This window comes from Microtus oregoni, unplaced genomic scaffold, assembly GCF_018167655.1.
Source record: "Microtus oregoni isolate MIOR12 unplaced genomic scaffold, Mior012 000005F_ref0000423, whole genome shotgun sequence".
Lineage (NCBI taxonomy): Eukaryota > Metazoa > Chordata > Mammalia > Rodentia > Cricetidae > Microtus > Microtus oregoni.
The window spans coordinates 19,768,214-19,836,944 of record NW_024543064.1 but is presented as its reverse complement, the minus strand read 5'-3'; the positions used below and the strand labels follow the sequence as shown (position 1 = coordinate 19,836,944).

The window sequence follows — 68,731 nt, the reverse complement described above, 5'->3', positions numbered from 1 at the left end:
GGTGGCGCACGCCTATAATCCCAGCACTCGGGAGGCAGAGGCAGGCGGATCTCTGTGAGTTCGAGACCAGCCTGGTCTACAAGAGCTAGTGCCAGGACAGGCTCCAAAGCCACAGAGAAACCCTGTCTCGAAAAACAAAACAAAAAAAACAAAAAAAAAAAACAAAAAACAAAGCAAAAAAACCTCACTAGAAGCATAGCTGAAACTAAGTCTAATCCACTCAAAATTCCTTTGAGCACACTTGTACTTCTTTCATGAATGACCCTGTGCAGTGTGAACCCTGTGTGGTGTGAACTCTGTGTGATGTGAACCCTGTGTGGTGTGAACTCTGTGATGTGAACCCTGTGCAGTGTGAACTCTGTGTGATGTGAACCCTGTGTGATGTGAATCCTGTGCAGTGTGAACCCTGTGTGATGTGAACCCTGTGCTGTGTGAACCCTGTGCTGTGTGAACCCTGTGTGATGTGAACCCTGTGCAGTGTGAACCCTGTGTGATGTGAATCCTGTGCAGTGTGAACCCTGTGTGATGTGAATCCTGTGCAGTGTGAACCCTGTGCTGTGTGAACCCTGTGCTGTGTGAACCCTGTGTGATGTGAACCCTGTGTGATGTGAATCCTGTGCAGTGTGAACCCTATGTGATGTGAACCCTGTGCAGTGTGAATCCTGTGTGATGTGAACCCTGTGCAGTGTGAACTCTGTGTGATGTGAACCCTGTGTGATGTGAATCCTGTGCAGTGTGAACCCTGTGTGATGTGAACCCTGTGCTGTGTGAACCCTGTGCAGTGTGAACCCTGTGCTGTGTGAACCCTGTGTGATGTGAACCCTGTGCAGTGTGAACCCTGTGTGATGTGAATCCTGTGCAGTGTGAACCCTTGTGATGTGAACCCTGTGCAGTGTGAACCCTGTGTGATGTGAACCCTGTGCTGTGTGAACCCTGTGTGATGTGAACCCTGTGCAGTGTGAACCCTGTGCAGTGACCCTATGCAATGAGAACCCTGTGTGGTTCAAACTCCATGCAGTGAGAACCCCGTGCGGTGAGAACCCTGTGCTGTGTGAACCCTGTGCAGTGTGAACCCTGTGCTGTGTGAACCCTGTGCTGTGAGAACCCTGTGTAGTGTGAACCTGTGCAGTGAGAACCCTGTGTAGTGTGAACCCTGTGCAGTGTGAATCCTGTGAATGTGAACCCTGTGCAGTGAGAACCCTGTGCTGTGTGAACCCTGTGAATGTGAACCCTGTGCAGTGAGAACCCTGTGCTGTGTGAACCTGTGCAGTGAGAACCCTGTGTGGTGTGAACCCTGTTGCAGTGTGACCCCTGTGCGTTGACAACCCTGTGCTGGGGCTGGAGAGATGGCTCAATGTTAAGAGCACTGACTGCTCATCAGGAGGTCCTGCATTCAATTCCCAGAACCCACATGGTGGTTCACAACCATCTGTAATGAGATCTGGTGCCCTCTTCTGTCCTGCAGGCATACAGACAGACAGAACACTGTACACATAATAAAGAAAGAAAGAAAGAAAGAAAGAAAGAAAGAAACCCATGCTGTGTGAACCCTGTAAGGTGAGAACCCTGTGTGGTGTGAACTCCATGCTGTGAGAACCCTGGAGGAAAGTGCCCCTCCAGCACAGTTTAGAATAGATGCGCTGTCACACTAGTTCCTGACTCAGTCACAATAGTTGTCTAACTTCTTCTGTGCCCCAGGTTTACAAGGCAAGTGTGTGTCTTCGCAATTCTTTTGCCAGCACTGTTAACTTACATGCTGCCTTTTATCCATTGATTATATGGCTGGATGAGTAAACAACCAAAGCAAATCTCGGGGTTCTGCCACAAAGTTGGCAGTACTGACAAATGCCACATGTAATCTGACAAGCTTCAGTGGCTTCCCATTGCACTGCCCTGGAACTCGCTCTGTAGACCAGGCTGGCCTCGAACTCACAGAGCTCCACTGCCTGTGCCTCCTGAGTGCTGGGAATAAAGGCGTGCGCCACCACTGCCTGGCCTACTGTATCTACCATGTTTTAATTTACAAGATTCTGTACCTTCCAGATCGTGTCTTCTTACTTCTTCACCACTGATACCCTAACCTATGATCACTTCCTTCCATATCTCTTCATACTGAGGAACATGGCACACACCCCACCCCCTGCCCTCTACCCACTTTAATTAATTTCCATATATCCATCTACACTTAGATGCAACATCGTCTTCTCAGCCAGCCAGTTTTTGGCTTCCAGTCTGAATTAAAAAGTCCCTGTCACTCTCCTCTGGAACACCCTTTTTCCATAGCACATTTACAGCCATGAACTGTTCGCCTCCTCCCCTGGGGAGGAATGGTTGTCTTCATTTCTGCGAATCCATGCCTCATATAGTGTTAGTGGTTTTTAACCAATATTCACTAAACCGGATCGGTGACAAAAACTTTAGGCTTGGCATAATATTTTGGTAACAGACTGTCTGAGCAAAGGGACCTAGCTTATCGTCTGCTACTCCCTTGTGCTCTGAGCCCTTTTTTTTTTTTTTTTTTTTTTTTGGTTTTTCGAGACAGGGTTTCTCTGTGGTTTTGGAGCCTATCCTGGAACTAGCTCTTGTAGACCAGGCTGGTCTCGAACTCACAGAGATCCGCCTGCCTCTGCCTCCCGAGTGCTGGGATTAAAGGCGTGCGCCACCACCGCCCGGCACTCTGAGCCCTTTTAAGAAGGGTTCCTGGAGGCTGCTGGGCACAGTGATTTAGTACTGTGCTTTTTAGTACTATGCTCAGAGAGACCCCTAGCTTTCCTCTTATAGTCTACATTATCCTCCCTTTGCCCTGGGTAGCTACAGAAGGCAGGACGTGAAGGTCATGTGGTGAAGTCAGCTCTCTGACTCCTGCAGGAGGAGGTGGGGGGGGGTGCTTATCTCCCAGGTTTGGCTTCCACTCGGAGCAATCCCAGAGCCCCTTCTCTCACAGGCATCACCTGGTTCTCACCCAGAGCGCTCAACTCCCTGGCCTGTGTCCTTGCCTCGCCTGCCTGTTTCCCTTTCCCTCCAGCCAGATGGATAATCTCCATCAAAGACTATCGCTGCCTTCCAGGCTCAGAGGATCACAGCAGGGCCTGGAAGAGGCTCCTCTTACACAGAGTTTGTTTGAGGATTGATGGGGTTCAGAGCCACCCCTCCCCCAACACATACACTACCCAAAATAGTAATGACCATCTGGATCCATTTATGGGGCTGCCTGGAGGGGAGGGGAGGACGGCAGAGTGGGAACTGTCAAGCCGGTAAACCTTTGGCGGTAAGATGCTGCCCCTTAGAAAGTGAGCTTAGGGTGCTCCCTGTTTTGGCGGGAGTCAGGACACCCCTCCTCAAGCGACTCCATGTAGGATTCCTCAGGGCACCTCACTCATTCTGGCATCCAAGCCTCTCCCTGGGCTGGTCCCAAATTTCCTTCCCAGACTCCTCTGTGTCCTTGGGATTTTGTGACGCTGGCCTCACTGTACCTCATAGTCTCTGCTTGCCCTGTTCCTCAGTCAGGAATGCCCTTTTCCTCCTCTTCCGCACCACGTTCAAGGTTTAAGGCTAACGCTTCTAAGCTTCCAGAGCAAGAGGGCTGTTTCCACCTATTGAATATTCATGTGTGCTTGCATTAGCATTAGCATTAGCTGTTTACACGTCTGTCTCCCCCTGGAGATTGTAAAACTCCTTGAGAAAGGGACTGACGGGATCTAATGGTCCCTATAGTCAGCCGGTAGAGAGGGGCTGCTCAGGGAATGCCCTTGGAGCTGTTCGTTGACCATATATGGTCTCCTTTCTGGGGAAGATGCATCGCAATTAGTAGACCTGCAAAGGTGGAGGAGCACCCTGCCGGGGCTGCCGGAGCTGCAGCTTGGAGGAGCTCCTAGGCTCGGTGCAGGGTGTGGCACACCAGGGGGCAGCATCTTGGGCTTTTGGATTTTGCAGTCTTTCTGCTCAGCTCCCATTTACACTCGGCCTGCTAAAGATGGCATAGGTTTCTCTTCCATCCCCTCTCCCTCTTCCTCTCTCGCCTGCCTTTTTTCATCTTGTCGTCCCCATTAGGATTGTGACACTTTCCGAAACTGAGAAGAGAATGAAACTGTCCTGACATTTTAGGTATTGTAGGAGTCAGCCATAAGCTAAATATGAGCAGATCACCCAAAGGAAGTTCTTTACTTCCCACCATTATGTCAGAGTAGGACTCAGCCATCAATCAATTTAATAGAGGCCCGAGTCTCAGTAGTTTACCCCGAAGTGATCGATACCTGGTTGCAGGAAGAACAACAAACTGAGTTTACCTGAGCACCACCCAAGAACAGACCATCCAAAGGAGATGCCCAGGCCGGGCAGTGGTGGCGAACAGCACTCAGGAGGCAGAGGCAGGCAGATCTCTGTGAGTTCGAGGCCAGCCTGGTCTACAAGAGCTAGTTCCCTCCAAAGCCACAGAGAAACCCTGTCTTGAAAATCCAAAATAATAATAATAATAATAATAATAATAATAATAATAATACAAAGGATATATCTAATGTTCCAACCTTTGTAGATAGGATCACTTGCCAGCACACTCACCAGGACACCCTAGACAAATGTCAGCCAACTGGGGGTCCTGAACCTCAGAAACCCCTCACCCCCACCTTTACTACTATAAAACCCTATTCTAACTGAGCTCGGGGCTCTCCATTTATTCCAATACGTTGGACATGCGGGGAGACCAAGTTTGCAAACTTGTTTAAAATAAAGGCTCTTCGCTTTTACATATGGGACTCGGTCTCCTTGTTGGCTTTTGGGGGACTTTGCAGATTTGTGTTGTAATATGAGTGGCGGGGCTGCATCCCCAGCACCCTGGCCGTCTGGCTAGCTTATGCCCCGAAATAACAACACACAAATTGTATTCATTTAAACACTGCTTGGCCCTTTAGCTCTAGCCCTTACTGGCTAATTCTGATATCCCAATCAACCCATCTCTAATAATCTGTGAGCACCAGTCTTACCTGGAAAGATTCAGCATGTCTAACCTGGCAGCTTGCTTCATCGCGTGCGTCTGCCCAGGAGAGAGGAGCATGGTGTCTCTGCTCCAGAGAGCAGAGCTGTCCGAGTCTGAGTTCACTTCCTCTTCCTCCCAGCATTCTGTTCTGTTTACTCCTCCCACCTATGTTTTAACCTATGAGGCCAAGCAGTTTCTTTATTACTTAACCAATGACCTTCCTCCATCATTTCCCCTTTTCCTGTTTAAACAAAAAGGAAAGGCTTTAACTTTAACATAGCAAAATTACATATAGCAAAACAGTTATTAAGCAAGAATCACAGTTACAATATTTATATCTATTTTATCTTTTATCATAACAATGGAAAACTATTAACTACCTATCCATTCTTCAACTCCATCAAAGACTCCAGAAGGATATAATATTACCTAAGTAAACAAGAACTAAGAAACTTCAAACTCTAGAAATGACAAAGACATCTCACTGCCTGGACAGCACCCAGGCATCCATCTTCAGCCTTCAGGCCCATAGTATCCAGCAGACATTTTCATCAAGCAGGAAATTCCAAAGACAGTTCAGTCACTTTCTGCTGTGTCCTGCAGAATGTCTCGCAGACTTTTTCATGAGTCAGGAACCCTGAAAGAGCATCTCACCTTTAGGCAAGTTCAGTAGTCCTCTCTCTGCGGGTTCTTTGTGTCCAGTTTATGCATCAGTCCAGGCAAGAGCAGTTTCTTGCCCAAATGGCTATCAAGCTCTATAAGGATCCTCTTCGATGCCCAGCTTCCTCTTGAAGTAGCTGGTGCTGCCAGGAGCAGACGTGTCTCCTTGTCATGAAAAGCCCTAAGTTATTAAAATATTTTAAATGCCATATTCTACAGCCTTTGAGAGATATGAAGAATGCCTATCTGAAATATATCTCTATATATCTAGAAAATCTAAGTAACATGACTACAAATTTGACTATTATTTATGATTATCCATCAACAACCTATATTTCCTAATTATACATTACATTTTTAAAATGAACTACACGATCACAATACCTTAATCAATATCAGAAATACATATACATATGACAAAATTGACCTTAAAATCCATCCCAATGCAAATTATTCATACCTATATCATTTCCCCCTGTAAATGTAAAAGAACATTCATAAGCAATATTTTGGGAACATGGGCGCAGTTTTTTCTCTCCAAACTGCTTCCTGCTGAATGGGGGCATCGTCAATTAGGTCTTTCATGGTATAACCTGTGTGCTAGTTTCATCTCAGTTGGCAGTTGAGCGAAGCAATTTTCTGAAGATGTTCATAGCAACCCTTCAGGAGGGCGTAGTCCATCATACCATATTGGAATAGAAGAAATGAACAGGGTCTCATCCTCTGTGAAAACAAAATAAGAAACTCCTTTCCAAAGCATCATGTCCTTAGATCCAAATTTCAAAATTAAGGCATTTTCAAAATATCTATGTTGGATTAGTTCAGCAGCATTTATAAATAAATATCTTTTAGCAGCTGTTGCTCTTTCCTCAGCATTCAAACAATTCAAAGAGAGCATAATAGCATACAGTATCAATATTCTCTGTGTATTTTCCATCTTTGTGCGGCTTTATTTTAACTCTATTTCGTTTATTTTTACTTTTAACTTTTTACTTTTTGAGACAGGTTCTCTGTATCTTTGACCTGGAATAACTTTGTAGACCAGGCTGTCCTTGAATTCTCAGAGATCCCCGTGTCTCTGCCTCCCAGACATTGGGATTAAAGGTGTACGCTACTACACCTTGAACTCACAGAGATCTGTTTGTCCCTGCCTTCTAGGCACTGGGATTAAAGTCACAGAGGTCAATCTCCCTCTGCCTCCCAAGTGTTGGGATTAAAGGTGTGTACAACCACACACAACAACTCTCTTCCTTTTTTTTTTACTTTAAGAACTTCAACTTTTAGCTTATTTTTAACACACTGTAAACCATTTAGAAATTTTCTTTGTCTTTGAATCTCTCTTTACTATATATCTCTCTTTTTCTGAACACATGAGTCTTTAATTTACCAAGCAATATCAGTAGGACTAAAGCCGTGGCTTTGCTGGCTAGATGTAGCCCATTCCTTAGCTTTCCAGCCTCATGGCTGAGGTACTGGCTGTAGCCATGTTTACTGCCACAACTCTATGGCATTTCAAGGTCCCTGCCAGCAAGTAAGTTGCAGCATTATGTCCACAGACAACACACAAGTCCTCTCTCTGTAGTCGGCCCTCCTGCCTCAAACAGTCAGAGTTTGCCCTGGCAGGATGGCCCAGAAAGCCGGCATTTTAAAACAACACAGGTTTTTTTCCTGCTGCTGAGTCAGGAAAATTTCAAAATGGAGGACATACCATTTTGTGCTAGCTCTGGGGCTGCCAGGTAGGCGTGGCACTCAGCACTTTAATTCTGAGACTGAGCGTGCAGCACAGAAATTCTTTTCATCCAAGTTACATCCAAATCTGACACGCAGAGCACTGCGCAGTCTAAAAACACGTCTCTGTATGGCGGCAGGAATCCACCATGCTCTCTCGTCTGCCTAAACCTGATTCGGCCTTCTGCCCAGGTGCAGGCGGGGAGTGCTGAGCCATCAGCACAGTCTCAGAGCACTCTCCTTCTGATCCCAAGCGGGAACACAAACATCCAGTCCCATAAAATCCATTGAAATGCTTTAAAGCCAGAGTTCACGCTGGCAGCACAGCCCCAAAAAGCCGCGCTTTAAAATGACACAGCGTTTTTTCTGCTGCTGATGCCGAATCAGTAAATCTCTCTACAGCACGCCACCAACTAACAGCCAAAAGCTGTGTTAAACTCTGTTTTTATCTCTGATTAAAATTAAGCTCTCTCAGGTTTTTAAGTGGATTTAGCCCATCACGTCTGGGTGTCACTCTGTTGTAATAGGAGCGGTAGGCTACGTCCCCGGCACCTGGCCGCCGGCACGGCTAGCTTTACCCAAAATAATTACACAGAAACTGTATTTTTTTAAACACCGCTTGGCCCATTAGTTCCAGCCTTTTCTCGGCTAACTCTCGCACCTGGACTAGCCCATTTCTAATAATCTGTCTAGCCCACGAGCTGGCTTACCAGGAATGATCTTAACCTGCGTCTGCCTGGAGTGGGAGAATCATGGCGACTCACTGACTCAGCTTCTTTCTCCCAGCATTCTGTTCTGTTTACTCCTCCCACCTATGTTTTAACCTATGAGGCCAAGCAGTTTCTTTATTACTTAACCAATGACCTTCCTCCATCAGATTTGGGCATAACAGGTGTCACAGTACAGCTTCCTACTTCCTCCCTTTTATGTGACCCCAAGCCAGGTCACAAACTGTACAACTAGGGCTAGACTCCAAGTCTCCTAGCTTGGGACAGACAGTAAAGCAAAGCTAAACATGGGGACTGGACAGCGTGTTTAATGTCTGAAGCCTAGCTGATATAGGACATCAATTTCCTCAAACCTGCAGTAGGAAGCAGCTGGGTGTATATAGTTCATTCGGTATACTGCTTCCATGGCTTCCATCCTTGCCACTCCATAAAACTGAGCATCACCTTTAATCCCAGCACTCTGGAGGCAGAAGCAGGCAGGTCTACAGCCTGGTCTACATAGTAAGTTCCAGATAACTTCCAGATAACTAGGGCTACATAGAGCAGTGGCACCCAGATCCTTTCGTTCAGTACCTCATGTTGTGGTGACCCCCCCAACCATAACATTGTTTTTTTAATTATTTTTATTTCAGATGCATTGGTGTTTTTGCCTGAATGCATGTCAATATGAGGGTCTCAAATCCCTTGGAACTGGAGTTACAGGCAGTTGTAAGCTACCATGTGGGTGCTGGGAATTGAACCCAGGTCTTCTGGGAAAGTAGTCAGTACTTTAACCACAGAGCCATCTCCCCAGCCCCCCCTAAAATATCCAGTTGCTATTTCATAACTGTAATTTTGCTAGTTATGAATCATAATGTAAATATCTGATATGAGGATATCTGATATGAAACCCCCAAAGAAGTCAAGATCCATAGGTTGAGAATCTCTGACACAGAGAGACCTTGTCTCAAAAAATAAAACCAAAAATAAAAAACCAACAAAGAATACTGGGCATAGTGGTACAGCCTGTAATCTCAGCTCTTAGAAAAAGACCTTGATTCTAAAAAGAAAGAAATCTTATTTAAAAAAAAATCACTTAGATATTTTATTTATTTATTTTAATATTTTTCAGACAGGGTTTTTCTATGTAACAACCCTGACTGTCCAGAACACACCTTTGTAGACCAGGCTGGCCACAAACTCATGGAGATCCACTTGCCTCTGCCTCCTGAGTTCTGAGATTTAAGACATGCACCACAATGCCTGGCAGATCTTTTATTTATTTATTTTTTTAATTTTTTTTGTTTTTTTTTAATATTTATTTATTATGTATACAATATTCTGTCTGCATGTATGCCTGAAAGCCAGAAGAGGGCACCAGACCTCATTACAGATGGTTGTGAGCCACTATGTGGTTGCTGGGAATTGAACTCAGGACCTTTGGAAGAGCAGGCGATGCTCTTAACCTCTGAGCCATCTCTCCAGCCCCCTTTTTTTTGGTTTTTTGAGACAGGGTTTCTCTGTGGCTTTGGAGCCTGTCCTGGAACAGATCTTTGATTTTTTAGATTTATTTATGAGTGTTTTGCCTGCACACATGCCTGTGAACTACATTCCTGCCTGGTGAAGACCAGGAGAGAGTGCTGACTTTCTCAGGACTGGAGGTACAGATGGTTGTGAGCCATCATGGAAGCGCTGGGAATCAAATCCTGGCCCTCTGCAGGAGCAACAGGTGCTCTTAACCACTGAGCCATGCCTTCAGCCAGGAAATACATTCTTTTTAAGCATACATACCTTGTATCTCAAGAGGCTGTGTACATCCTGCTCCACTCTTCTCTGGCGGGCCTGTCTCTTCCTCTGGACCATGGGATTAAGGTATATGTCATCACAGCCAGCTATTTTAGCGTTGTGATTCAATGTTAGTAGTGATTAAAATCATATATTACTTGGACAACCCATAGCCACTTCCTCTCACCATCATTGGAGCCTCCTTACAACAAAGATAACCTGAGCAGGTAACAGTATCCAGCTTGCTGCAGAAATACATCTAAAGAGGTTGTTGGGGCGGGGCCCAGGGAGGTGGGGGTGTACAGGAGGGGTCTGTCTGAAGTGTAGGAACATATTGGAGTCCAACCCACACCTGCCTGCTGTAATGGAAAGGGGGAATGATAAGAATAGGAAGAGTTAGACTGGAGAGCTGGCTCAGTGTTTAAGAGCATTGGCTGCTCTCCCAGAGGACCTACCTGGGTTTGATTCCCAGCACCCATATGGTAGCTCACAACTGCCTTTATTTGGACCAGAACCTATTTTATGTAAAGAAATAAGTAGCAGTCGAGGGTAGAACCATGAGCAGCAGATCCCTGCCATAGTGCAGGATCTGCCTTCCATTGTCCACCTTCAGTGTTGATATTGTTAGGTCTGAGCCCGGCACATGGTGGGGCACTCACTGATGGTGCAGCACTGGAGAGGATCCTGTTTCCCATCGAAGGCCAATGCTCAGGGTCACATACAATCCCTGAACTTTCTATTCTATAATGTACAATTAATCCGGAAGCTTCAGGCTGGCAGGAACCGGCAGGAACCAGGTATATTGTATGCATTCTCATTGAGTCAGTGGCCAGCCCAATGCCAGGCACATAGTAAGAAGATGAAAGCTGTATTGGGAATAAAAACATAAGAAAATTGATGTGGAATTCCCCTCTGTATGCTGTGAATGTTTTATTACCATTGGTTAATAAAGAAGCTGCTTTGGGGCTATGAATTCTAAGCAGAGATAGAGGAGGAAAAGAAGGCAGGGTCAGAGAGACGCCGCCACATAGATGCCGAAGGAGAAAGACCCCAGTCGCCTGCCTCAGAACCTTACTGGTAACCACAAGACTTATGGTAAAATATAAAATAATAGAAATGGCTGGGTGGTGGTGGTGTATGCCTTTAATCCCAGCACTTGGGAGGCAGAGGCAGGAGGATCTCTGTGAGTTTGAGGCCAGCCTGGTCTACAAGAGCTAATTCCAGGACAGTCTCCAAAGCCACAGAAAAAACCCTGTCCCAAAAAACAAAAACATAATTAGAAATGGGTTAATTTAAGATGTAAGAGCTAGCTAGAAATATGCTTAAGCTATTAGTCAAACAGTATTTCAATTAATATAGTTTCTGTGTGATTATTTCGGGCCTGGGCAGCTGGGAAACAAACAAGCAGCCTCCAAATATAGAAAATGTCAAGTTTTGATAAAGATAAAACCAGGGCCTTGGCTAAGCTAATAAAATGACTTAATTTTTTTGATTTATTTTTAAAGATATATTTTTATGAGTGTTTTGCCTATATGTCTATCTGGGCACCACGTGCATGCCTGGTGCCCTTAGAGGCCAGAAGAGGATGTTGGATCCCCTGGAACTTGAGTTATAGATGGTTCTGAGCACCATGTGGATGCTGGGAGTCAGTTCTGAGTTCCCCAACCACTGAGCCATCTCTCCAGTCCCAACAACCAGAGATCAGGATTTAGTTCCAGACTGCTTCATTCACTGTGGGGCCTGGGGCAAACCACCCTTTCCCTTTCTCCTTGGAATCCGTTGTCCACACTTATATATAATCCGAACATTATAGATTCATGGTTCTCACCTCTTGCTTCATCAGAGTGAACCTGGAACAGTTCCAAGTAATGCATGGCTGCCTGGGCTCTACTTCAGACAAATCACTATGGGTAGGGAACAGGGACAATGTTTAAAAGATCCTAGGCAGTCCAGATTATGGTCGGGCCTGAGACTCATGAAGTAGCTAACTTGTCTCTTGCAGGCCTCTGGGGCTGCACCTGCCCACCATAAACACAGACACCTCCATGTGTCACGTCTGCTTTGCCGTGCATGTTCACCACGTGGGTCTGGCTGAGCTCCAGGCTTGCTATCAGTGAGGCCAGCGGGAGCTTCGGATGAGTCACGGGAGCAGAACACTTTAAAAATGGAACACGGCTGAGCTTTTCCTGCCTTTATACTGTTGCCTTTTCCAGAGTCTCATAGTTGAATCATAAAACATTCTGCCTTGACTGACTGATCTCACTATGCATTTATTCTATGCACATTAAACTATTTTATATGGGTGGTGGTTTGGATGTATTTGGCCCCCATAAGCTCATAGGTAGTGGCACTATTAGGAGGCGTGGCTTTTTAAAGTGGGTATGGCCCTGTTAGAGGAAGTGTGTCCCTGTGGGGGCGGGCTTTGAGGTTTCCTATGGTCAGGATACCACCCAGTGAGTCAGTTGACTTCGTGTTGCCTGCCTGTCAAGATGTAGGGCTTTCAGCTCCAGCACCATGTCTGCCTGCACAATACCATGCTCCCCATCATGATGGTAATGGACCGAACCTCTGAAACTGTAAGCTCTCACCTCAATTAAATGTTTTCTTTGTAAGAGTTGCCATGGACATGGTGTCTCTTCACAGCAATAAAAAAGTCTAAGACAATATGTATTGGTGTTTTGTCTGCTTGGGTCTATGTATCACCACATGAGCCTGGAAACTCCTAAGGCCAGAAGAGAACATAAGATCCCCTGGGACTGGAGTTACAGACTGTTGTGAGCTGTCCTGTAAGTGCTGGGAGTTGAACCTGGCCCATCTTCTGGAAGAGCAGCCAGGGCTCTTAACTGATGAACCATCTCTCCAGTGCAATTTTTTTTTTTTCTGAAGGAAGATAAGTACTGTTCATGTTGGCCATGAACTCTGAGCTCAGGCCACCCTGCCTGGCATTTTTTAAAATATTTAATTGTATGCGTATTAAAAAACAGCGCTCCCCCCTTTCCTCCCAGGAGCTAGTTTATCCTCTGACCTTTTGAAGCACGTGTTGGTCCATTCCAGTTTGGACAATCATGAACAGAACTAAGTCAACTCTGCAGTCCCATTCCTAAAGAATATATACCAGCCAGGCAGTGGTGGCACATACCTTTAATCCCAGCACAGGCAGGTAGAACTCTGAGTTTAAGGCCGGCCTGGGCTACAGAAGGAGTTCCAGGAAGTCAAGTCTACACAGAGAAACCTTGTCTCAAAAACAAACAAAAAAAATCTTGCTGCAGGGTGAAGAGGTGAACAGTGTACTCGGGGAGTAGTGAAACTGCCCTGTGTGACAGCGTACGGTACGTGTGTATCTGAAGTATGCTTCTGTACAGTGCAACAATTGAAATGCGGTCAGTCCCCGTTTGTCCATAGAAACAAATGTTAGCCAGTGCTACGGTGTGGTTTGTCCATAGAAACAAATGTCAGCCAGTTCTACGGTGTGGAAAAGAAATCCCCAGCTAGGTGGCGCTGATATTGGTTACTACGGGGTGGGCACCTTCTCTCTGCCCCTTATCTCACCATGTTTTTGCTCTGCTAGTCTGAAAGGCAATGGGATCAGCCGTCTGTCCATCACCCAAAGCCTATGGAAACCATCAACTAAAGATTCCCTGCTCTGTTTTTCTCAGGTATTTCGTCAGAGCAACGGACTAGACTGGACTGGCATAGACTAGAGCAAGGATCAGTAGTAGGGAACCAGCCAGGGGGAGATGCATGGAGCTCAATGTTCAGTTTGCTCTTTTTTTTTTTTTTTGTTTTGTTTTTTTTTTTTTTTTTTTTTTGTTTTTTCGAGACAGGGTTTCTCTGTGGCTTTGGTTCCTGTCCTGGAACTAGCTCTTGTAGACCAGGCTGGCCTTGAACTCACAGAGATCCACCTGCCTCTGCCTCCCGAGTGCTGGGTTCAGTTTGCTCTTGTGTGTGTGGTACACACACATGCATGCATGTAGACCAGAGGTTGGTCCATTGCTCTGTTGTGAGGCAGTCTTTGTATTTAACCTGAAGCTTACCATTTCAACTTGACCATCTAATGAACTCTCGGGATCTTCCTGTCTCTGCCACCCCAGAATTAGGACACATTTGGGTCTCTATGCTTGTGTGGCATGGATTTTACCAACTAGGTCATCCCCCTGCCCCTCAACTATCTGTAAGCTAAAACTACTCTAGGGGGAGGAGTACCATTGCCAGATAAAAGGAAGCTCCTGGTACAATATTTAAAATTTCTTCCTTGCTGAGCTTGGTGGTTTTTTTGTTTTTCGAGACAGGGTTTCTCTGTAGTTTTGGTGTCTGTCCTGGAACTCTGTAGACCAAGCTGGCCTCAAACTCACAGAGATCCGCCTGCCTCTGCCTCCCGAGTGTTGGGATTAAAGGCGTGCGCCACCACCACCACCTGGCTGAGCTTGGTGGTTTTTAATCCTAGCTTTCAGGAGGCAGAAGCAGCAGGTGGATCTGTGTTCAAGGCCAGCCTGGTTTATATTGTAAGTTCCAGGTTAGCAAGGGCTACACAGGGAGATCTTGTCTCAAAAAGTATCACAAAGTGCCTCACTTTTTGATTACTCGTTTCTATTTTGCGTGCACAGGTGTTGGCCTGCACGTCTGTGCATCTCACGGGCAGCGCCCATCACGTCAGTCTCCTGACCTGGAGTTACAGACGGCTCATGTGTGCTGGGCAGAGTCTAGTCCTCTGCAGGGTCAAATGCCACTCAACTCGCCCACTAGCTTGGTAAATTCTAATGGCTCCTCCTTGTCTATAGTCTCTCACTGAGGACATGGTCTCCTCCAGTTAGCCCCCGCTGCCCACCATCTTCAACCTGGGTCCACAGAGAAACACACATTGCATGACTTCCTTGCCCCGGGAGGCCATGCCTCTCACAAATGGTCTGGAAATATCTGGAGGCTTCTGGAGACTTAATTTAGGAACAGAGGGCCACTGTCTAGTCTGTGCCCTGACCTGAACAGCTAGCTAGCCCAGCTTGGTTCTTCCCATAGCTACTAAGAGAAGATTCTCAAGTTTTACTGTGGAACCATTCCTGTGGCACTATGAGCTCCTGAACTGTATCAAGGGACCTTATGGTGTCCTGGCAGGGTGTCGACAGCAAACAGGAGTATTTTAAATTTGAGAGCTACCAACATTTGCTCCATGGCCAGTAGATGTTGGTTTGCCATGGAGCAAATGACCAGTTTGAGGTAATCTGCAGTTTTCTTGAGACTGCAGCGCAATTGCCTTGGTCTGCTCCCTTATGAGACTGCGGCACACCGCCTTGGTCTACACCCTTATGAAACTGCAGCGCACCACCTTGGCCTGCTCCCTTACGAGACTGTGGTGTACTACATCCTTCCAAGAAGTTGGGCTTTAGCTGGGTGCAGTAACACACACCTTTAATCCTGGCACTATGGAGGCAGGAGGACCTCTGTCTACGAGGACAGTCGGGGATAGATCGACCCTGTCTCAAAAAAAAAAAAAAAATTGGGTTTTTAGCAGTCACTGTGATAAAAAACAGATCAGTGTGGGATTGGAGCTAAGAGTGGTGGCGTTTGCTTTGGATAAAAGTTTGAGAATCTGTGCCGCACACAGATCCCATCAGTAACTGGCTAGATGTGCCTGCCCAGCATGCCTGATGCCCTGCCTTCCATCCCTGGTATGCAACAATCCGCAGCACATTAACTGAGTGTGGTGGTGCACACCTGTGATCCCACTGCTCAGGGGATGGAGGCAGGAGGACCAGCCTGGGCCAGAGATCCTATCTCAAAAGTTTCTCCAAATTTATGTGTAGTGGGCGGTGGTGGCGCACGCCTTTAATCCCAGCACTTGGGAGGCAGAGGCAGGTGGATCTCTGTGAGTTCAAGATCAGCCTGGTCTACAAGAGCTAGTTCCAGGACAGGCTCCAAAACCACAGAGAAACCCTGTCTCGAAAAACCAAAAATAAAATAAAATAAATATAGCTAATTTGCTAGGAAATGAAAACTCTAAATGATTTGGCATACAGACTTAATACACTGATCTCAGCCGTTTTTCTTGGGGTGGGGGCTCCATGGAAAATTACTGTTGTGATAAGGCTGTGAGCTAAGAAATTCTAGAATCTTCTGGTTTAAGAAATCACCAAATCTAGGACACAGGAAAAAAAACTGTGGATGCCGAAATCCATTTAGAGCAAAGGACACACGCAGAACACACAGCATGTAGCAGGGTAACACCGTGTGCAACATTCGCTCCCTGGAATACACATACAAGAAAGACGTGCCTTTGGGATCCTAGGGCAGAATGTGTATTTCTGATTTGGTTCTAGTTTAAAGAATCTGAGAAATCCCTCATTTCACAGGGAGAAAGTCAGAGAGGAAAAGCTGATTACTGCCAAACCACAGCCCTCCCTCTGGGCTCGGCCTGCTGGGCTGAGTGGCTGCTGTTCGGTGATGACCCTCACAAGGCAGGTTTCCTTCTGCAGAGGTGTGGCTGCTCCGGTGAGAGAGCTATGGAGGAGGGACTCAAGACCCACGTGTATCCCAACAAATGCCACTAGTCACAACTAGAACAAAATGGTTTTAATCAATTGCGTCACCCTCACTCTCCTGGGAGCAGAGCAACAAAAAGGCTCGGCTCCTGCCCCCAGAGGACAGTAAGGCTTATGTGTCTCCACACTGCAGGGCCCAGGCTAGGCAGGTGGGTGGGAGACAGGAGGAGTGGAGGGAGGAAATGGCAGGTGGCTTGAACACAGGAAAGCAAAGGGACCCTGGCCAGTTCTTGTGCCCCATGGCCTAGCCCAACACTCCCTCTCCCCCTCCCTGGCTTGAGAAAGGTCATGAGGAGGAGACAGGGGAGCAAGTCCCCCAGCAGGAGCAGCAGCAGCTGCTGGCTCCTTCACCAATAAACACACTTCATTACCAAGCTACAAGAGAGGGGTGGGAAGAGGGCCTGGGGTGGGCAGGAAGGGGGAGAAGCTGCCACCTGTGTCGCTGAGATTAAAGCAATGAGATGGTGCCAGACCCCCCACCACTAGCCTCACTCCCCCCCCCCCCCCCCCAGTCTTCTTAAAACTGTGAAAAAGCTTTTAGCATGGCCCTCCTGTCTCCAGGCCGCTCAGAAGCTTGACTGAGAGGAGGCACCTGGCAGAGACAGGGGCGAGGGAGGGAGGAGGGGAGGGAAGGGAGGCTGCTTCTCCCCAGAGGCTGCAGCTGGAGGGCTGCAGCCCAGAAGAAGCTCACAGGGCCGGAGGAGGCAGGGATGAACCAACTCCCACCTAGAGAACAGGAGCCATGGGGTGGGGACAGGAGGGGAAGGGAGGCTTGGTGGTGGGGTGGTGCTGTGTCCAGTGTAAAGCTTGGGGGCTGCTGAGGAGGGATGGCTGAGCTAGGGACTTTCCCACCCCTCCCCCAGAGCAGCAGGGACAGAGAGAAGCCATCACTTCTTTGGTCTTTGTGGCGGCTCAGCACTCGGGTGGGAAGGAGGGCGGAGAAGGCAGGAAGGGTCCTTAGGTAGCGCCACCTCAGCAGAGAAGGCCTGGCTGGGAGCTCTGGCAGAAAGGTCACAGTGAGGCCGAGAAGCGCCCCAGGAGAGTGGCCATGGCGCAGAAGTACTTGCATGGGCAGGTGGGTGGGATGAGGTGTCCCACCTCCTGCCACATCATAGGAAAGGCAAAGCCCCCAAGACAGCCTAGGGGAACAGGCCAGGAGGGGATGAGGAAGCTCCCCTGCCACCAGGGCAGGTGGCCTGACCTTGCCACGCCAGGGCTCCCATCCCTCCTGTGCTTTCACCCTGACACTGGTGGCTGTGAAGGGACCTTCCAGAAAGACCACAGGGGAGCTAGCCCTGTAGGCAGGGAGCAGGAGTGGCAGCAGGCCAAGGCAAGCCTTTGCCAGCGGGGAGTTCCACTCCCTCTCTGCTGCAACTGAAGGGCAGGGCAGTCCTTGAAGACAACTTCAGCTCCTGCCTCCCCACTGGAGGCAGAAGGGGTTGAGAAGGGCCAAGAGTCTTCCAGAGACACAGAAGCAGGAGTTGAGGGCAGACAGAGAGGCTTCCCCTCCTGCCTTTCTGCTCAGGGCTGGGGACAGTCAAGGACAATCAGCCCAAGAGTCTGAAAGCCAGCAAGTTGCAGCAATCCCCACCCACAATGCCAAACTAACAAACAAAACAGGGGAAATGAAAAATGGGGGTGGGAAGACAAACCAAAACAGAACCCAGCCCTCTGATCTCCTGCACAAGGCTGGGGACTGGGCTGGGAGCATCTAGCTGGGCCGGCACTGCACCTGGCCCTCGGAGTTGTCCTCGTCATCAGAGGCTCCAGCACCCCCACTGCTTAGGCCTGTGATCCGATAGCCCATGTCCAGCAGCATTGCCTCCAAGGGGTTGGCATTCATGCGCCGCTGGTTGGCCTGAGAGGCACCCTCCATATCCTCCACAACTCGGCCTGTGAGATCTTCACTCTGTCAAGAAAAGGCAGTTGTAGTGGGCTCAGGGAGGGCCAGCAGGATTCGAGGGAGGCGCATGTCCTGTGGCATATGCACAGGGGCTGGGGAGAACACATACTAGGATGTAAGAGGAAATACCCACTTCAGAGTATCTGAGAGATCACACTAGAGCATCTATGGGGCACGGAAGGTAAAACACATGGGAGGAGGAACACATGTTGGGGGGGATGCCTCCCATCCGTGTGTGTGTGTGTGTGTGTGTGTGTGTGTGTGTGTGTGTGGAGAGAGAGCACATGTGTTGGGTTGGGGACCAGATGCAGTCCCCTACCCCTAACAGCCCCTTATCTTTGCTCTCTCACGGAAGGGTCCTATGGGGCCCCCTTCTATAATTCACAGCAAGTCAGTTCTGATCAGATCTACCTTGGGCACTCCAGTCTGCCAGCTGCACTGAGAGCAGAGGCCACACTGGCCTAAGAGTTCTGTGTACAAGACTGCCCTCACAGCATCCTCTGGAGTTGCATCACCCCCGGGGTGAGCAAGAAGGGTAGAGCTCAGACTTAAGGTTATCAGACTCCAAGGTCTGTGGACCTCGCTGGGACTTGAGTCAGCCCATAAACCAGCTTTTGGGTAGATACATCAGTTGCACAGGAAGGGAAAGGCCTGTGGGGAGCCCGAGGCATCCCATGAGGGGCTGATCTGTCTTCCTTCCTGCACCCCTGTTCTTGGTGGATGCTCCTTTCACCTTCATGGCTAGCTCAAGGATAGTCCCAAGAGTACAGAAGCCAGGCTCACCCCAGAAATACCCACTGCATTGAGGGCTTCCTGGGCCCGGGGCTCCCACCTCCCCAGAAGCTTTAGCCTGTGTGGTTTATTCACTTCCCCAGCACTGAAGCTCAGCCAAGAGGCTCTAAACACAGTCCCTATGTTTCTTGTCTGGCTTTGGCTACCCTGCTTGTGTTCTCACCTCTGGCCGCGGGTTCCACAGTCGCACAACAGGGTCGATGCCACTGGTGGCCAGGAAGCAATAGCTGGGGTGCGGCTGCAAGCAGTTCACAATGGACTCATCCCCCTGGAGCACTCGGACTAGGTTGGTGGTCTCCTTTTCCCAGACGAAGAAGGAGCCATCGTCAGAGCCACTGACGATGTACTGAGCATTGCTGGCAGGGGACAAAAGGGCAGGGAGGTCAGGTGGGAGACTCCCCTAAAGTCTCAAGTAAAGGCTTGAGGAAAAGGATGAAGCCTGGGACCACTCAGGTCCTCATATTCAGAACCCTTGACTCAGAACCCTACCAAGCAAATGGGGTTCTTCCTTCGACACTGCAGGTACTAGTCAGTACTGTATTAAAACCCAACATCAGTCAGGCGGTGGTGCACACGCCTTTAATCCCAGCACTCAGGAGCCAGAGGCAGGCAGATCTCTGTGTGTTCGAGGCCAGCCTGGTCTACAAAGAGAGTTCCAGGACAGCTAGGGCTACACAGAAAAATCCATCTTGAAAAACAAAACAAAACAAAAAAAATCTAACATCAGCGACTCTCTGGGTCCCTCCAAGATGGTGCTGCAGTGTCCCATGGTACATCACTACATCCTTGGTGTAGGATCAACTCTTGTATCTATCTTAGTCTCTAAGAACATCCTCATCTAGCTAAGCTCTCCATCAGCGATCTGAAACTACCAAATCCTGCGGTACATCCACAACACGGCCCATACCTACTGCTGACATTTAGAGGGGTCTTGGTGGAGACTCTCTTGATCTATGTCCATGTGTCTTATCCACCCAGAGGGTATAAACAAAGGAAGGATGGGGATTGGGGTGGGTGCTCTGCCCCTCAGGACCTAGGGCACGGTCCTGAGCACAATGGTCTGAGGTGCCCAGCCTCTCATAGTCCTCGCTTCCCCTTTCAGTGGCAAAGAAAGCTCTAAGTGTCCAGCTAAAGCAAACAGGCAAACTCTGGGATGCTAGGCAGAGTGGGGAGGGTGGAGGAGACTGCTCCAGGTACAGCGTTGGATGCTGTACTCAGACCAGTCCATTATGGCTCCCGGCTGGCTTCATGAATAGACCAAGAGACAGAGGTACCCAAGGGGACAGAGGCGGAGCAAAGCAGTGAGTGGCCCACAAAGTCTACACCTCCCGTGTGGCCCCACCCCACCAACTCCTGCTGCCAATTGTGATATGCACCCTCCTCCTGTTCAGGGCCTCAGACCTGCCAAAGAAATTCGCCTCCTTGATGTCTGTGGTGGTGTTGCAGTGGCCACAGTAGCGGAACTGATAGTCGTAGCTCCGTTCCCGTAGCACCATTTCGTCTTCCGAGATGGAGTCCTTGCGACTTGTGCTCCGAAGGCGAACTGGACCACCGCCAGCTGCCTTCTTCTCCTCTAGGGGAAGAAATCGAGCAGAGGTGAGATGCTCCCCCCCGGGTTCCTCATTGCTCCCTCTCTAGCTCTGAGTGGTCTGCAGCCTAGTACTGGCAACATAAGGCTGTCGGCCTGCACCCGCACTCTGCAAACTGAGAGAAGGCCGTAGGGATGGATATGTGTCACGCTTCCCACTTGAAGAGCATTCACCGAAAGGACAAACTCCATGCTAGATATTGCCCCAGTGAGTCCATTTTCCGTGTTTATGGCCCACATCACCATGACCCAGCTCTCCCTACACTCTGGCGAGAGGAACCAGGCAGGCTTTGGGGCCCTTTGCAGATGACACTGGTCTGGGGGCTGCGCCATATCTGTGGCCACACAGTTCTACCTAGTAGAGCTGAGTGGGGAACGAAGGCATTTCCACTGTCCTTGACACCATGCCTGCCACACTTGCACAGACTACAACAAAGACAACAAACAGCACTCATCTTTCTCAGCCCAGTGAGCTGCCAAGACCCCGCCTGGGAACAGGTGGGAAGGCCTGACTGGGCTCAGATGATTTCGGTACCTGGTGTTGTGAGTGCTCTCACTACCCTCAGCAGAGGCTTTCAAGGGGAGGTGCTGACCATCCATCCCCCTCTTCAGGTGTGGAAAGTGAGTTTCAGGGGTCAGCAGGCTCTCTTAGGCCACGGGGGATCTGATGGCAGAGCCAGGCCCTACCCGCATCATGTAGCCCCAAGCAGGTAATCCACAGCACGCTCTGCTCCGCACTCACCACCATCGCTTTTGGAGAAGAGGGCAGCTGTGATGTCCCGACCCAGTGCGTCACAAGCACTACTGTGGGCCTGCTCTGGGAACTTCCCTTTGAAGTCATCCAGGCACTCCAGAGCCTCAGCCACATACTTCAGTTCAAAGAGGCACCGGGCCAGACGGAAGTGTGCCTTCAGGTGGCAAGGGTTCAAGGAGATGGCCTTGAGGCAGTCCCGGAGGGCATCATAGTGGTCGCCATCCCTGGGAAGGTAGAGGAATATAGATTAGAGGTGAGGCCACACAGCCAACACAAGGTTCCCACTCAGTCTCCATTTTCTTTGGCTACTTCTAGCTCACCTCTAACACACTTCAGGGTGAGGAGACAGAAACCTTGGAAGCATTGGCTTAGCCTGGCTCTCCCTCCCTGGGAGATGGAGCAAGCTAAGGAGCAAGCCAGGAACCCTGAGGTTTAAGACAGTAAAAAGCAGTGTCGGGCTGCCCTCTGCTGGGCACAGACGGCAACTGTGCATGGCTCACCTCAGGCACCCGCAGCTCTGCAGCAGAAGGCCTGGCATCTTGCCCACCTCAGACTCCCCAAGCCCTCCTTCTCTTTTCCTTCATCCACCTCCTCAAATCCCCCTGCTGGCCTTCAAAGCTATGTCCAAGGCAGGGGGCCCTCAAGGACAGTTCTATGGTCAGGAGAAGCCAGAAGTGCAAGGCCTGGGGCTCAGGGTCTGACCAGCAGGCAGCGAGCCCTCAGCCAGACCCCCCTCTGTCCTGGCTGACTGATCTGCAGCAGCTGTGGCCTCCACCTCCTGGGGCTGGAGGATGGGGCCTGTCTGGCAAAGTCAGCTCTCTGGAAGCTGATGGGGAGGGGGCTGTGCACACCAGGAGTTCCAAATCCTCTCTACTCATTTCTCCAATGAAAAAGTATGGATAAAGGGTAGGGGAGACGCTTTTTTTTGGAGGGGGTAAAGGGAGAAACCCTTGTTTTCCTATGTTGAGCCACGACAAGGAGGCATGCCTCCCCAGTTGCCAGAAACACACCTTTGCCTCTCATCTGTAGAGCCAAGCAGCAGCAAGGACCACTTTCCCCTTTAGAAACATGTATTTGTTTTTTTTCAGTGCTGAGGAAGAAAGCCTTCCCCCTGCCCACCCCGCCACTGGGCTGGGCTGGGCCTACTCTGAAGCCCTCCACCAAGGGCACAGTTCACAGTATTCCTGTGCGGCTCCAGTCAGCCTGTCCTAGATGATGCCTCCTGACCCTGCTCCTGCCAGGTCTCCAGAAGGAACACTCAGCCCTCGGAGCAGCCACTGGGACCAGCAATGTGGGGCAGGCAGGAAACAGTTGCTTTGATGGTGAGCGCTGCGTCAGAATGAGAGGCTGTGACGAAGGAGCAGGCGTTGTTTGGAAACCCAATTACTGCCTGCAAGGTGCCCCTTCTGAGCTCCTAGCAAGAGCCAGAGCAGAGACCAGCCAGAAGCCAGAGGGTGGTCTGCTTCCAGGAGCAGATGGCAGCTCTGGGGAGACTGGCCTGGGACAGAATGTGACATTCTTAGGGTCACTGGCAGGCATGTGGGGATGAGAAAAAAAGAGCAGGCTGGCCCCAGGGCTCACCCATCCTAGATGCACGGCAGATCAATCTCCCTGAAAAGACAGCCCTCTGCACATCCCTGCTCAATCTCTCCAGTAGCTGCCCGGCACACACTGAATCAAGGCCAAACGCCACCCTCTGCATTCCAAGCCCTTTCCAGGCAAGCCCCAGGCTACCTCACAGACTCATCCCCTGCCAGTCCTTTCCAGAACCCTCTCCTCCAGCCAAATGGATTTGCTGTTCTGAAGCAGGCTCTTCAGTCGGTCCCCCGCCCCCACGCCTTTGTTCACACCATTTCATCTCCCTGCAATGTCCTTCCCCACAGTCCTCTCCTCCCCCTCATCTCCTTGTGTAAGCTGCCCACACTTGGAGCCCATTCAGACACCACATCTTTCTGAGGCTTCCCTGATCCTGAGCTGAGGCGACTCCACTCCTCTTGATGCCCACAGCACTTTACCTGCCCTGCTGCCTCCTGCATCTTTCATAGCTTTCATGCTGAACTATGTCAGACTTTATCCTTGTCCAGCAGCTGGGCACTCCAGGGCACAGAGACTCAGAGTGACAGAACTGTTTGCCCAGTACCTAGCACATAGTAGGAGCTCAGAAAAAAGCTGTGAATGAGGAAACCACCAACTTTTCTCAGCAAAAATACCGACCTGAAGCACGTGAACGTCCTGGTCACGTTGAGATGAGGGCCGCCACGTCCTACCCAACCATTGGAACAGAGCGGCGACACACCTCAGATATCCCCAAAGAGTCCTTTTGAATTTGGGTGCCACTCGATGCCTGGGGGAACTCCTGATGCTTAAGCTGACTTCTGTGTGTGCGGCATCTTCCCCGCCCCCATCCTGCTGACTTGGGTGGGTTTCTTAAGCTTCCCCAGGCCTGCCTAGTTTCAGCCAGACGATGGCACACCAGCTGGCCTGTCTGTCTGGGCAGAGCCGACGGATGCCAGACGGAGCAGAAATGGCTGTGGGCCCAGCTCTATCCATCTCTAGTCTTGGCCCTGGCTGGGGGATGGGGTCTGCATGTCTGCTTGTCTGACGGTACTATAGGCAGGACTGAAGCCCTGATGGTCTGAGGGGCTTCTTAGGCTACGGTCCTACCCCTTTACCTCCAGCCAGTGTAACCCAACACAATCTATACTTGACTTCCGATCTCTAGGTCTAGTCTGTACTTGGTCCAGTGAGTGGCTACAAGAACAGAAAACAAATGCAGAACCATTTAGCTGCAGAATCATGTTTGAGGATACAAACTGAGTTCACCAAGCTCCTCAGTTGCATCTACCGAGATTCCATTGTTCTTTCAAGGCCAGATTCTCTAGTAATCAGTATCAACAATGTCTCAAGCCCCACTTCATTCACAGGCTGTAACAAAGCACTGAATTTCCTGTGAACACGACCACTAATCTCTTGGTGCTTAAAATATGGACCCGGCTACCTTCAGCCTTAGAGATGGGAAGGAGTGGCCTACATTCAAGGAGCCCCAAGAGGCAGCAGGCTGCCGATGCCACCTTCTCTGGTTGCCTTAGCAATTTGGTTCCATGGTCCGCTTGCTCAGTCCTCGTTCTGACCCAGGTCCCTTTGCGGTGCCCACTCACCACTTGCGTTTCATGTAGGCAGCAGCTCGGTTCCCATAGAGCATGGCATTGTGAGGGGCCTTTTGCACAGCCTTGCTGTACAGCTGAATGGCCTGGGTCCACTGCTGGCAGGCGAAGGCTTCATTGGCTTGCTGCTTCACGCGTTCCAGGTATGGGGGCAGCTCCACCTGGGGGCTGCAAGGGGACGAGAGCTAAGCCAGACCAGTTAAAGGTTAGTAGCGCTATCCAAGGGCCATGCATAGTTCTGTGGACCCTAGGATCTCACTGCTATCCAGAAAAGGCCGCTCTCACTTTGAGATTCCTACCTATTACCAGGAGAGAAAATGTGTACAATCCAAATACTGTGAGCCAGTATAAAGGAGGCAGGAGTAAGGATGCCTGGACAGGCATACAGCAATCACTAACCAAATGCTTGGGCTTAGGTGCCAGCCACTGATATTACCTGAATTAACCCTAGACCATCCTACTTCTTCCCATGACTCTCTATGGAGAGTTCGGTTCTTCTCAGGGACTAGAAAATTCCACCATCTGAGGCCAAGAGAGGGGTGGGAAGAGTTGAGGCAGGAATATGCTCTGGGATGGGAAATACTATAACCAGGAGGACCATGTGGGAGGGGGAAGGCTCAATGGCTCCAGATAGAAGCTGCAGCAGGAACATTGGCCACTCTGAGAAGCCTCTCTGGCCCAATCTCCAACATCTGGGATTAACATCTGGATTCTGGAAGGCAGGGGTATATGTGTTATAAATTTTTGTTGAGATTTAATTTTGTGTTATGGGTGTTTAGCCTTTATCAATGTGTACCATGTGTGTATAGTGCCTGAACAGGCCAGAAGAGGGCACTGGATCTCTTGGAAATGGAGGTATAGACAATTGTGAGCTGCTGTGTAGCTCTGGGAATGGAACCTGGTCTTCTGGAAGAGCAGCTAGTGCTCCTGACTGCTGAGCTATCTCTCCAGCCCCCAGAAGAGATGTTTACAGGACATGTTTCTCCCTCCTGTCCAAAAGGTACAGCTAAGACATGGATTGGCCACAGAGGTCAGCTGGCCTCACCTGATACACCCCTTGCTTTCTGGCAGCCGGAAGCCATTGCTGTGAAGGTGTAGGCCATTAGATACGCCATTGGACACACCGTTGGTAGGCATCTTGCCATTCTGGACTTCTGGCAGGATGAAAAGAAAGCAACAGTACAACTCAGGAGGAGGCTTCCTTCCTCTGCATCCCTCTGGCTTCCATCATAGGATCTGATGGCTCCATTGTGAGACTGTTCTCCCAGGTCAAACCCAGCCCCAGAAAGCAAATCAGGACAGGCAGGCAATGGTATAAAGAAAAGCCCGCGCGCCCTCTGCTGGCTAAAGAGGATATAGCTTCTATCTGACATTTCCCACTGCTGACTCTGGGGAGGGAGGGAGGGGTTGGGGGTGGGGTGGTATGCATCAGCTGTAACCCAAAGAAATCTATTAGCCAGGATGAGAAGGCGAACGATTTCAAATTCTTAAGAGCCAAGCCATCTTCCTTGGGGGTGGGGTACAAAGCCTTGGGAAGACCACTCCGACCTCTTGTGATCATCCTCACAAGGTCACTGTGGAGTCTGCTCCTTTTCCAGTACACGGACACAGGTCAGAGGCTTCTCCACAGGTGACAGTACTCAAGATCCCACCCACCTCAGCAGAGGTTCCCCAAGGGCAGAACTTACCCACTGGGTGGCATTTTCTAGGCAAGAGGAAGGTATATGGTCGTTGCTTGTAAGTCAGATCAAACAAATAAACCTGGAGTGAAGAGATGGGGCCATGAGGTGAGCTGTAGCTGAAGCACTGGCCAGGTCTTGGCAGCTTGAAGACGAGGGTCCTTAACTCACTGAGAACACTGAGCATGGAGTCAGAGCTAGCCAGGTCTCCCCGCAATGAACCATAAGCAGGGAACTCTTCCTAACCTTGACTCGGGGTAGCTGGATGATGTCCTCAGAGCCCTGGTTGGAGTAAGTCACTAACTGGGAGCACGTTCTTAAATAAGATCCTAAAGTAAAAAGCTCCTAACAGCGACACTGCCAATTACCTCCCTCAGGAAGTAAACATTATCTGTTGTTAATACTTACTGAGTGTTATTTAATGCTTATTTTGTTCCAGAATTCTGCTAAATGTTCTATATGGACTTGCTCCAGAAAGTTAACTGAAGAGGCTATTAATATCATCATCCTTTCTGCAGATGAAGAAACAGAGACTCAGAATCTCACACTTCCCCAGGGTCGTAAAGGACAGCATAGCCAGGACTCAGACCATGTAGGTGTGTGCGGTCCCTGACTCCTCCGCTAGGCCTTCCACTCATCCTCATGCGCCCTCAGGCCAGTGCTCACCCATCCTCCAGCCCCTCTCCTGTGTATTTACACCTTGCTTTGCAATGGGTCACTGCCTCACTTCCCTGTCTGCTTCTAGAAAACAGCAGGAGAGGAAACTGAGGCTCAGGGAAAATATAGACAACTGCTTGAAGTCACTGTAAACAGCTAGTAAGTTACAGGTTGGCATTTGAGAACGGGCATATCAATCCCCCGGGCAAGTCTTCCTATGAAATTGAAGCTGGCCTTGAGGTCTCTATCTCCCGCAGCAGCCTCCTGAATGCTGAGGCTGCGGGTTCCACCACACCTAGCCCAGCACCATTATCTCTCTCTCTCCTTCTTTTCCCCGCCCAGTCAGACAGGGCACATATCACCATACCTGGTTTACCCAGTTTATGTGGTGCTAGGGATCAAACTGGGGTTTTGAGCATGCTAGGCAAGCACTCCGTCAAGTAAGTAACATCCTTAACCCATGGTCTGTCAATTTCCAGGTGTATGTTCTCTTTCATCTTCTTGTTAAAATTGAGTGTATGGTGCACGTGTGAATGTAGCGTGCACGTGACAGTGCCTGGGCAGGTCAGAGGACAACTTTTCCCCTGTTTGTTTCCCGTAGTTCTGGTTAGCCTGAGACTCAAGATGTAAGATTTAAGATCAAGCTCATCTTAAACTCCCAAGGATCTGCCTACTTCTGTTTCCCAACTGCTGGGATTAAAGGTGTGTGCACCACCATTTCCAGTCCCAGAAGGTAACTTGAGAGTTGGTTCTCTCCTTCTATCTGGGTACTTAAACAGTAAGTATATTTTTTATTTTTATTTTATGTACACTGGCATAAGGAACTGGAGTCACAGATAGTTGCGAGATGCAATGTGGGTGATGGGAATTAAACCCTGGAAGAATAGCCAGTGCTCTTAACTGCTGAGCCATCTCTCCAGCTCCGAATAGCAAGCACTTTTACCTGAGGAGCCATCTTCCTCATGGCAGACCAAATGAGGCGGATCAAAGCCTACATTCTTATCCAAAATATCTTATCTGTCTAGTTCACTTAAAAAGAGGAAAATAAAGACTAGGTTAGGGTAACTCTGCTGTAATCTGCATGTTACCCTCACATGTCACAATGCCATTTACAAGGAAGCTATTGCTTTATCTGCTACGACAGACGGCACGGCACGCTGGTGGAGAGTCTCACCGGGCAGTAGAGCCTACCTGCTCTCCTCCCATGTTGACTAGCAGCTCTGTGCCATTGGGGCTGAAGGTCACATAAGTGGCAACCAGCACTCTCAGACGGCTATTATAGTCAGGTAACTTCACCGGCAAGTGACCTGTCATGAAGAATACAATAACTCTCTAAGATGAAACTTCCACATTCGCTTATAGAGGCAGGGGACAGCCAAATTGAAAATGCTAGCAATCAACTTCATCATGGAGGCAGAGACAGTGTTGAGTACTTGGTATAGGCAATGGCCAGCAACTTATGTGTGTTCCCTCATTGAGTCATTCTGTATGTGAAGCAGGGTCTCGCTATGTAGTCCAGAATGGCTTCACGCTTACTAGTTATTCCAAATTAGTGTTGTGATTTTGAACCTCCTTCCTTAGCTTCTAGAGTTCTATGATGATGACTGAGTTTTCGAGACAGGGTTTCTCTGGATAATAGTCGTGGCTGTATTTGAACTCACTCTGTAGACCAGGCTTAACCTTGAACTCATAGAGATCCGCCGGTCTCTGCCTCCCGAGTGCTGGGATTAAAGACATGTGCCACCATTGCCCGGCATGTTTTTTAATTTTCTGTTGTTCCCCTCTGCCCCCATGGACAGTCCCCGGAAAGAGCCCCGGTCTAGCTGAGAGCCAGGATGGGCCCTACCTGCCACATAATACTGTGCCGCACCGTCCGGAAGGGGCTTCTGCCGGTCACAGAAGGTATGCACGCCGGCAGTAGGACTCTGCTTCATGCTCTTTCTGAGGAAAGGAAATCAGGCAGGTTAAAGCTCTAGCTCTGTCCCTGGCTAGGTGGGTCCCACTTCAGAGGACACCCACAGCTGTGTCCCCAGAGCTAGAAAAGCATCTCTCTTCCTGCCAGGTAGCTCCAAGGTTTGCTCTTTAGATGCCTATGGACAGATTCGTCAGTAGTAGAGCAGGCTAGACCTGTCCTAGGATCAGGAAAAATCAAGGCTGTGGAGACTGCTCGGGTCTGAGACCACCCTCTCCTTCTTCTATCTTTTCTGAGACCGGGTCACATTAGTTAAGTAAGGCTTACTTCAGACTCAGCTCTGTAGAAAAGATGACCTTGAACCTTGCTCCTTTCCCTTCTACCTCCCAAGTGCCAGAATTATAGTAGTGTGCCACCATTCGTGATTTTACCTTTTCTTTTATGTTTAAAAATATTTTATTTTGGGGCTGGAGAGATGGTTCAGTGATTAAGAGCACTTGACTGTTCTTCCAGAGGTCCTGAGTTCAATTCCCCACGGTGGCTCACAACCATCTGTAACGAGATCTGGTGCCCTCTTCTGGCCTGCAAGTATACATGCAGGAAGAACACTATACATAATAAATAAATCTTGAAAGATGATGTGACTACGTCTGCATGAGGGAATGAGCATGTGAGAAAAGGTGCTCCACCCAAAAGACCAGAAGAGGATGTCAGATTCCCCTGTAATTAGAGTTGTCAGCTACCATGTGGGTGCTGGAAATCAAATACTGGTTCTTGGTAAGAGCGGCTCTTAACCACTGAGCCATCTCTCCAGCTCTACTTTGAACTTTTTTCTTAAGTAAAATATGGACAAGTATGTCGTTCAGTGGCAGAGTACTTGCCGAGCACGTGCATAGTCTCATATTAATTCCAGTATCACAATAAATAAATAAAATTATACATACAAAATATTACACATGTAAGACTCTAACTCTGTGGTCAGATGTAGAGGCCTGTGCCTTTAATCCCAGCAGTGGGAAGCATGTCTTTATGAGTTCAAGGTCAGTCTAGTCTATATAGTGAGTTCTAAGCCAGCCAAGGCTACAGAACAAGACCTCATCTCAAAAAACAAAAAACAAAGGAGAGGGGAGAAAACAAGACTAACTCTAGGGTTGCAGAAATGGTTCCACTTGCCAAGTCTGATGACCCGAGTGCGAGTGACCCCAGGACCACATGGTGGGATCGGCCCTCTGACCTCTACACACACACCACGGCACCTGTGAAACTATGTGTGTCCCTCTGACCCACACAGTTAAATAACTGTCTAACAGTGAGATAACTATCAGGAGACGCACAGTGATTCATGGGAGGGAATTACAGGTAAATTACTATAAGAGAAAGGGTCCACAGGGTTACTGGTCGTACCTGTGGTTATGGATCATTCGGATGTCATAGAGTCTCACAAAGGGCCCACTGGCCCCTACTGCCAGGCAGTTGTTGTCCTGGGGATTGACTGTGAGGCACTTGGCCTCTACCATCGGGCCGCAGTACTCCGTCAGGTCAATCAGCACCTCTGAGTGTTTGCTGTTCTCCCGAAGGTCATACTGGCTGTGGGAGAAAACATAATTAGAGGCCAAGGTTCTTATGCCGAAAGCAGGGAGAACCCAGTCCTGGTGATGCAAGAGGAGATGCTGTCTACTGCGAGCCAGCTGCCTAGAGTAAGCTTCTTCTATTTTTCAGACAGGGTCTTACTATGTAGCTCTGGCTATCCTGGAAACTCATTATGTAGACAAGGCTGGCCTCCAATTCAGAGACAGAGATCCATCTGCCTCTGCCTTCCCCAAGTGCTGGGATTAAAGGCATGCGCCACTGCATCTGGCTTTATAGTAGGCATCTTAACACATTCTGATTTATCCTAAATTAATCCTTTACAGTATATACTACAGTTCAGATCTTATAAATGTCAACATTACAGCTACTGCTATTCTACCAGTGATTGCAAAAATACTGAGGGGAAACCGCACTGTTCATCCAATACTCTTTGAGTGTTTCATTTGAACCACCAGCCCTGTGCCACTAGAACACAGAGGCACCAAGAAATTAAATAAACTATCTGGGGTATCACAGCTACGAAGTACAGAGCAGGAATAACCTGCTAAGACTATGGCATGTAAATTATTTGTTATCTGCGTGTCATGGCACATGCTTGTATAACCCTAGTGTTCAGGAGGCTGAGGCAGGAGGATCATGAGGTCAAGGCCTGGGTTACACAGTTGAGGATAGCCTGGGGTGCATAGGAAGATCTTGTTTTTAAAAACATCAATCAAGGGGCTGGAGAGATGGCTCAGAGGTTAGGAGCACTGCCTGCTCTTCCAAAGGTCCTGAGTTCAATTCCCAGCAACCACATGGTGGCTCACAACCATCTGTAATGATGTCTGGTGCCCTCTTCTGGCCTGCAGGCATACACACAGACAGAGTGTTGTATACATAATAAATAAATAAGTAAATATTTAAAAAAAAAACAGCAATCAACTAAACAAACAAAAACCTCCAAGCCCCCACACCTCTTGATTATGCTCTTCTTACTTTCTTCCAGGGAACAAGGGCTACATGACAGTAAGAGAAAGGAGAGCAAAGCTTCCCTGAGAGCTGCCTGTGGACACCAAAGCCAGGCCAGCTCCACAGCCCCAGCAGGATGGCAAAGGAAAAGCCTAAATGTCTCAAGTAGGAGCACACTCCTGCTGCCACTACACAGGAACCTCCAGAATGGGGCACGGCATCACCCATTTCTTGCCTAGCCACTTCTAATTGCCTCACACAATTCACTTGTCCTCCTAGGCCATCCTAACTGGAATGCTCTTCCTAAATAGTCTGACATCATTCTTCTGCCACTTGATGCCTGCAGCCTGAGTTTATGAAAGCCCACAGTCCGACTCTTAAGACACAGTTTCACACACCAGCTTTCTATGTGGTCTAGTTATAATCAGCCTCCTCTCCCCTCTCCCCGGGCTAGGTTTTCAAGTATGCTAAGTGAGCGCTCTACTACTGAGTTGTGTCCCCAGCCTACACCACAGCATCCTGCACCTTGTATGCGACTTTTATCTCCCTATATGTGTGGTGAATCCACCCTGCCGCCTCTTGCCCACCCACCTCTCATCTGCTCTTGAAGGCCCAGCTTATGATCACGTACTGTTAGGATGTCTCCACTACCTGTGCCTCGTCTAGGTCCTCGGGGTTCTTCTACCTGAGGCTCAAGGCTGCTTGGTTTCCTCCCATCTGGCCCTGAGAACAGGTCAGGAAGTGCTTCCTGAACACGCCACTGACCCAGGCTGTCATTCAAGTACCGTGTGTTTTATATGCATGTTCTCCACTGTCATATTCAGATCAACAAAGGGGATATTATGATTATTCTATTTTAGAGACAAAGAGACTAAAGTTCAGAGGTAAAGTGGCCTTTCAGACTTAACACTGAAAGAACTAGCATTTGACCTGGTATGCCTGGCTTCAAAGGTCTGCTTCTAACTACACTGTTATGAGCTTACACATTACTTAGAAGGTTCTCTACAGTAGCATAGAGAAGATAAGAAAGGGTGGCCAGTTGAAGCAGTTTGGAGAAGTGAGGGGAAAGTTGTGAGGCCGCATCTGGAGGAAGCAGTTACAGCAAGGCAGTGGCGCTATTACAGAGCATGCTGGGCTGTTCTTGTAACCCCATCCGCTCAGGAAGCAAAGGGGCTCCACGGAGGCAGGAGTTGGAAACCAGCCTGAGTAACAGAGAGACCATCTCCCTCTCCAAACAAGAGTGAAGGCCTCTGAGAATGAGCACGCTTGTCTCAACACCCGAGAGGCTGGGGAAAGACAATCTCCAGCCCAAGTACAACCCGGACTGCAGAGCAACGCCAGTCTCAACACCCAATCCTTCCCACGAAAAGGGGTGGTGGTGCCGGGAGGTGGTGGCGCACGCCTTTAATCCCAGCACTCGGGAGGCAGAGGCAGGCGGATCTCTGTGAGTTCGAGGCCAGCCTGGTCTACAAGAGCTAGTTCCAGGACAGGAACCAAAAGCTACGGAGAAACCCTGTCTCGAAAAATCAAAAAAAAAAAAAAAGAAAGAAAAGGGGTGGTGGTGGTTTAGCTCAGTGGTAGAGAATTTATCTGGTATGCAAGAGACCCTGGGTTTGAGTCCCAGCAGCCCTAAAAGGAGAGAGGGGCAATAGCACCCATTTTTGTCTGAAAAGGTCAGAGGTAAATATGCAGCCACTGGAACTGTAGGGAGAGGTGCCAGGTCTGTGGAAGGCGTCATTATGGCAGGGGGCACAACCCACTGCCACTGAGGCAGAGGACATGCCATTTCACGCAGAGACACTTACCGGATAAGCCCATCCTCGGCGGCGCTCCAGAATGTGTTAGGCCACATGGGTGCTGTGGCAATGCGCTTCACCCGGTTTGTATGGTCTCCAAACATGTGAATCGTCTCCTTTACCGTCAGGTCATGGACATGAACCTTGGAGTCAGCTGCCCCCGTGATCAAGATTCTGTCTCCGGCATGAGGCAGGAACTGCTCAGAAGAAATTACATGATTGGCAGGAGTCAGGGTGGAGCTGGCTACTGAAGGAGACTGGCCTGGATGTCAGCATGTCCTTTCCCTCTCAAGTCACTTAAGAAAATAAGTTTATCAAGCTCACCAAAATAACTTAGGATGGGAAGCAGCAGCCTAGCAGCCTTCAAGGTTAAAATGAAGATATTTTATATACGAGCTCATGTGGTTAGGGTGGTCACGACTTACACTAAGCTGCTTTACCTAAGGAGCCCCTTTCCTCTGCGTCTTCTCCAAGCAGAAGCCGAGTGGACGATAATCTTCACTTCACTTACTAAGAATTTCCAAATACCAGTCAACAACACGTTTCCTTGCTGACACCGAAAATAACCGCATTACAACTGGGAGGCTGGGAGTGAGTCCTGTGCCGAACATTCACACAGGATGTGTAAGAACTAAGATCAACCCTAGCACAAAGAAAACTACCTTTGAGGGGCATGGGCTAAGAGATGTTTAAAGTGTTCAACTTCTTCTGTGGAAAAATTGGGGAATCAGGTAACAAAGATTAGAAACTATTCCTATCTTGCTGGGCGATGGTGGCGCACACTTTAACCTCAGCACTCAGAAGGCAGAGGCAGGTGGATCTCTGTGAGTTCAAGGCCAGCCTGGTCTACAGAGTGAGTTCCAATACAGCCAGGGCTGCACAGAGAAACCTCATCTCAAAAGACAAAAAGCAACAAAGCAACAAAATCATTCCTTTCTTTTGACCTAAAACTCTCACTTCAAAGAAATAAAACAAAAGAAAGGATCTGGGCAAAAGTGCTCAGCACAGCACTCCTGACAATGACAAAGAGTAGGAAGAGTTCAGTGGGGAAGGTCTGGCCACTGTAAAGATGACAGCCATCGCCCAGTAAAGTGGAGAACACAGCACTCCAGGTGACCTGTGGCAAGAACAAAGCAGTTGCAAACGTGGCCTCGTAGACAAATATGACACAGCTTTATCTTCCGAACTTGAGGAAGATAGGGTTTGGCATGGCTATCAGTTGAGTATCTCTCCCCCTCCTTCCTTGTAATGGGGACAGACATCTGCACAGAGAATGTTAGGCGAGGGCTCCACCACAGAGCTAGACCCCAGCTCTCTTTTTAGTTTTTATTTGGAAGAGTGAAGAAATTACACTTTTCTGCCTGGAGGTAGCACAGATCCTAGCTAGCCACAGCACAGACAGGTGAGCCCTCACTGCAGCCGCATTTGTAATGTATCATGGTTGCCACTGGGGGGAGCACATAGGTGAAATACTGTAGTGCCTATGGTTGATGTTTTGACTACCTCAATCAAAAATGAGTCATTTCTCTGCTTTTCTTAAAAAACGAAATACTAGGGCTGGCAAGATTGCTCAGTGGATAAAGGCACTTCCCAAACAATCCTGGTGAATTGGGACCAATTCCAGGGACCCACAAGAAGGAGAGAACCAATCCAAGAAGCTGTCCTGACTTCCACACACCTGCTGTGGCACCCATGCCCCCTCTCCCATATCACATACATACATAAATAACATACTTTTGAAAATGCATTCTTAAAACACCAAAAATGCCAGAAGAGGCAGATAAAGAGTTGTGTCTTGCACCAAGGGCCAGTAAGTGAGTGTATGTCTTACTATGCAGTACGGGGCTGGTCAGTAGAATCATGAGCCAAGCTGTAGCTGTTCTGCTTTGAGAAAAATACCTAATAATCTAAATGACCCTGCAATACTGTATAGCCAGAGGCTCCCCCAAACTCCCACAACCAGAACCAGCAGTGGCCAACAGCCCAAATGGCCTCTATGATATCCGTATGACTGAGACCAGGTCAGAGCCTTCCCTAGGCCTGTAAGCTAGTCAGTACAGGCAGCCTATCTCTAGAACCCATCTTCTTAGAAGAGTTGAGTTTCCATGCAATTGTACCTCCTTGTGAACCAGGGATTGTATTACACCAGGAAATTTTTTTTCCAAATTATACCATGTCTAAATTTATTGGGAATAAACCACCTGGCATCAGACTCCCCAAAGTCTTGATCCGGGCTGACGAGGTCAATCTACACCAAGTTCTCATTCTCGCCTCACCGTGGTTCGTTTCCCTGTCTGGCACTTAACGGAGACCCCTGCACCCTGATAAACACCCAAAGGGCTGTCCAACCTTCTTCAGCCAGACATGTGGCAAAGGCCTCTAATCCCAGAATGCAGGAGGCAGAGGCAGGTGGATTTCTATAAGTTCAAGGGCAGTCTGGTCTACAGAGCGAGACCCTGTATTAAAAAAAATAAACAACTTTCTTCATGGAGCCCCAAGCAGACAGTCCTTTCCATCTCCAGGCTACACGTGATTCTAAGGCCTCATGCGTACTTCTAGGTCTGCTCTCTAGGATCAAGACAGCAAGTTTCCGGGGAGGAGCGAACTGTAGACTCATGCTATAGCTCTGTGGGTAGAGTACTTGCCTAGCATCTGCGAAGTGCTAGGTTCCATCCCAGCACCAAACAAACTTACTTCTTATACCACCACACAAACAAAAAGATAAAAATGTAATAAATAGAAATGGATCTTGAGCTGGCCAGTTGGTTCTGAGAACATAAAGAGACAGGCTTTAAGCCCCACTCTCTAATACTCAGACCACAGGGACAGCTGCAAGTTAGGATCCACAGTACACACTATACCAGCACAGCACGTCCACAGCCACGCCCACAGCCCAGTTCTGCCCAGCGGGGTTTGTCTTACTCACCTTGACAGAGAAGATATTTGCTGTGTGCCCTGTGTGCATGGAGAGCAGCTTCTTGTGATGCAGTGGGTCCCACACAATGGTGTGCTGGTCATCGGAACCAGAAGCCAGCAAGCTGTGGGCAGAGTTAGGAGCTCTGACTTCAAGTTCCCAGGGTGCCTCTTCCCTATCCCCATTCCCAGAGGGTAAGGAGGTAGAAGGAGGTAGGCACACAGAACTCAAAGGACAGTAGGTGCTGCAGAGTTTAAGGTTAGCTTGTAGATGTCAGTAGATTCTATTTCACTTGGCTAAGAATTTTCAAGGTTTTCCCAATACACCCACCTAAGTAAATCAGGGTCTGGAGGTTCACCCAAACTTCCATCGCATTTGGGTTAATAGTTTATTGTGTTGGCGGTCATGGGCAGTAGTCTATCTCCTTAGAAGTACCAAAGTGAGGAGCCCTCTTCTCCCGACCTCCCTGACCCCTCTGGCCCCTCTAGCACATACTTACTCTCCTTTCTCATTCCACTCCAGACAGTTGACACATCCGGAGTGACCCTGAGGAGGGAACAGAGGGTTAGGAAGAGAGCTGATTGGACAGTCTCCTGGGAAGCACAATGCCTAGAAGTGGGATAAAGCAAGCAAACCAGTCTCTCCTTCAGTATCTGTAAGGGACATGTGGCGGTCAGAAGTAAATAGAACTTTATATCCTGTGTCTCACAGCATATAAAGGACTTTCTCACAAAGTCTCAGTTGACACTGAACACCTGAGCTATAAAGGGCAGACTTTATCATTCCATTTTGTAGGAAAAACATACATGAATAACTAGAAATAAAAACCAAAAACTTCTGCCGCATCCTTGGAAGGCACAGGTACAGCTCCCTCAGGGGACAAGTTCAGGGACGGAATGTTTGCGGTATCTTTGCAGTTCCATGTTTCACTCATTTATTCCTCCATCCTCACTCCCTACCAAAGTCAGAACCTAGAGATTAATGCAGAAAGCTAAGTTGGGCTAGAGTATTTATCTTGAGGGTTTTATTTGAGAGAGAGAGAGAGAGAGAGAGAGAGAGAGAGAGAGAGAAAGTGGGGCTGGAGAGAAAGTGGGCATACACTTACTGTTCTTGCAGAGAATCCAGGTTCGATTCCCAGCACCCACTTGGTGGCTCAGAGCCGCCTGTAACTCTAGTTCCAGGGGATCTGGTGCCTTCTTCTGACCTCAGGCACATGAAGGCAAAACACTCAAACACATGAAATAAAACAATAAATCTTAAGAAAGAAACAGAGAAAGTGGGGCAGACACTAGTGAATGGTGAAAGCGCAGGGAGAAATGGTAAGAAGGGGCAGCCCCAGAGTTCACAGCAGAGGCAGGAGGATTTCTGTGAACCCAAGGCCAGCCTGGTTAGAGAGTGAGTCCCAGGACAGCCAGGGCTACACAGACAAACCCTGTCTCAAAGCAAAACAAAACAAAAAGAATCAACCACTACTACCACAAAAAATGATCTATCTATAGCTACATACTTCAATTCCTGATGTAACAGGAATTCCTGTAGGTAAGGCGACAGCCCTAACTTGCGACAGGTGCTTTTTCCTTCTACTGAGCCCGCATCTACTACAGAACCCTGCAGTCTTTTTACGTTTTACTTCTACCGAGCACTGAGCATATAGTAGGCATGTTTCTACATGTGAGTGCTACTGTGTAAAAATACAGGGAACTCTAGCGAGAGGAAAATCCCTACACAGGTCAGCCAGGTTAGTCAGGCAGTGGCTGAGTGCTATGAAACCATAAAACAGGTGTTGGGACCTCCGCGACTGCCTCTCCCGACAGGCCGTCCTCACTGCTGCTTCCCTCCAGGTCTAGATACACTGCCCACATATATAGTGCACACTGTTTGCCTGAATACGTGAGGGAATTAGAGATGCTTTCCTACTTTTCTTCTCAGGTGATTACAACATAAATTTACTTCATTATCTAAAGGAAGAGTCGACAACTTTTTCTGTAAGGGGCCAAACAATAGATATTTTAGGTTCTGTATACCATATGGTCTCTGTATGAATCATTCAATTCTGCTGTTGAATCGCTAAAACAGACAGACAATACATAAATGAATGAGTGTGGCTGTGCTCCAATAAAACTTTATTTATAAGAACAGGTGGCAGTGTACTTGAGCTCATATGGAAATGCAAAGGACTCAGAATAGCTAAACAATCTTGCAAAAGAATAAAGTTGGAAGGCTCATATGCCCTAATTTCCCAAGTTGCTTCACAGTGGTACTGGGATAAGGACAGATATTTTGGTCAATGCTTTACACGTTTGGATTCCTAATACAATTCAACCGTCTTTGCAACAAATGGTGCTGAGACAACTGGATGCCACATGGGGTGGGGATGCAGTTCAGTGGCGCAGCACTTGCCTGAATGTGCAAGTGCTAGGCTTGACCCAGGACACCATCATGAACAACCAAAGAATTTAGTGTCAGGCTGGAGAGATGCCTCAGTATTCAAGGCTAGGTTCACAACTGAAACCTTAAGGATGAAGTTGGGTCACCCTTAGGGACCTTATTTTTGCGATTCCTACCTCAATGGATCTCCTTACTGAACTTAGTTTCCATACACATACATATGGATCAAAAACCTACACCTACTCTCTAAAACAATATAACTATTGGACGAAAACACAAGTATAAAATTTCATGACCTTGAATTAGCAATGATGACATAAATGTAACACTGAAAGCAAGGTGAGAAAAAAAAAACAAAAAAACAGGGCAGATGAGAGGACTCAGGGTGTCGGCACACCTCTGCCCAGCCTGCACCTGAGCTTGGTCCCTGGGACCTGCACAGGGAAAGAGAGAAATGGCTCCTTCCAGTTGTAATTGGGCCTCCTCCACAGGTGTGTGTGCCCCACTCACACACAATAAATAAATGTAAAAATTTTAATTTTTTTTATAATTTATTTAACTTTATTTTATATTCATTGATATAAAGGTGTTAAATCCCCTAGAACTGAATTTTCAGACTGTGAGCTGCCATGCGGGTGCTGGGAATTGAACCCAGGTCTTCTGGAAGAACAGTCAGTGCTCTTAACCATTGAGCCATCTCTCCAGCCCTGTAAAAATTTTTTTAAAATATTTATTTATTTATCATGTATATAGTTCTGTCTGTGTATATGCCTGCAGGCCAGAAGAGGGCACCAGACCTCTTTACAGATGGTTGTGAGCCACCATGTGGTTGCTGGGAATTGACCTCAGGACCTTTGGAAGAGCAGGCAATGCTCTTAACCTCTGAGCCATCTCTCCAACCCCCTAAATGTAAAAATTTAAAAGAGAAACTAAACAGCTACCCAGTGTCGCTGGGGTCTGTGTCTAATCCCAGCAGTAGGCAGCTGAGACAGGAGGGTCTGAAATTCAAGGGCAGCTTTGGGGTGTACTGCAAAATCCTGTCCCAAGAAATTGACAATACTGAGTAGCTGTAAGTCAGCTACTCTACTCTTAGGTACACAAAGAGATCTAAAACTCTGTCTTTACACAAAAACAGGCGCATGACAACTCGGAGCAGCACAGACACATACAATGTAAGACCTACTTTGCCACTTCCGTGCCACGGTTTATATACAGGCTACGGCGCTTCTTTGACATGCCAACTTGACTCCGTCTAATTTGAATTTATGCTCAAATTACACAAGAAACAAAACGGAAATAAAAGGCCATCACCACCAGGCCTGGTGGCCCACACCTGCAACTCTAACACAGGACATGGAAGCAGAAGGGTCAGAAGTTCAACAACAGTCTTGGGTAAATTCAGGTCTAATCTAGGCTACAAATAAATACTGTTTCAGAAATAGTAACAAGAGAAAAGAAATAAAGGCAAATTGAGGAGGTGAGATACGTATTTGGCTCCAGTACTAGCAGGTTCCTGATGGGCAGATTCAGCCAGGCACAGGGGGAAAACAGGAGTCAGGATTATGGCATTTGCATCTGTGCTGAACATGTAAAGACATTTTTTTCCCTCATCATTATCCTAAAATGATACAGGATTCTATTAGGTATTAAAAACAATCTAAAGATGTTGTAAAGTGTTCAGGAGTATGTTTTTAGGTTATATGCAAATGACACATCATTTTATACAAAACCTTGAACATTTGAAGATACTTGTACCTATGAGAAGTTCTAGAAATCCTTCCTCCCAAAGCATAGCAGGGGATGACTGCATAATACATGTAATTTAAGAATAATATTAAGGGGGCTGGAGAGATGGCTCAGAAGTTAAGAGCACTGGCTGCTCTTCCAGAGGTCCTGAGTTCAGTTCCCAGCAACCACATGGTGGCTCACAATCATCTGTAATGAGATCTGGCGCCCTCCTCTGGCGCGCAGGCATACACTGAGGCGGAATGTTGTATACATAATAAATAAGTAAATCTTTAAAAAAAAAAAAGAATAATATTAAGAAAATTCGGGACAGTTAAGTACACACTGCTCACAAAGAGGACCTGACTGAGTTCAGCTCCTGCACTCACTTGGGTGGTTCACAATATAAGCCCAGCTCTAGAGGAATCTGATGCTTTGGCATCCAAGAGTAACTGTACACACATGAACCCACATACACCTAGTTAAAAACACAAACCCAGCTTAGTGTGATGGTGCACACCTTTAAACCCGGCACAGCAGGTGGATCTGCACACAGAGGATGGGAAACAGGCCGTGTGGATATAGGATGCAAATTCCATCTCTCTCTCTTTCTCTCTCTTTTGGTGTTAGACAGGGTTTCTCTGTGTAAGTCCTGGAGCTGTCCTGGAATGCGCTTTATAGACCAGGCTGGCCTCAAACTCACAGAGATCCGCCTGCCTCTGCCTCCCAAGTGCTGGGATTAAGGGCGTGCGCCACCACCACCTAGCTAAAAATTGAATCTCTTACCTGAAGCTCTGCTTCCAGGCCCAGCCGCCGGATAAATGGATCAGTGACATGATATCGCCGTTCAAAGCTCAGGGCACCCCGCTCCTAGGGACAGAAATGAAGTTGTGGTTTCTTTGGTTCAATATTATTTAATATCTAACTTGCTTTTTCAAAATGTGTTTTATGTGAATGGGTGTTTTGTCTCCATGTTCATCTATGACCATGTGCAAGCAAGCCTGCTAGGTGCAAGTCAGAAGAGGGTGTTGGATCCCCTGGAACTGAAACTGTAGACAGCTGGGAATCAAACCCAAGTCCTCTGGAAGAACAGTTAGTGCTTTAAACTTACTGAATCATCTCTCTAATCTCCAATATATTTAACTTTTCTATACTCAACCCTATGTTGAGCACGATAAGAAACAGAAAATATAACAGAGAATTGGAAAACAAAAACAAAAGAAAACGGAATGTTTCCATATTTTGGATGGAAGAGCATTGCCTCTGGGATACACTGTGTAAGTGCATACACATGCATATCCAAAATCACCTTCTGGTACTGAGCCCTAAAAACAGTTCCTGTCTTGGCCACCCAGTCCAACAAAATCCCCCAAAGACCTCCAAAACCAAAATTAAGTATTCAGCAATACCAGGTGAAGCAGACAAACGCAGACTATGTACACCCAAGCTCTTGGCTCCTATCAGGGCACAAGTTACACTCAGTTCATCCAACATGAAACTCCATGCACCGAAGGCTACATAAGTCTGCTTTTGAAAACGGGTCTCACTGTGTAGTCCTAGCTGGAACTTGTTATGTAGCTGAAGCCAGCCTTGAACTCACTGAGCTCCACCTGCTCTGAGGGCTGAGATTAAAGGTATGTATCACCACACGCCACAAACTGCTATGTAATTGAATTTCTTTTTAGTTTAAGAAAGTTCTAGGGCCGGGCGGTGGTGGCACACGCCTTTAATCCCAGCACTGGGGAGGCAGAGGCAGGCAGATCTCTGTGAATTCGAGGCCAGCCTGGTCAACAAGCGGTAGTTTCAGAACAGGCTCCAAAGCTACAGAGAAAAAAAATCAAAAAAAAAAAAAAAAAAAAAAAGAAAGTTCTAGGGCTGGAAGGATGGCTCAGAGGTTAAGAGCATTGCCTGCTCTTCCAAAGGTCTGTCCTGAGTTCAATTCCCAGCAACCACATGGTGGCTCACAACCATCTGTAATGGGGTCTGGTGTTCTCTTCTGGCCGGCAGGCATACACACAGACAGAATAATGTATACATAATAAATAAATAAATAATTTTTTTTTTTAAAAAGAAAGTTCTAGCATTTAACTTTTCAAAGGTACTATCACTTAACAACAACAAAAACATTAGAGCACAGGCAAACAGAGTGACCAGTCTTCAGGCAGTTCCACTATTGAGGCTCTTGGGGTTCTTACCAGAGGTGTATATATGCCTTGCTCGAAACTATTCTAAGCTTCAGTCATCCTATTCTGGAGTCTCCCTGGAGCTGCCTCGCTAACTGAACCCACCTGCCCAGTCACTCTCGCATCTCACAGGTAACGTTGCCTTCACATGGAGACTGCAGGACAGGCTCTAGTGCAAGGGAGCCTTAAAGAAGATCGGCCTCAGGCTGCAACTCAGCAGCTGGAGCAGTGAAGAGGCTAGAACTTATACTCATATGCACCCCCACACTAATGGCTCACCAGCCTACATTAATCTTAGCAATGGAGACACAAATATGGGGAACAGGGGAGCCTTCATGAATTCCATGTACTTGAAAAAAATTGAGAAGACAGGAGACCTGATTCTGTCCTCAGTCTGCTACCAGCAGGCTATGTGACTTTAGGTAAGTGACGACTGTAGACCTGTCTTTTGTTTTTTTTTTTTGTGGGGGGGCCATCTTTAAATGAATCTATAGGGTGGCAGTGGATCTCAACCTGTGGGTTGCAACCACTTTGGGGTTGGAATGACCCTTTCACAGGGGTCACCTAAGACCACGAGAAAACACAGATATTCACACTACAATTCACAACAGAAGCAACATTACAGTTAAGAAGTAGTAATGAAAATAATTTTAGGGTTTGGGGTCCCAACATGAGAAACTGTATTAATCGGTTGCAGCATTAGGAAGGTTGAGAACCACTGTAGGAGAAAAAAGTGTCTAAGGCACAGGTTAGAAGGTCCGGGCTGCTTACCTTGATTTGCCTACGAATGAGGTCTCTAGTAATGTTGACTTTTGCCATCTTCTCTTAATGGTTCAACAGAAGGAAGCTACAGAAGGATCTTCAAGACCCTTGCACATTCCAACCAAGCCCAGGTCCACAAGACAAGCATTTAATTACCTGTAAGGAAAACAAAAAGCGCCATCAAGCCTTGGGAATGGAATAGGTACCTTCACAAGCCTGGTCCCACTCCTAAGACAGCCCACTAGCCCACTCAGTAATTTACAACATGGGGGGCTGGCCCTGCTCCACGGTACTCAAGAACTCCTGAGTGGGTAAAGATCAAGCACAGTGACTCATAACCACAGGGAGCACTGAGCAAGCACGTGAGGAGTCGTGATGCCTAACCAGGAATGGCTGTGGATGCAGGAAGGAAAACGGCAAAACAAATGTCGATGTCCACTTGTCCCATCACACCACTGGCGAACTATCTGAACTATCACACTTTAGATCCGAGACCCTCAGCCAGACTCTCCCACAAATCAGTACCATAGACAAACAGTTTCACAAAATCAAAACCTCAAAAAGGGGGCTTCCAGAGAACTGACACAGGGAAGCTCCAGGCCCACTTCTAGGTCTTGCCCTATACACCTATTTGTTTATATCCTTTGTAAAATCCTTTATAATAAATCAGCTTTCCTAGTGGGCATGTGTAGTGGAGACAGAGATCTCCTTGTGGAATTGCTTCTTTCTCCTCCCACCTTAAGTGAGCTTCAGGAACCTGGGTGACCAGACTTGTGTGGCAGGAGCTGTAGCTAGTGAGCCATCTCACCAGCTCCAGTATTTGTTCGTTTTCTAGTTTTTCGGAACAGGGTTTCTCTGTGTAACATGCCCTGGCTGTCCTGGAACTCAGAGAATAACTTGCCTCTGCATTCCAAGTGCTGGTATTAAAACCATGTGCCACCGCCACCCAGATCCAATACTTTTTAACTTAAAAATGTTTTTAAATTTTCCATGTATCTTTGTGAGTTTGAGGCCAGCCTGGTCTACAAGAGCTAGTTCCAGGACAGGCTCCAAAGCTACAGAGAAACCCTGTCTCGAAAAACAAACAAACAAAAATTTCCATGTAGGAGTATTATTCTGCCTGCATGTACGTCTGGAGACCAGGAGCTGCAGGATCCCCGGGGAACTGGTATTGCAGTGGGTCATGAGCTGCCATGTGACAGGCGCACAGAATCAAACCTGGGTTCTCTGGGGGGGGGAGGGGGGCTTTCAATCACTGAGCAATCTCTCCAGGCCTACCTACTAATTAAAAAAAAACTTATTATTAAAAGATTTATTTATTATATATACAATATTCTGCTTGCATGTATCCCTGTGGGACAGAAGAGGACACCAGATCTCATTAGAGATGGCTGTGAGCCACCCTGTGGTAGCTGGGAATTGAACTCAGGACCGCCGAAAGAACAGCCAGTGCTCTTAACCTCTGAGCCATTTCACCAGTGCCAAAAAAACTTATTATTTTAAATTATGTATGTGTGTGCTTCTGTGTAGGCACATACACATGAGGGTAAGGGCCAGCAGAGTCACATCTCCTAGAAGCTGGAGTGACAGGCAGTTGTCACCAATGTATTAATCAAACCATGGTCCTCTGGAAGAGCGATATCTGCTCTTTTTTTTTTTTTTTTTGGTATTACTGGGTCTTTTTTTTTAATATTTATTTTATTTATTTATTATGTATACAATATTCTGTCTGTGTGTATGCCTGCAGGCCAGAAGAGGGCACCACCATGTGGTTGCTGGGAATTGAACTCAGGACCTTTGGAAGAGCAGACAATGCTCTTAACCACTGAGCCATCTCTCCAGCTCCGCGATACCTGCTCTTTACCATGGAGCCATTTCCCCAGTCCCTAATAAATGTTTTGATTTTTTTTTTTGTCTAAGTATTTTCTATTAATTATTTTTTTTCCAGCCTGTTCACAGTTTCCCTTCTCTCCCCCAATCCACGTCTCCTTTTTCTTCAGAAAAGCAAAGGCCTCCCATGTATATCAGCCAGTAAGGGCAAAAGATTAGGCACATCCTCCCCTATTAAGGCTGGACGAGGCAACTCAACAAGACAGGATCCCAAAAGCAGGTCCACGACAGAGACAGCGCCTGCTCCCTCTGATCGGAGTCCCACAAGACCAAGCTACACAACTGTAACCTAGCGCGGAGGGCCTAGGTCAGTCCCACACAAGTTCTCTGGTTGACAGCTGAGTCTCTGGGAGCCTCTAGGAGCCCAGATTAGTTGATTCTGTGGGTTTTCTTGTGGTGTCCTTGACCCAGAAAAAGTTTGTTTTTTTTTAAAGAAGAATGCAAGAAATGTGCGATGACAAAGCCCATGGTTCAACTGAATAAATTCCTAGGGGCTGGAGATGGCTCAGAGAGGTTAAGAGCACTTGGCTGCTCTTCCAGAGGACCGGGGTTCAATTCCCAGCACCCACATGGCAGCTAACAACTGTTTGTAACTCCAAGATCTGACACCCTCACACAGACATGCAGGCAGGCAAAACACCAATGTACATAAAATAAGAATAAATAAATTATAAAAGAAATTCTTCCTCAGTATCTGGATAGTTAGCCTTTGTCCCACCATATCTATTCCTATACCATCTAATTCTGTTTAAAAGAGCAAGAAAGCCGGGCGGTGGTGGCGCACTCCTTTAATCCCAGCACTCGGGAGGCAGAGACAGGCGGATCTCTGTGAGTTTGAGGCCAGCCTGGTCTACAAGAGCTAGTTCCAGGACAGGCTCCAAACCACAGAGAAACCCTGTCTCGAAAAACCAAAATAAATAAATAAATAAATAAAATAAAAGAGCAAGAAATACAATTCTTTAATATATAGCAAAAGGAAACACAAATGCAAGAAGAAAATTCAAGTATATTCATCACAGATTTTGTTGCTGAAAAAAAAAACCCACACAAGTTCTTAATATTAACAGTCTGGTGAAACAACGTATTGCCACATAACATCACAGAGATTAGAAATGATAATCACAGGTCATCAAAATGGCTCAGTGTAAGGTTACTTGCCACCAGGACAGACAACCTTAATTAAATCCTTGGGAACCACATGATAGAAAGAGAAATTCCACCATCATGTATGCAGCCACACACATATGCACACTCCACACATAAAAAAAAAAATCAATGCAGTATAAAGTTTTTTTTAAAAAAAGAAATGAGAGCCATGAAGGAAAAATGTCTATGCTATGTGCAGCCCTTAAACAAACACTATACCTCAGCTAAGTTTTAAAAGTGAAATATCACTACTTTGGGGTTACAATAAGACTTTTTCATTCTACTTTCCAAGTGTTCTGAAGCAGTGGTTCTCAACCTGTGAGACGGGAGCCCTTTGGGGGTCGAGTATCAGATATCCTGCATGTCAGATATTTGTATTACATTCATAACAGCAGCAAAATTAGTTATGAAGTAACAACAAAATAAATTTACGGCTGGGGGTCACCACAACATGAGGGACTATATCAAACGATTTTAGTTAAGATTCATGTATGGCTTCAAAATACAGAAATACAGAAAGGGGAGGAAGAAAATCAGACACACAGGAAACCAGTCAGTTAGGAGGTAAAATAAAAATATGGATTTAAACCCGTTAACTTTGACACAACTAATACCTACTTAGCATTTTTTTTTTGGTTTTTTTTTTTTTTTTTTTTTTTCGAGACAGGGTTTCTCTGTGGCTTTGGAGCCTGTCCTGGAACTAGCTCTGTAGACCAGGCTGGTCTCGAACTCACAGAGATCCGCCTGCCTCTGCCTCCCGAGTGCTGGGATTAAAGGCGTGCGCCACCGTCGCCCGGCATCCTACTTAGCATTTTTTTTTTTTTCTTTTAAGCACTGCTTGGCCCATTCTCTTCTAGGCTAATTCTCACATATTAATTTAGCCCATCTCTAGTCATCTGTGTATGGCACCCCAAGGTGCGCTTACCAGGAAGATTCTAGCCTATGTCCATCCTGGGTCGGAGCTTCATAGCGTGCATCTGCCCAGGAGCCAGGAGCATGGCGTCTCTCTTTGAGAGAGCTGTGGAGTCTCTGAGCTCACTTCTTCTTCCTCCCAGTGTTCTGATCTGTTTACTCCTCCCACCTATCCTCTAACCAATAAAATGGGCCAGGGCAGTTCCTTTATTAGCCAATGACCTTCCTCCATCATTTCCCCTTTTTCGGTTTTATTATATCTTTCTGGAGTCTTTGATGGAGTTAAGAATAGTTAGTTATAGTTATAGTTTTCCTTAGTTATGATAAAGATTATTGTAACTTTTACTTGATAACTATTTTGTTATATGTAATTTTGCTATGTTAAAGCCTTTTTTTTTTGTTTAAACCTACTTAGCATTTTAATGACCATTTCTGCCCTGTCCTGAGAAGAAATGGTAACACACTGGAAAACCGTCCTGGAATACAGCCCGGCTTTCTCAAAAAAACGAAGAGTGCCTTCCCACAAAGTTTGGTGGGCACATCTAACTTGATAAAAGATTTACAGAGGAAGAAATGCCTTTATATCTACCAAGGGCACAACTAATTTCATATTTCCACCCAAAAGTCTCTCAAACAAAGAATTAGATTGATAAATCAAAACTTATTTCAAGATGAAATAATGAAATAAGAAGATGAAATCATGGCCAACTTCTCAGTGCTACCTCCGTAAGCATTCTTGAGAGTCAACAGGTCAGTTACAGTAGCTCAAATTCTAGTAATAATTCTTACTACCTGAGTCAGAGGTCAGAGAAGCAGAGCAGTCGGCCACTATGAAATATGAAATACTAAGACCAAATGGGGTATCTTGTCTCTCCACGTCCTCAGACTGAATGCTTGAGCTCCTCTCTCTTCCTACCTTATATTCCTCATCTCCCTTCCTGTCTCCACTTCCCTAGCGCTGGAATTAAAGGTAAGGTATGAGCTCTGTTTCTCCTTTAGAATTGGTCTAGCATAGTCCAGGATGGCCTTGAACTCACAGAGATCCACCAGCCTCTGCTTCCCCAGAGCTGGATTAAAGGTGTGTGCCACCACTGTCTGGCCTCTGTGGCTAACCAGCAGCAAACTCCGCACTCTGGTCTTCAGATCACAAACAATCACAAGGTATAGAAGCTTGGGAAAGGGGGACAGACATCCAGCAGCGACATACATGATCAAACACTAAAGATGGCAATAACAGGAATTCATTCTCAGATGCAGTATGCAAATTACATAATAGCTGAAATTAATAATTTCAAGAATTTTAGCACAAGAATTTTAATGAAGTAGACTTGGAAGGATTAACTGAATCTTACTTATACTAATTTATTTGTACGTTTTAGAGCCAGCATAGAACAGGACATTAGCCACGGGGAAGAACATGACAATGTGGAAGCCACTAGAAAAGGAGAGCATGTTCTCCTCACTCTGAGGCGGGGTGCTGAGCGCCACACCCCAGCGTTCACACTCGGAGCTGGAAGAACACGGAGAGCTAATTTGTTTAGAGAAAATGAAAGCTCAGTAAAGACTTTCTCTAGCCAGAGGACAAAGGTTTTCAAGATATGATCTGTAATTAGGACGCTACAGAGCAGCCCAAACAGACACTCATGAAAGGAGGAGAAAGTGACTCGTCTAAGGCGGGCCAGCAAGAGGAAAACGCATGACCTAATGGCTATCAGAAGGATGAGCTGAGCAAGCGGCTAAGCAGATGTCACACCTTTCTGAAGGCATTCTCCCAAGGGCTGAAAATCACTAGCATGTCACCTTTAACCCCATCCTACCTGCAATTTTTTAGCTTTGGCTACTAGGAAACTTTCCTCTATGAGGACAACACTAATAAGAAACTAATATTCAGGGCCAGCAAGATGGCTTAGCAGGTAAAGGGACTTGCCAAGCATATCTGGAACTTAAATTCAATTCCTAGAACCAACACGTAACACAGAAAAAGAAATCTTAACTTCATGAAGTTGTCCTTGACATTCATATACACTGGGGCATGTGCACACCCATATAACCGTGTGTGTGTGTGTGTGTGTGTAACCATACACATACAAAATACTAAGGGCTGGAGAGATGGCTCAGAGGTTAAGAGCATTGCCTGCTCTTCCAAAGGTCCTGAGTTCAATTCCCAACAACCACATGGTGGCTCATAACCATCTGTAATGAGGTCTGGTGCCCTCTTCTGGTCTGCAGGCATACACACAGACAGAATATTGTATACATAATAAATAAATAAACATTAAAATAAATAAATAAATACTAAGTAAAATAACAATAGCTGGGTTTGGTGAGAAAATGATCTACTCCTAATGCAAAGGGAAAGGGTACCAACAACGTAAGAGGCGAGGCTGGTGAAGTTATCCATCCGGAACCAAGGACTATGTTAACACGCAAACATAAAGAACAACCCACTTCATGTTGGTTATAGTCCTTTGTCTGCCTAGATAATGCAGCAGAAAAGATAACACAAAATGGATTTTATGAATGTAGCATGTTGGGGCTGGAGAGATGGCTCAGTGGTTAAGAGCACTGGCTGTTCTTCCACAGAACCCCGGTTCAATTCTAAGCACCCACATGGCAGCTCACAACAGTCTATAACTCCGGCTCCAGGGGATCTGACCCCTTTAGAGGCATGTATGCGGGAAAAACACCAATTCACGTAAAAGAAAATCATGCACTTAGGCATAAATTCCAGCCCTCTCAGTGTGCCAAGAAGACTTCACCTGAGGTCCAATTTGCACATCTGCAGAATGAAAACAGGGTAGGCATACCTACCTCAGTGGGCAGCTCTAAGTGTGAACGTATACAACACCAGTGCCTGGACTCGGGAAGTCGTGCTACACCGTCTATCAGGAAGAAAGCTGACACTGGGGATCCCATCGCAGGACTGCAGGTGACAGAGCCTGGTGTCCTTACTCATAGCTTTAAGTTGGGAGATCAGAAGGAAAACTGTAACTTTGTTTTAAAAAGGCAGGCAACTCCACACAAACCCTCATGCAGTGATGTTTACAGAAGTGCTGGACAAAAAGAAAAGCAAGTCAATGCCTCAATAGATAAATCAAATGGAGGGATGGTTATCTGACCAAAAAAAAAAAAAAGCAATAAAAACTCCAGGCCTGGTAGTGCATGCCTGTAAACTTAGGGGCTTAGGCAGCAGGCTACCTGAGTTACAAACACTATCTCAAAAAAAAAAAAAACACAAAAACAAAAAAAACAGCGAGTGGGTGTCTTTCCAGTGTGGGTGCTGTGATGATAACCCAATAATAAAGTGTCTGCAAGTTCCATCCCCCAACCTACTTAAAGCTAGGTCGAGTTGCACGCTCTTGTAAGGCTGGAAGATGGGAGAGACAGGTAGATTCTTGGAGCTTGCTAGCCAGCTGGCCTAGACTGTACCTCAGAAAGTGGTGGCAGTGAGGGTACAACATGGAAGTGAGATGCATCAGCAGGTACAGCGCTCACCATGCAAGCCTGACAACTCGAGTGTATCCCAGGGCCCAAAGAGGACAGGACCAGCTTTTCTAGGTTGTTCTCTGAGCCACACACATGGCATGGTTGTGACCACACCTCTACTTATCATATACACACAAAAAATTCTAATAAAGTGGGCCATACCTGAGGCTGACTTCTTGCCTTCACATATAACTCAAAAGATACATTCACACATAACCACAACACACATGTGCACCCACCAACTCACTAGCTAAAGAATAAACTTCTGGAAAGATCCCAGTGAATGGTGATGTCATATGATCTAATCCTTGAAATGTTTAGAGCTTGGAAATAAGAGACAGCAGAACAGAAGACAGCGAAAGGATGCGGCCTTTTAAATTGAAGCAGAATTCCATAGGACTAGTCATTTCTGAATACACAAGTCAACGGTCTCCAGCACACATACTGTTGTACAACCACCACCCCTAGCTTCTTCCAGAACATCTGCATTACTCCATACCCAGCAAGTAGTCAGTTCCCATCCTCAACGCCTGACAAACACCATTTTCCATTCTGTCTCGACAGATCTACCTACTCCAGACGTTCCATTAGGAATATACGGCCCTCTCCATACTCCAGATGCTTCATTAGCAATATATGGCTTTCTCTGTCTGGCTTCTTTCATTTATCATAATTTTATTTAAGATCCATTTTGCACTATCTGCACTTCACTTCTTTTTCTGGCTAAATAGTATTCCACTACACTGATACAGTACATTGTGCTCATCTACTGGCTGCTGTGAACATCTGTAAAGAGACCCTGGCTGGGAATGCATCTCAGGGTAGACCAGTTCTAGCATACACAAAGAATGGAGCTCTTCATCTCAGGTCCCTTTAAAACTCTCTCTAGTCAGGCGGTGGTGGCACACGCCTTTAATCCCAGCTCTCGCGAGGCAGAGGCAGGCAGATCTCTGAGTTCGAGGCAAGCCTTGTCTAAGAGTGAGTTCCAGGACCGCCTCCAAAGCTACACAGAGAAACACTGCCGTCAAAAAAAAAAAAAAAATAACAAACCCTCTTTCTAGTTGAGCAGTGATAGAAGACACCTTTAATCCTAGTGGGGGGGGGGCAGAGGCAGGCGGATCTCCATGAGTTTGAGGCCAGCCTGGACTACAGAGAGTTTTCCAGGACACCCAAGCTACAGAGAAAAGCCCTGTCTTGAAAACAAAACAAAACAAAAACTAATGAAAAAAGAACATTTGAACTATAATTTATGTCATGACATTTCTGGCATCTGAATATTTCAACTATATATAAAAAAGCTTTCAAACTCTTTTCCTTTCCACTTCAAAATCACAACTCAGAAAGGAAAGCTGGTTCTTAACTCCTCCCGTCTCCTCCCTGAACTGTGGTTTTGCAGCTTCTGTTCCTTCAAGGCCTGCTCTTCACCTGATTCATCTCATAATGTTCCCAAGACTGAACTTGGCAGATGCCAGTAACGACTGAATAAACAGCGTGGCTAGCTGTGTACACAATGCATTATGCCTGCCCAACTACCTTTGCTCGTGCTTTTAATTTGCTTCATAGCAATCCCATGAGGAAGCCACGAGGTTATTCTCATCCCCACTTAAGGAAGACTGAAGCACACACTCCATGGTGCTGAGGAAGGACCAGGAGAGGCTGGGATCCTCTCTATCCCCATCGTGCCCTTGGCCAGCTTCTACCTTAACTGATAGGAACTGAGAGAGAATGCACTCTGTCCAATTTTTCTTCCGTCTATAAAATGAGAATTATTAGCTGGGAGTGGTGTTGCACAGCTATAAAACCAGCATTTGGGAGGAAGGCAGACCAGCCTCAGTAACAGAGTGAGTTGGAAGCTAGCCTGGGCTACATTAAGACCTATCTTAGTTTTCTACTGCTATGACAGAACACCATGAGCAAGGCACTTGATCTGGTGATCATGGCTCCGCAGGGTTAGAGTCCATGATAACCATCATGGCAGCAGAAATGGTGCCGGAGCAGTAGCTAAGAGTTCACATCTTGATCCACAGGTCCAAGAAATGGCATGAGCTTAGTACTCACCCACAGTGACATACCTCCTCTAACAAGACCACACCTACTTCCCAAATAATTCCAACCAGTGACCAAGTACTGGGGGCCATTCTCATTTAAACCATCACAAGATCCTCTCAAAAAAGGAAAAGAAAAAGGAAAGAAAGAAAAATGGGCTAGTCAGGCAGTGGTAGCGCACCCCTTTAATCCCAGCACTCGGGAGGCAAAGAGGACAGCCTGGTCTACAAGAGCTAGTTCCAGGACAGGCTCCAAAGCTACAGAGAAACCCTGTCTCGAAAAACCAAAAAAAAAAAAAAAAAAAAAAAAAAAAGAGGCCTGGAGAGATGGTTCAGAGGTTAAGAGCATTGCCTGCTCTTCCAAAGGTCCTGAGTTCAATTCCCAGCAACCACATGGTGGCTCACAACCATCTGTAATGAGGTCTGGTGCCCTCTTCTGGCCTGCAGACATACACAGACAGAATATTGTATACATAATAAATAAACAAATAAATAATATTTAAAAAAAAAAGAAAAGAAAAAAGAAAAAAAAAGAAAGAAAAATGGGCTAAACCGAATGGCGGTGGAGCACACCTTTAATCCTAGTACACAGAAGGTAGAGGCAGGTGAATCTTTGAATTCAAGGCCATCCTGGTCTGCAGAGCAACTTCCAGGACAGTCAAGGCTGTTACACAGAGAAGCCCTGTCTCAAAAAACCAAAGGGAAAAAAGAAAAAAAGAAGGAAAAAGAAGAAAAGGGGGCTGGCAAGATGGCAATATGGCTCAATGAATTAAGGGCACTTACCACTTTGTATGATGCCCTGAGTCCTATTACTGGTACCCATGAGGTGAAAGGACAGGACTAACTTCCAAAGCTGTGCATATACACATGCATGCACACACTTACACACATGCATGCACAAACACAAAATAAACAGGAAGCCTCAGAGATGAGCTACAAAACCATTTCCAACAACTGATGATTCTCAGGACACACTGCAATTTAGCTGCAGAAGAAAGATGGAACCTCAACCATACGTACTCCCACCCCCCCCCATGCCTCTTCCACAATATGGAGGTACCTCCAGTACAAGTGACAGCTGACCCCTTTCAACATTATGAATTGCGCAAAAGATGTATGCAAGTTTCCTTTTCTTCTGCTTGCAGTGGTGTCCCTATTGGAGCAATCCCAGAGGGCAATGTGTAACGTCACAAGGGCCAGCTAGAAGGTTGGTACAAGTGTCAAAACGTGATGGAGAGCCAAGCTGTGGAATCCCACAGACCCAAGGCTCAAGTCCCAACTCTACAATCTAATTTCTGTACAGCATTTCTTTTCAGACAGGGTTTCTCTGTGTAGTTTTGGAGCCTGTCCTAGAACTGGCTCTGTAGATCAGGCTGGACTCAAACTCAGAGATCTGCCTGCCTCTGCCTCCCAAGTGCCGAGACTAAAGGTGTGCGCCACCACAGCCCAGCTTCTTTCTGTACAGCATTTCTAAGACTCAGTTTCCTGATCTGCCGGGTAACCAGCGATGGGAGAACACACAGGTAAAAGTTCTGAAACTGAGCTGCTAAATGAATTTACTCAGCTTTCGAAACAGTTTACAGGTGTTACCTTCAACTCCTCCTAGCAATCCCCGGGACAGGTGTTACTCTTACCCCAGAGTAGGATCTGAGGCAGGAAAGTCAATTTACCACAGTCATTAAATGGGAAGTCAACCTAGTCCCACATTACAGCCCGGATACTGGTCATAAACAACTATTTCTATCATCTTTAATCAGATCATGTCTAAACAGTTGCCTAAAATGTTTATTTATTTATTTATTATACAATATTCTGTCTGCATGTATGTCTGCAGGCCAGAAAAGAGCACCAGATCTCATTACAGATGGTTGTGAGCCACCACGTGGTTGCTGGGAATTGAACTCAGGACCTTTGGAAGAGCAGGCAATGCTCTTAACCACTGAGCCATCTCTCCAGCCCCCCAGTTGCCTAAAATGAATGTCATCTCTTACTATTTTTTTTTTTTTGGATTTTTGAGACAGGGTTTCTCCGTAGCTTTTTGTTTCCTGTCCTGGAACTAGCTCTTGTAGACCAGGCTGGCCTCGAACTCACGGAGATTCGCCTGCCTCTGCCTCCCGAGTGCTGGGATTAAAGGCGTGCGCCACCACCGCCCGGCTTCTTACTATTCTTTTGTGCTTTTCAAGATAGGTTTCTCTGTGTAACAGCCCAAGCTGTCCTAGAACTAGCTCTCGTAGACCAGGGTAGACTAGCTCTCTCGGAGGCAGAGATCCACCTGATTCTGTCTCCCGAGTGCTGGGTTAAAGGCGTGTGCCACCACTGCCCAGCTATCTCTTACTAGATAAAGTAAGAAGGTAAAATTACCTTGGCTGAGGTATAGCATACTAATAAAAAACTGTTTAGAACATGAGGCCCCCTGGTTCAATCCCCAGTATCGACACTTCCAAGAAAAAAAACAATTATCTTGGTTTTGTTAGTCTTAAACACAAATTTTGCTAGACAGTGGTGGCACACACCCTTAATCCCAGCACTCAGGAGGCAGAGGCAGGTAGATCTCTTTGTTTTTGAGGTCTACAGAGCGAGTTCCAGGACAGGCTCCAAAGCTACACATAGAAACCCTGTCTTGAAAAACCAAACAAACAAAACCAAACAAAAAAAAAAAAACCTTGTAAATTTAAAGAGTGCTACTTCAGGCCTCTAGTATCAGCACATGCTTGTTCCCCCAGAGGCAGGAGGATCACCAGTCTGAGGCTATCCTAGGCTATCCAGTGAACTGCTGCCTCTGAAAAGAAAAGGCCAGCACAGAGTGCAGGCCTACAAAACCCCAACATTAGGAACTGAAGGCAGGAAGATTGGGGCTTTGAGGGCTCATTGGGTTATACAGAAGTTAGGATCAGAAAACATGCCAATTTTAGAGTCATGGATGATTAATTCAAGGACAGTTTTGTAGAAAACGGCTAATAGACTAGTCCTATCAGCAGAGAGCATCTCTGGAAACATGGTAGTCTCCTGGTTCAGAGTCCATGGGAGACTGACAGCAGCTTTTTCTGCACACGTCCATCTGATGGAATGTTTCACTGTCTGGGAAGCTGCTAGCAAACTCACCTTGACATCTCCTCGCCCGAATGGGCTTTATAACGCCATTTGAGCCGTGTGGGCATTTCCCTGAGTCTTCAAAACTCTGCTTTTCCTAGTTACCCAGTCCGCCTTCTGTGGCCCATATCATAGGTATCATGAAGCAGTAGAAGACAGAAAATAAGAAAAAAGGGCCAGGCGATAGTGGCACACGCCTTTAATCCCAGCACTCGGGAGACAGAGGCAGGCGGATCTCTGTGAGACTGGTCTACAGAGCTAGTTCCAGGACAGGCTCCAAAGTCACAGAGAAACCCTGTCTAGAAAAACCAAAAAAAAAAAAAGAAGAAAGGAAGCATGTTTTGATAAGGTTTATGAGCAGCCTCTGTCTTGGATTTGGTCTTTAATTTGTGCCTTTCCAAATCCAGCCACAATTCCTACCTCCCTCAGGGAAGCCACTAAGTTCCACCCTCTAACTCCAGTCTGCAAAAGGGTCAAAGGAAAGTCGGCGATGGTCCTGGGAACACTCCCTTCAAAGCCGTGCTACGTCCATCCAGATGTGGGACTCAAGAGAGAACCAGGCTCTCTGTGAGTTCGAGACCAGCCTGTCTACAGAGCTAGTTCCAGGACAGGCTCCAAAGCCACAGTGAAACCCTGTCTCGAAAAACCAAAAAAAAAAAAAAAAAAAAAAAAAAGAGGGAACCAGGGAAGCTGCCAGCATCCATGCACCAAGGTGTGGCCTGAGGAAGCTTGCTCAACAGGCTGGCTCCCATTCTGAAAGAGATTCCCTAAAGCAGTTTTATTCTGCTTGAAAACAGAACATGGGGTAGTAAATAAAAGTAGACGTTTACCAGGTTCTGGTCCTAACAGAACCTGTAGATCTGTGCCCAAGAGTCACTGGGTAACTTCCTGGCCAAGGTCCTAGTCTGCTCCCCGCCCCCACTGCAAGAAAAACGGGGCTAATCCCTCCCTTGATGGCTACAGGGAAGATTAAGGGTCATTATTCTTGGCATCCGGCTCTGGCACAGTTTCAGCACTTGTGAGTGAGTTTATCCTAAAAGAGGGTATTTAATATAAGAACGTTACAGTGACCCTTGACCCTCACTTTTAAGAATGTCTGGAAATTTTCTATTCTTCCCCTCCTTCCTTAGCAGTCCCAGGGCCTGGTCACCTGGTCAGGACATCCTTCAAGTGCTCTACCACCCAGCTACATGCCCAGCCCGGTTTCAGTGTATTATTTTGAAAACACTAGGTTGCTCAGACTGGTTTTGAACTCACTCTAGAGCCCAAGCAGGCGTTAAATTTTCGATCCTCCCAGACCAGCCTTTCATGCAGCAGGGACAGGAGGCTAGTAGCACCAGGCTGGGCTGACGACGTTCTGGAAACCAGGCCTCTCACACTTTGACCTGCTGGTTGCATCCTTCTCTTACTCGGGTTTCAAGGTTTCAGGGCTTGCTCACTATGCCATGAAGCTGAGTCTGAAGCTATTACTAAGAGTACAAAGAATTAGGCCAGGGCTTTCAGGGTTCCTCCACACAGGCCTGACGTCACCCCGAGGAAGCCAATAGAGTGGTACCCTTTAATGCACAAGCCTGGCTCCTGAGGAAAACCACGGAGGTCCGGGGAAAAGGACCCCGGGGATCCACACTTTCACATCTCCCCATTAGCTCCTCAGAGGCTGGGACATACATCTGTAGCTCAGAGAGGACCTCTGTCCTCTCTGATAACTAACAAGAGGCAAACGTGAGTTCCAACAACAGCCCCTCACTCCTGGCTGTGCCACCTCTGGGATATTTCCTGACCCTGTGGAGCCTGTTTCTTCAGGCAGGAATGATGATCCTGTCTACCTTTCCCAGGAGGGGCTCTGAAAGGACTGAGTGAGGTATTTGAGAAGTGTCTCGCAAGTGTCCAGTAAAGCAGAAAATCAATACACATCAGCTTTTCACAGAGCAAAATGAAAGCAATAGGATGGTTTAATGGGAAAATAGCTTAAAAATACCAAAAGACTGCTTAGTCCAATTACTTAAGTTTGAATCCTCTAGAATACCCGAGTGACAAGCCGAGCATGGTGGCTCTTGCCTTTAATCCCAGGTTAGGGAAGTAAAGGCAGGTGGCTCTCTGAGCACTTGGAAGCTAAATAAAAAGATGAGTCATGGCTGGTCAGGGTTACAGGGTCAAAGTCACCTTTGAGCTCAGCTCAAAAGACCGAAACAAAAGTGGCAAAGTTCTTGCTTTTACAGCAGCACACTTGGGTTTTAGAAAGCTGAGTTTTCTACTGAGCATAAAATGCATGCTTGTACTTCCAGGACCAAGGTGGCAGAGGCTTCCCCATGGTTTTAAGGCCAGCCTAGTCCACCTAGACATAGACAGGCCAGCTGTCTCAGAGGGGGTGGGTGGAGGCCTAGAATCATGGCTTACTTGGCACAGTGTTTGCCTATTCTGAATTAAGTCATGGGTTTGATGCTTGGCACCAAATAGAATCAACTGTGATGACACATGCCTATAATACCAGCATTCCTAAGATAGAGAGGTAGGAGGATGAGAAGTTCAAGGCCAGCCTGGGATACAGGAGACTCGGTTCCATTCTGTCCGTCCTCCATCCCTACCCTCCTGGCAAAAAAAAAAAAAAAAGACAAATTGAAGCCAAGTCTCAGAGTTTGTCTACCTTGTAGAATGCTGAGAAAGTCCCTCTCCCATAGTTTCAGCCCTACTCTTTAGCTCTTCCTCCTAGACCAGTTACAGAGGACGCCCAGTGCCATAGAGCACTCCAGGCTCTCCTCTAACTAGCTGTGTGAATTTAAACTTTCTTTCTCTGTTTTCTATTTTGTTTTTCGACTCAGGGTTTCCTTTCCCTGTGCAGCCCTGACTGTACTGAAACTAGCTCTGTAGCCCAGGTTGGCCTCAAACTCAGAGATTCACCTGCCTCTGCCTTCAGTGCTGGGATCAAAGGTGTTCACCACCACTCGGGTTAACCAAGCCTCTTAAATCTCCAAATCTGTGCCTTCATGTGCATAATAAGGCAAAAATAGATGAGCAGTGGTGGCGCACACCTTTAATCCCAGCACTTGGGAGGCAGAGACAGAGGATCTCTGTTGAGTTCAAGGCCAGCCTGGTCTATAAAGTGAGTTCCAGGACAGTCTCCAAAGTTGCAAGGAAAAACCCTGTCTGGTAAAAACAAAAGAAAACAAAGAAAAAAGAGTCTGTCCTGAGCCTCAGAAGACACTTGGAACTTAAAAAGAAGTGTTTTCGGTTTTATTCTTTTAATGTGCATATGTGTGAGTGTGAGCATCATGTGGACGTCAGAGGAGATCTGGGGACTGAGCTCAAGTTAGTAGGGCTTGCCAGACAAGCACTGCAGGAGCTTGGGCCTTCTGAACCATGCTGAGATGTGAAGACTTCTTTAAGATGAACTAAATGAATTTTGCATTACAAAGGCCATGAGTTTGTGCATCGTTATGAGTAAGAAATAGCCCCCACAGCCTCCTGTGTTGACTGCTTCCTCCCCAGCTGGTGGCACTATTTTGGGAGGTGGATGAAACTTAAGTGGGTGGGGCATAACCGAAGGAAAGAGGTCAGTGGAGGCCTGCAGTAGGCATGTTACCCTTTACCTGGCACCCTCCTTCTGCTCCGTTTTGTTTGCCATGAGGTAAAAACCTTGTCACTTACTCCTGACACCATGGAGCCCGCCAGTCATGACTGAACACCCAGAAACCAAAACCCAAAATAAGGCTTTTCTGTTTAAAGGGGGAAAATGCCACTTGTGACAATTCCAAAACTGGCCAAATATTGTTAACCTTGCCATCATGGTTAGAATATCATATATGCTCTCTTCCCTTCAGTGACCACCAGGGAGGGAATCCCAGGAAGAAAAAGGCTATTGTTGAATTATTCTGCCAAAGTAACCCCAAAGTAGTACTCCCTCTATAAGATGTGCCTACGGTAAGGGCTCCCAGGATGAAAAGAGGGAAGGATACGAACCTACATTCGGTTTGATCCAAATCGTGACAGAAAGGGTTGTCTTTAGTGCGCCAGTGAAAGACAACTTGGTGGGCCTGATGAAGCAGGCCTATAACTCCAGTGTTGGTTAGAAGCTGAGGCTGGAACAGCACAGGTTCGAGGCCTGCATGGACTAGTAAACCCAGAGGGGGCAACTGACCAAGAGCTGATCTCAAGATTTTCTGAAGGGCCAGCAATGAGGCTCGGAGAGCAGAAGTGCTTGCTGTGCAAGTCTGACAAGCCGAGTTTAATCCCAGGAACCCACAGTAGAGAATTGATCACTATGCTTCACGCACTGACGGGACATTCAAGCAGTGGTGTGTACCTTCATGCATGTGTGTAGCACACACAACTCTCAGAGTGATAATGAATTTTCTTAAGAAGTGAAACACAGAAAATTGGTGATACAGCTGTGCAGTACAGAGGGCGTGCCTAGCATGCTCACGGCCCTGGGTTTAACCCCCAGTGCCAAAACTACACCGAAACCTCAGACTAGGAAAGAGGCAACCAAAGACTACACCCATGTTCATGCTTAAAATCTATATTAAAGCCGGGCGATGGTGGCGCACGCCTTTAATCCCAGCACTAGGGAGGCAGAGGCAGGCGGATCTCTGTGAGTTCGAGACCAGCCTGGTCTACAGAGCTAGTTCCAGGACTGGCTCCAAAGCCACAGAGAAACCCTGTCTCGAAAAACCAAAAAAAAAAAAAATCTATATTAAAAACATTCTTTAATAGACTAAACGGAGAGAAACCCAACCATTTATGCCAGATAAAATGGCTTACACTTGCAATCCCAGCACTCAGGAGCCGGAGGTAGGAGGATCTGCCTTGAGCAGGTAAATCTGGGCTAAACAGCAAGAGCCTATCTCAGAAAAGAGAAAATGAAATACAGCTTAACAATGAAGAAATCAACTGATTCAGATTCAGTCCAGCTCGGTACTCTCTGGCTCAATGATTAAAAGCACTGACTGCTCTTGCAGAGGACTGGGGTCCAATTCCCAGCACTCACATGGCAGCTCACAACCCTACCACATGGTAGCTCTACTTCCAGGAGATCCATCACCCGCTTCTGGACTCCATGGGCACCACACACATGTAGTGCGCATACTTTCATACAGGCTAACGACTCAAACATATAAAGAAAGAAATAAATCTTAAAAAAAAAAAAAACCAGGGGGCTGGAAAGATGGCTCAGAGGTTAAGAGCATTGCATGCTCTTCCAAAGGTCCTGAGTTCAATTCCCAGCAACCACATGGTGGCTCACAACCATCTGGCCTGCAGTCATACACACACAGACAGAATATTGTATACATAATAAATAAATAAATATTAAAAAAAAAAACCACATGGGTACGCCAGGGAGTGCACGCCTTTAATCCCAGCACTCGGGAGGCAGAGGCAGGTGGATCTCTGCGAGTTTGAGGCCAGCCTGGTCTATAAGAGCTACAGGTTCCAAAGCTGCAAAACCCTGTCTCAAAAACCAAAAACAACAACAAAAAAAACCCACAACAGCAAAAATTATACTCAACAGCAAAAATTCAATTCTTAATAAGATAAAAGACCTACAAGAAAAAATAAGCCAGAACTCAAACCAGAAGTAGTCCAAAGGGTTCATTCATTCACTGCTTGAGTACAGACTGACCACTCAGAGAGCACACCTGTGTCCCGCGTAGGGCTAATATAAATAATATCCTTACCTCAGAAGATACCCCGGAATCATTTTCTTCTCAAAACTGTTACAGGCTTTGTTCATTTATTTATACTTGGGTTTAGTTTTTTTTTTGTTTTTTTTTGTTTTTTTGTTTTTTTTTTTTTTTGAGACTGAGTCTCACTATGTATCCCCTAGTTGGCCTCAAACTCCCAGAGATCTGGCAGGCTTTGTTTAGAAAGGTGGTGGTGGCACATGCCTTGAATCCCAGCACCTGGGAGGCAGAGGCAATCTCTGCAAATTCGAAAACAGCCAGGGTATTATTACACAGAGAAACCCTGTCTCAAAGATCCAAGAAAAAAGGAAGGAAGGAAGGAAGGAAGGAAGAAGGAAGGAAGGATAGAAAAGAAACACTTGGGCCAAGTGTAGTGAGATAATGACAATATTTGAGAAGTGGAGGCAGGAGGATAAAGAGTTTAAAGCTGGCTAGCATGAGCTACATGATGATCTCGAGGCCTGCCTGGGCTCCATCAGACCTTGTTTTAAAAGGCAGACACAAAAAGAGCACTTACCTGACACTTTATCCCAATCCCCCACCCTATCCTTGGACAGAATGGAAAAGCTACTGCCACTGTCACCAGGCTTCTAAACTCAAACTTGAGAACAAAACTTTCAAGTTGCTCCACCAATACATTACAGCTCAAGAGAATTCAGAAAATCAGAGACCTTCGGAAGAAATACATTCAGCTGCTAAGACAAGTTGTAACCCCTCATACCTGTTTTCTAGAAGTGATTATGCACCTGCCGAGAAGGGCAAACCAGAAGTCACCGAGTGACTCCAACCACCAGATTGGGGGAGGGCGGGGAGGGGGGGTGAGCTTCACTAAAGCTTTTCAGAGAGGGGTTCTGCTGATACGCAGTTTCTCTGTCTCTACACTTATTTACCCTTAGAGATGGGTACTAACAGCCCACTCCCAAACAGAGACCTTTTGTACTGGGCGCTACAGTCGATGATGCAAACACCTTGGCAAAGTTCAGTTTGGTGCCAGGATGAGCCACTGAAGGCATCTGCGGCTGCCAGAAGCCTGAACACACACACACACACACACACACACACACACACACACGAGGGAGAGGGGGAAGAAGGGAGAGGAAAGGGGCAAGGGGGAAACAGAGAGGAGAGGTAGAGACAGAGACACGGAAAGAGCAGGTCAGGTCATTGACCTCTTGAAACTTCCACCTGCCTCTTTCTTCCTGAGTGTGACCAGCGCCAGATCAGATGTCAAAAACTCCGCAAAAATAAATAAATAAAAGTCCCGTGATAGGACGACTTCCACCTCTGCCCCGGTGGAGCCCCCGGGACCCCTACTACCTGCTCCCTACCTCCCAGCCAGCTCTCTGCAAGCCTACCACCCCCGGCCCACTCTGCTGAGGCCTGCCCCCTTTCTCGGGACACCCTGAAGTCCCGAGACGGTCAGGCTCAGGCCCCCGGCACGGGAGCCGGCCCAGAGCAAGCGGCCCGTGTGCTGAGGCTGCTGAGCCTTCCCCGACTCGGCGCCCGCGGCGGGGATGGGGCGAGGGCGATCCGTACCTGTCAGGTCTCTTCCCGGGACCAGCAGCGGCGCAACTTCAGGAGCCCATGACGGTCCGGGGGCCCGGCCCCTCTCCCGGGAGCAGGGGCGCGGATCCCGGGAAGGGGGCTGGGGACCCGGGCTGCTCTAGCCTCGTCCCATGCTCCTCGCCTGGCGCCTGGCCGGGGCCGGACAGCGCCTCCGCCCGCCCCTGCGCACCGCCTCACACCCGCGCTCACACACACTCACACTCCCTCGCGCGCTCTCACACACGCACTCCCCTCCCTCCTCCTCCTCTGTTTATCTCCTCCAGCTGTCTGGGGGGGGGGGGGGGACCCAGGAGAAGCCCCGCACTGCGCCTGCGCCACGCAGTCTCCGCGCCCGCCCCGCGCCTCGCGGTCCGCGGCTACGCTACGGCGATGGCGCCCGGCAGTTTCCAGAATAGTGAGCGCGGGCCCCAATCCTCCCCGCCCCCCCCCCCCCATCGCGCGCCCGGTCAACGTCTGCTGCCGGTGGCGCCCACTAACCTGCTAGCGGGGAAGCCCCCCGCTCCGCCGGGGCCAATCGGCGGCACCGCTCGCGGGAACGGCAGCCAGTGGGCGGGCGGAAAAGCCGGACTCAGCCCTGGAGTATCATGGGAGCCGTAGTTTTTCGCCATCGCGGAGCTCCTGCGGCGTGAGCTTGCCCCGCCCGGTTACCATTAGTTACCTGGACGCACCTCCCATCCCATTGCAGGATAAAATGCTGCCTTGCACACCTTTCCTGGGACCCAATACCACATGCTTGCCCTAAGTCCAGCACAGCTCCCTCTAGGAGCTCGTCAAAACAGCCTCTGCTCTCGTAAATTAGTAGACGCCTTAGGCTAAGACCCAGAGTCCTCCCAGAGCCTCAGCCTGAAATTCCTTCACCCCTCGAGGGGGCAGCACATTCCATGCTGGAATTTTCCGGAGCGGGAAGGAAGAGGTTAAGAGAATCGTTCCTACATTGGGTGCCTGGAGTAGTCAGCCACATGCTCTCGGAATTCAGGATTGATGGCAGACAAGGTTCAACTAATATGAGTCGAGTCGCTGCTTTTCTGACTTTCGAGCCTTGTGGAGTCCCAGGTCAAAGTGGAAACACCCTCCTCTCTAAGGAAGTTCCCAAGGAGACAAGGGAGGCACTGAGAGACCAGGAGCTTCAATTCAAAAACATTTTCATTACCCTCTGAGAAGAGGAAATGTCACTTGTGGTACGTAGTATGCCAACGTCCAGTAAATAACACTTTTATTTTCACTGTATTGAGTAAGGTCCCTTTGATAGGTATAATTGTTGCTACGTTTTACAAAAGAGGAAAGAAAACAAGGGTTGAAAGGACGCAGAGCTAGATACAAACATTTAGCGCTTAGAGTGTTGGTTCCATGATCATCATTCAGTGAGTGTCTTTTTTGCCCATTTCTGTTCAAATCACATGTGTAAATAAATCCAAACTGATTTCTTTCCATTTGAAGAATCAGCTCAGCCTTCAGGGCCTTTCTCCTAAAGAGGTTGTGGGGCATTTCCTCTTGACCTTTCCCACATGGAAGGATAGATAGATAGATAGATAGATGATAGATAGATAGATAGATAGATAGATAGATGATAGACAAACACCCAATTGGGTGTGGTGGCACAAGTCTTTAAATCCCAGTACTTGGGTGGTAGAGCAATCAAATCTGAACTATTAAGACTAGAAGGCCTTGACATCAGCTACCTTCAGCTCTCTAGCTTCAGGCTACAGCCTTGGTGGTGGTGGTGGTGGGGGGGGGTGACTGGGTCAATATAGCAACAGAGTAGCTAATATTTATCCTACATTTCCCACGGGAGATAAGTGTTTCCAGCGGATTAAACAACACTCCCACAATTATGCAGTTAACAAGCCGCAGAGTTTAGCATTAAAACCTAGGTAATTCTAATCCATTAATAATCCCCATTATTTTAGTAGGGGATTGTTCAGGTGAAAGGTCACAGAAACGAGAAGGAAGAGGGGTGGACTGTGTTTCTGTGACAGTATGCATTGGTCGTCAGGATGAACGATGGCAAGGTGTGGATGACTAAAGATGATCACAGTGAGTACTGCTGATTTTCTGGCTGGAACACACTGACGCCCTCATGCTTGGTCACAGGCCGTCTCCACATGTCGTTCGCATATATGTATTTATATGTATACACATGTACTTCACACACTAATTTTAGACTTACATTAGAAAGGATACTTATCTCTTAAATCTGTGCTGGCTAGTACTTTGTCAACTTCATACAAGCCAGAGTACCTGGGGAAAGGGAACCTCAACTGAAAGAAATACTCCCAGCAGTCTGGCCTGCTATGAAAGGGCCCAGTCCATGGTGGGTAGTGCCACCCATGGGCAGGTGGTCCTGAGTGGTTCAGGAATGCAGGCTGAGCAAGCCATGAGAGACAAGCCAGTAAGCAGCACTCACTCCTCTAGTCTCTGCTTCAGTTCCTGCACTGACTTCCCTTCATTATGTTCTGTGATGGAGACGTGAACAATTTCCTCCCCAAGTTGCTTTTGGTCATGGCGTTTTAGCACAACAATAGAAACCTAACTAAATCACTCATTTACATAGAAAAACACAGAGAAGGTGAACAGCCAGGTAGGACGCAGCTGCACTTGCCCGATGTGCAAGACCTGAGCTTTGATCAACACAGAGAAAAGGACTCAGCTCAGAATGAGACACACTAGCCAGAGTGTATTCAGATTAGCTAACAAAGGAGCCTTCCAAGTCAGCAGAGCTGGGCGAGTGTTGGGAGCCCTTGAGCCTTCCATCACTGGAAGTATTCAAGTCCAGAATGTAGTAGCTGTGTCTCCAAGACAGCCTAGACCCAATTATTGTACTAGGGAGCTGTCTAAAGGATCAAGTCCAATAATCTCTGAGTTGGTCTTTTGGAACAAAGAACATTTAAATACAGTTTATGGTACAGCTGCTTTTTTCTTCCCCCACAAAGTTCAAAGGATGCCCCAGCTCATGGCTGCCCAGCTCATGGCTGCCCAGCTCATGGCTGCCTCTGCATCCATAGTCAATGCATCATTTTTGTCTGATACTCCTGGGCAAAGCAACAGGAGTCAACCTGAACTTGAGTCGCATATTTACAACCCAGCAAATTCTCATTCTTTTTTCCTTTCTCTTCTTTCTCACCCTCCTCCCACCCTGAGACACTCACTATAGCCTTGAACGCCCAGATGGCAGGTTCCTGCCTCTGCCTCCAGACCACCGAGATAAAAGGAGTGCACCACCACATCCAGCAACATTACACATGGCCATGAGGAGATACAGACAGGCGAGGATGCTACTTCCAGCTCCATTATAATACCAAAAAGAAACCACAAGAACCCAGCTATCAACTTGCTGGAGACAGTTCTTCCCTTCTAACCATGTGGGTCCTGAGGATCAAACTCAGGTTGTCAGGGTTGGCGACAAGCACCGTGACTCTGAGTTATCTTACCATCTATCAAAATTTTTTAATTAAACGAGAGAGAAAAATTTTGACCTTGGCACAAGACCCACCTAAAATTAAAATTCTATAACTTGAGGCTGATATGTTACTCAGAGATCTGGCACTTGCCTAACTCATACCAGATCCTGGGTTCGAGCCTCAGTACTACATAAAAACAATAACAAGCTGGCGCTCCCGCCTGTAGTCCCAGCTACTCGGGAGGCTGAGACAGGAGGATCGCTTGAGTCCAGGAGTTCTGGGCTGTAGTGCACTGTGCCGATCGGGTGTCCGCACTAAGTTCGGCATCAATATGGTGACCTCCCAGGAGCGGGGGACTACCAGGTTGCCTAAGGAGGGGTGAACCGGCCCAGGTTGGAAACGGAGCAGGTCAAAACTCCCGTGCTGATCAGGAGTGGGATCGCGCCTGTGAATAGCCACTGCACTCCAGCCTGGGCAACATAGCGAGACCCCGTCTCTAAAAAAAAAAAACAAAAACAAAAACAAAAAAAAAACAATAACAAGAAGAAATATATATATGTGTGTGTGTGTGTGTGTGTGTGTGTGTGTACCCTATACCAAAATAATTACTAGTGTTAGCCAGTGGTGGCTCACACCTTTAATCCCAGCATTTGGTGGCAAAAGCAGGAGAATCTCCCTTTAAGTTCCAGGCCCAGCCTGGTCTCCAGAATGAGTTCAGGGACAGCACAGGCTACACAGAGAAACTCTGCCTCAAAAAACAAAACAAAAAACCAAAAACTTCTAGTTACAAAACCTTTTAAGAGGAAATCAAGCTCAACATTAGTAAAAGGTTTGAGACCCTTTCTGCTAGCCCCCACATTTGACCCTGAAAACTGTGGCCTAGTATAGTTAAGGGAGTCACTTCAAGTCTTGTTGTCGGGGGACCCAAATCTGAACTGCAGACTATAAGTGTGGGGGAGAATCACATCTGCTCGCTGGGCCTGCGCTGAAGTCCTTCTCCATCATCTTACTGATCTGTGCTCCTTCTTCTTGATAACCTTAGTTATGTGAAAAGAATTCACCAACCTTGTTCCCTAGACTTGAGTCTTTTTTTTGGGGAGGGGGGAGAATGGGGATGAGAGAGAAACACGGTCTTTCCAAGTAAACGAGGCTGGTCCAGAACTCACGATGTAGTACAGGTTACCCTCAAACTTGTGAGAATCCTCCTACGGCAGTCATCATGCCTGGATGATTATTTTGTCTTTCTGGACAGGGTCTCATGCAACCCAGTCTGGTCTTGATTTCTGGCTCCTTGTGTCTGGATCTCCCAAGTGCTGGGATGCAAAAACTATTTTCTCTTTATGTGTGTATGTATATGTATGCACGTGTGTACACACATGGAGGTCAGAGGTCAACCCCAGGTGCTGTTCTTCAGTGCTCTCCATCACTGGGGATGGTAAATGATAAAGAATCAGACAGAAGCTTAGGGTCGTGTTTGCCTACATAGTGTATTCAAGGTCAGTCTGATACATGAGACCCTGTCTCAGAAAGGAACTCGGGTTGAGAGCTGGAAAACCTTATGCATTTGATCTTTCACCCCGTAATGGCACCCGGACACCTAGCATGAGGCTAGAAGCACCTTAAACACTACTCAGTGCTGTCTGATACAAGCCCCTCTATCCTGTTCCTCACTTTTGCTGTTCAGTATAATAGTTATTGCCCACAACTATCTGCAGAGCTATGGGAATATAACTGAGGATTGAATTTTTTATTTTTGGTTTTTCAAGACAGAGTTTCTCTGTAGCTCTGGCTGTCCTAGAACTCACTCTGTAGACCAGGCTGGCCTTGAACTCAGAGGTCTGCCTGCCTCTGCCTCTCGAGGCTAAGACTGAGAACTGAATTTTAAATTTCAATTAGCTTTAAATGGTTTAAATTAGGATAAGTACTTGGGGCTAGTGTCAACCTTCTTTTTTTTTTAAGATTTATTTATTTATTATGTATACAATATTCCTTCCATGAATTTTTGTATGCCAGAAGAGGGCACCAGATCTCATTATAGATGGTTGTGAGCCACCATGTGGTTGCTGGGAATTGAACTCAGGACCTCTGGAAGAGCAATCAGTGCTCTTAACCTCTGAGCCATCTCTCCAGCCCCCTAGTGTCAACCTTCTTAACAACCCAAGTATATATATATATATATATATATATATATATATATATATATATAGTCCAGTCAGCCTTTATTCTATTCTGTGAACATAAGACCAAGGCTCTGAAAGATGCCAGTGGCTTTGGTAAACTTGCACCAAGCGTGAATAGGAAGGAATTTGTAGATGACGTTTAGTGGATACTGATGGATGGATAATGGACACAGGAAAATGAGAACAATCTACATCTCTAG

General features: G+C 47.2%; 1 protein-coding gene across 2 annotated transcripts; it reads right to left on the bottom strand.

The window, feature by feature from the left end:
* Window positions 1-16,401: 16,401 nt before the first annotated feature.
* Window positions 16,402-63,229, bottom strand: Wdtc1 (WD and tetratricopeptide repeats 1). Of its 2 annotated transcripts, none has more exons than XM_041652382.1 (16): window positions 62,924-63,229; window positions 43,150-43,296; window positions 40,982-41,065; window positions 36,582-36,628; window positions 36,095-36,206; window positions 33,178-33,365; window positions 30,239-30,421; window positions 28,769-28,863; window positions 28,114-28,229; window positions 26,275-26,347; window positions 25,632-25,737; window positions 24,581-24,754; window positions 21,411-21,646; window positions 20,482-20,653; window positions 19,244-19,436; window positions 16,402-18,294 (listed from the first exon to the last, which is right to left on the bottom strand). In XM_041652382.1, the coding sequence occupies exons 2-16, from the start codon at window positions 43,195-43,197 to the stop codon at window positions 18,097-18,099; spliced, it is 2,025 nt and encodes a 674-aa protein (XP_041508316.1). In that variant the 5' UTR covers window positions 43,198-43,296; window positions 62,924-63,229; the 3' UTR covers window positions 16,402-18,096. The 2 variants fall into 2 exon arrangements, with proteins under 2 accessions (XP_041508316.1, XP_041508315.1); XM_041652381.1 differs by having other exon boundaries at window positions 25,632-25,740; window positions 62,924-63,227.
* Window positions 63,230-68,731: the final 5,502 nt, after the last annotated feature.

Excerpts from the sequence above, each read along its gene's own strand:
- Wdtc1 (XM_041652381.1), bottom strand. The coding sequence starts at position 43,197 with ATGGCAAAAGTCAACATTACTAGAGACCTCATTCGTAGGCAAATCAAG. Across the intron at positions 26,348-28,113 it reads TCAACATGGGAGGAGAGCAG|GTTTATTTGTTTGATCTGAC; the intron begins GTAGGCTCTACT and ends TCTTCACTCCAG. Across the intron at positions 20,654-21,410 it reads CTTCTCCAAAAGCGATGGTG|AGGAGAAGAAGGCAGCTGGC; the intron begins GTGAGTGCGGAG and ends TTCTTCCCCTAG.